This window comes from Arachis ipaensis, chromosome B2 (assembly GCF_059453495.1).
Source record: "Arachis ipaensis isolate K30076 ecotype BB chromosome B2, ASM5945349v1, whole genome shotgun sequence".
In the NCBI taxonomy this organism is placed as follows: Eukaryota; Viridiplantae; Streptophyta; class Magnoliopsida; order Fabales; family Fabaceae; genus Arachis; species Arachis ipaensis.
Genome location: NC_142437.1, coordinates 71896027 through 71968115, shown reverse-complemented (window position 1 = coordinate 71968115; position 72089 = coordinate 71896027). Strand labels below are relative to the sequence as shown.

General features: G+C 40.2%; 3 non-coding genes and 1 pseudogene across 3 annotated transcripts; 2 read left to right on the top strand and 2 right to left on the bottom strand.

Moving 5' to 3' along the window:
- Positions 1 to 3059: 3059 nt before the first annotated feature.
- On the bottom strand, positions 3060 to 3163 carry LOC148574355 (small nucleolar RNA R71). Its single transcript, XR_015906319.1, has one exon. It is a non-coding gene; the product is annotated as a small nucleolar RNA R71 (small nucleolar RNA).
- A 26175-nt stretch (positions 3164 to 29338) lies between these two features.
- On the top strand, positions 29339 to 29445 carry LOC148574354 (small nucleolar RNA R71). The gene has a single exon (XR_015905853.1). It is a non-coding gene; the product is annotated as a small nucleolar RNA R71 (small nucleolar RNA).
- Positions 29446 to 51079: 21634 nt separating this feature from the next.
- Positions 51080 to 51186, bottom strand: LOC148574353 (small nucleolar RNA R71). Its single transcript, XR_015906384.1, has one exon. It is a non-coding gene; the product is annotated as a small nucleolar RNA R71 (small nucleolar RNA).
- Positions 51187 to 64910: 13724 nt separating this feature from the next.
- On the top strand, positions 64911 to 65012 carry LOC148574352 (small nucleolar RNA R71; annotated as a pseudogene).
- The last annotated feature ends 7077 nt before the right edge of the window (positions 65013 to 72089 follow it).

Sequence of the window (72089 nt, the reverse complement as noted above, 5' to 3'; positions counted from 1 at the left end):
TTTACATAATTTCATGAGGATTTTGCATAAGTTTAGTGACAAATATTATGTTGCATTACTCATGACTTGGACTAGAGCTTTGATGCACTTTATTGCTTGATTTCAGGACCAAAAGGAAGCAAGAAAAGGGGAGGTAACTTGCAAGGTTAATGAGAAAAGTGATTGCCAATAACACTCTCAAAAAGCCATCAATGCCCACGTTAGAGAGTCACGTTAACTAAGTTAACGTGAACTCTAACGTGGAGAAGAGAAGTTGAGCCAACGTTAGTGACACTTAACATTGTCACTAACGTTGGCAATTACTCATAAGTGGCCACGTTAGAAGCCACGATAACCTAGTTAACGTGGCCTCTAACGTTAAGGGGGGAAGAGAAGCCAACGTTAGTGACACTCAACATTGTCACTAACATTGGCCTATGGTGCAAAGTACCACGTTAACTCCCACGTTAACTTGGTTAACGTGGGAACTAACGTAAGGGATGAAGAGTTGTCGACAACGTTAGTGACACTCAACATTGTCACTAACGTTGAAGCAACCACACAACCCCCAAGAGTCACGTTAACTTCCACGTTAACTTGGTTAACGTGGAAGCTAACGATGAGGAATGAAGGATGAGCCAACGTTAGTGACACTCAACATTGTCACTAACGTTGGGATGGCAAAAGATGGCCACGTTAGAAGCCACGTTAACCTAGTTAACGTGGACTCTAACGTGAGACCTAGGGGCACATTGGAACGTTAGTGACAATGTTGAATGTCACTAACGTTCTCGAAGGATGGCAAGGGCCACGTTAGAAGCCACGTTAACCTAGTTAACGTGGGCTTTAACGTGAAGCAAGAAGGGGCACACTGGAACGTTAGTGACAATGTTGAGTGTCACTAACGTTCTCGAAGCTTAACAAGGCAACGTTAATAGCCACGTTAACCTAGTTAACGTGGGTTTTAACGTGAGGCAAACGGGTGCATTGGAACGTTAGTGACAATGTTAAGTGTCACTAACATTCTCGAACTTATATTCTCACTAAATATTAACACCCCTAACGTCTTGAACTAAAGTCTCTGCCCACTTCGCACTTTCTCTCTGCAAGTAAAGCCAAGCCCAAATAAAGAAAGGAACTGCTTCAAACTCAAGATCCAAAGGCCCAAGACTTGAAGAATCACACTAGAAGCTGAGAAGAGTAGTATATATAGGAGTAGCTTTAAATTGAAAAAGAAGTTCTGGAGGCTCGGAAAAAGAGAACTACTCTCTGTATTTTACTTTCTTTGCAATTTCTAGTTTTATGATGTATTCTCCATCTTTGTTTTCATTTTCAAGAGCTATGAACAACTAAACCCCATTCATTGGGTTAGGGAGCTCTGTTGTAATTTGAAGGATCAATACTAATTTTCATTATTCTTCTTCTATCTTTCCTCTTGATTTTACTTGAAAGCTTTCGATCTTCATCCAATTGAGTAGTTATCTTGGAAGAGAAGCTACTCAAACTTGGATCTCTTTTGAACCTTGAAAGAGGAATGAAGAGATCAAGCTAGAAATGCTTTCTCATGCTGGACCAAATTGGGTTTGGATGGGTATGTGACTATAACCCTCTCAATACTTGATTTGGGAAATGCATGTGGTATAATCAGTGACCATACTTCATCTCTTCTCATGAGCAATTGACCAAGGAATTGGCTATTAATCAAGATTTGAGAGATTGAATTGCAAGAAATTGTAATTCAATCACTTAAGATTGCCAAGGAGATCAATGAGTGCATTGATTGAGGAAGAGATGAAAATGAACTTGATCCGGAGAATTGCAACATCTCCTAAGCCCAATGAACTCCCCATCTCTGATCTTACCCATTCTCTTTAATTTCTGTCATTTACTTTTATGAGCAAATCCCCCATTCCCATTTACAATTCTGCAATTTATTTTCAGTCATTTACTTCCAGTCCTTTAATTCTAGCATTTACTTTTCTGTTATTTACATTTCCGCCATTTTATTTTCTGCAACTCTCAACCCAAATTCTAGATTCGCTCAACTAGAACATTCTTCTAATTAAAGTTGTTTGATCAATCAATCCCTATGGGATTCGACCTCACTCTATTGTGAGTTTTTACTTGACGACAAATTCGGTACACTTGCCGAAGGGAGATTTGTTGATAGACAAGTTTTCCGTGCATCAAGTTTATGGCGCCGTTGTCGGAGATTGATTGTGCATCAACAATTATTAAATTGGAAGATCACTAGATTGAGCATTTTTATTTTGTGAATTTCATTTTCTGTTTGAGTGATTTACTTTTTGTTTTAGTTAAACTTCTTCCCTTCCCCCTCTACTCTTTGGTCTTTCTTTGTTATTTTCAATTCTGTTTGCTAACCCACTAACTGTTTGATATATTGCATCACCCACAACTAACAGTAATTCTAACACAAATACTGTCTGCACCTATTTTCTTTGCTTGTACTTGTTGGTTGTATGACAGGGAGAAGAAGCGGGGCTTCAACTTCCTTCGATTCTGAACCTGAGAGAACCTTCCTTAGACTAAGGAGGGAGGCAAAAGAAAAACATGTAGTTGGTGCTGAAGAAGAGGAGGAACACTTTGAGGAATACTTTGAACCTAACATGGAAGAAAACATGGAAAATCATCATGAAAAAGAGACTCACAACCATGGCAGAGGAGGTGGAGCAAATCATGCTGGGGAGGATAGAAGAGTTTTGGGCTCTTACATCAATCCAAACCCAGGCAATTGTGGAAGTAGCATCCAAAATCCAACAATCCATGCCAACAACTTTGAACTTAAACCATAGCTCATCACCCTTGTTCAGAACAACTGTTCGTTTGGAGGAGGTGTTCAAGAAGACCCCAATCAACATTTGACCACCTTCCTGAGAATATGTGACACAGTGAAATCTAATGGTGTTCATCCTGACGCCTATAGACTGCTCTTATTTCCTTTCTCACTTAGGGACAAGGCAGCCAAGTGGCTGGAATCTTTCCCAAGGGAGAGTTTGACAACTTGGGAGGATGTGGTGAACAAATTCTTAGCAAGATTTTACCCTCTTCAACGAATCAATAGACTGAGAGCTGAGGTCCAAACTTTCAGGCAACAAGATGGTGAGACTCTGTATGAAGCATGGGAGAGGTTCAAGGACTTAACAAGGAGGTGTCCACCTGACATGTTCAACGAATGGGTGCAGCTGCACATTTTCTATGAAGGGCTCTCTTATGAGTTAAAGAAGGCCGTAGACCATTCATCTGGAGGATCTTTGAACAAGAAGAAGACCATTGAGGAAGCCATAGATGTTATTGAAACAGTAGCAGAAAACGACTACTTCTATGCTTCCGAAAGAGGGAACACAAGAGGAGTGATGGAGCTAAACAATGTAGATGCTCTGTTGGCCCAAAACAAGCTCATTACCCAGCAGCTAGCTGACCTCACCAAGAAGATGGAGAGGAACCAAGTAGCAGAAATCTCATCTTCATCAACAATCCAAGAAGGAGTGAATGAAGAAGCAGAGGGGAGTCAGGAGCAAGCCAACTACATTGGGAATTCACCAAGGAAAAACTATGATCCATACTCCAAGACTTACAACCCTGGATGGAAAAACCACCCAAACTTTGGGTGGGGAAGTGAGCAAGATCAAAACCAAGACCAGAGACGTTACAACTCCAACAACAATGCAGCTCACCAGCAATTCACCCAGAGGACATCTCAACACCCCCACAACAACACTTCTCCACATACTTATCAAAACCAAAACAGCACATCTGCTCCGAATCAATCATCAATTGATGACAAGCTCTCTAAGATTGAAGCCTTACTTGAAGGAATATGCCAAGAGATTCAAGAAAATAAGGTGTTCAAAGAGGAGGTGCCAGCCAATATTAAGAACCAGGGAGAGACCATTAGGAAGCTGGAATTCCAGGTGGGATATTTAGCTGAGAAGATTCCCAAACCTACTGATAGCTTCCCAAGTGACACGGAGAAAAACTCCAAAGGAGAAGCAAAGAAAGTAAGCTGGGAAGATTGCAAAATGGTCACTACAAGTGATCAAGAGACTGAAGACAAGCAAGGCAAACTTCTCGAATAACCTGAAGATAACTCAATAAAGGAGGAGGATAGAGATCACAAAGAACCAGAAATGTCACAACAAGAGTTGCTGAAGCTCTATGCACCCTTTCCTCAACTGCTCAATGGTGCTGTGGGAAAGAGAATATACTCAAGGTTCCTAGACTTGTTTGCATATCTGCATGTGAACATACCATTCATCAAGGCAATTCAACAAATGCCTGCATTCATCAAGTATATGAAGGAACTTCTTCCCAGGAAAAGCTCACTCAAGGGAGGGCAGACTATAGTGATGAACAAGGAATGTAGTGCCCTTATTCAACCTGAGTTGCCTACAAAAAGAAGAGACCCAAGAAGTTTTCATATCCCTTGTGCCATAGGTGAAAATATGTTTGACAGAGCACTATGTGATTTGGGGGCCAGCATCAACTTACTGCCCTTATCCCTGGTGAAGAGGCTGCAGATCAATGAGATAATGCCCACAGATGTCATTATCAGACTGGCTGATAAAACTCAAAAGCAAGCAATAGGAGTGGTGGAAAATGTGTTGCTAAAGGTTGGGAAGTACTTTCTCCCAACAGACTTTGTCATTCTGGACATGGAAGAAAGTCACACTCACCCAATCATATTGGGAAGACCATTCCTAGCTACAGCCAGAGCACTTATCGATGTAGAAAAAGGGGAGCTAATATTGAGAATCCATGATGAACGACTTAGCTTTAATGTCTTCAAACTTTCACAAGAAACAGATCAAGAGGACAAGGAACTAAGCACAGATGATAATGAGACACTGAAAGAAAAAAGAAGCACTGAAGCACAGCCAGCTCATTCTGAGACCCCCTTAACTGACAAACAAAGAAAACACCAATTGCCACAGCTCAAGGAAAAGTTGGAGGAACCCAAACCTCTAGAGGCAGGTAAAGACAGCATCACAACTCCTTGGAGAAAAGAGGTCACCAAGGGGAAGGCAACCTCAAAAGAAACAAAGAAGAAGGTACCAAGGAGATGGAGGAACAAGAAGATCCCTACGGAAGACTTCTCTCCAGGGGATAGAGTTGTCTCAGCTTACTTCCCAGATATTCCCCCTAATCTCCCTACAGTGCCATCTCAATTACCTAAGGTCTTCACTATCAACAGAGTTCTTTCCCTGGAACATGTGGAGATCATTGATCCAACCAATGGATACAAGTCCACAGCAAGAGGGGAGGACTTTAAGCACTACCAACCACCATGATGAAGGAAAAACGTCAAGCTAGTGACGCTAAAGAAACGCTTCATGGGAGGCAACCCATGTTTTATATGCTTTCAGATGATAATGAATAAGTCAATCTTTATGAGCTTCAATCCAAACTTGACAAACAATTGGTGAAAATCTTCTTATGCAAAATATAGTGAGGGACAAGTTTGGTGTTCAAAGCAAACCAAGATGCATGCTAGTCTTGGGAGCTTTGAACACAAAACCTCCATCACAGTGATCCAAACTAAGTTTGGTGTCACCTCATGATGCCACCAAAATGCATATAAGGACCCACCAATAGTTAGTTAGTTAGTTGGAATTCATAAATAAACAATCAAATCCTTTCTTTCATTTTATTCTAGCCGTAGAGTTTAAATTTTTTTTATGATATTAATTTCCTTATTTCAAATTTTTATAGGAAAGGAAAAGAAGCATGAAAAGGGATTGATTGGACAATTAAATAGGGGAGATTTCGCCACTTAATGAAGAGCACTACACACATGTCTCAAGAGGGAATGCATGGGGAAACGCTGCCATGCAACATTGGAGAAAGAAGACCCTTGAAGACCGAACCAATCACTCTCATTAAGTGATGATCCTTGTCTTTCCTTCATACACAACCCCATCCGTCCATCTAGTAAACATTCATGCAATCCACACCCTTCATTCACTCATGATTTTCTTATATAAGTGAACTTTAGTGCATGCTCACTCCTCACATTCAAATCCCCACTCTCCATACTTCTATTGGCACACTAAACCCTTCATCACACATTGCTTTAACCAACCCACTCTTCATCTATCCGAAGCCTCAAACCCCCTCAAACAACAACCCAAGTCATGGCATCATCAAGCTCAAAGAGGCAAAAGAGGAAGGAACCTATGGAGAGTGCTCCTTTTGATGACAAGAGATTCAAGACTGCCTTTCATGAGCATGAATTTGAGCGGATAAGGGCCAGAAAGATATTGCCAGAGTTAATCTTCCAAATCAATGCCAATGAATCACCACAGATTTGGAGAAAAATCGAACAGAGGGGGTGGCAATTGCTCACCAATCCAGAGGGGAAGATCAATGGAAACCTCATCAAAGAATTCTATGCAAATGCAGTTAGAGAGGATAGGACCAAAGCCCCAACCTTCAAAAGCTATGTGAGAGGAAGGGAGGTGGACTTCAGCCCAAGTGCCATAACAAGAGCTCTTCACTTGAAATCACCTCATTTTGATGAGGTGAGTTATCAGGCAAGGATAAGTAGAAGCCCCAATAAGGATGAGCTCTCAGAGATAGAATCAGATATCTGTGTCATAGCCGCTGACTGGGAGAGGTACTCAGATGGGAGATGTAACGACCCAATTTCTGGTACGTCATGATCATACTAGAAACTGAGCGCTACCAACTTGTCTACCTATCTATTATCTATTATTTATTATATGAGCCTGATTCGTTGTTAAAAGCGTAGTTATTTTACGAGGTACTTTTTTTTTAAAACATTTGGATTAACAAACAGTATCATTCATATTTAATTCACAAATAATAACAGATAAAATAATTATAAACAACCACACATAAATACATCTCAAGTAGTTAACAACATTCAGTGATCCAGCCTTTATTAGAGTATAGACTTTTAGTTAGAACACCCCTAGATATAGCTAGATAATAACTAAATACATATATATACATACAACATCCCAGGCCCTGACCTGTTCAAGAAGTCCCTAAGCTGGCACCCAGGCTAGCCTAGACTCTATACTCACCTAGTCCCTCTAACCTACTAAAGCGAGGGAAAATACGTTCTAGGTCTTCACAACTCAAGTCAGGTGGAACGTCATCAAAAGATAGAACATCATCTGCTACTCCTCTGCACGATCAGACATTTCCACAGGACGTCTCTCTGGTACCTCATGAAGTATCCACAAAATAGAAATCTCGTACACAGGATTTAGGTTAAAGTGCGCATACGAAGGGGTGCAAACGTTGGCTGGTCTCACAGTATTTACATATAATCAGAGAACGATATTCACCCTAGACTCATAAGACTATCTAGAGCAGAATCCTCTTCTTGCGAACGGTCATCAGCGAACTATGGTAAGGTACTCTTACTTCCATCTGAAGGGGGAAGGGAGAGAGAAGGGGTAAGAACTGGGGAGTTCTTAGTAGGGTCGGGGTTATTAGTTACGTTCATTTACTTGGGGTCGATTAGCAAACAAATAACATAATATAGTGAAGCAGTAAACAGAAGATAAAGATAGAAAGAGAAAGTAGAGGCAATAGAAAGTGGAACACAAACAAAAGAATACAATAAAACACAGAAATAGTATGCAAGCAGACAAACATAAAGAAATAAACCACACACAGAAAGGAATGCAACAGAGAATGATGCGCAAACAAGAATGATGCATGTCTAGCCCTAGTGCAGGTAATGAGCTCATCTGTCGGTTACTAACCCGCTCCCGACGTTATCCAGCAACCTCTGTCTGGATAAGGCTTTCCTATTGGCTATACCCCTGTGTACAGGAAATAACCCCTCTGCCACCACAGGGTCCACTGCACGCAGGAAATAACACATCTGCCACTGCAGGGATGTAAGCCGACACACCTTCTGTATACAGGAAATAACCCCTCTGCCACTACAGAAATGGAACAGGTGGTCACGGTACTTCTGTAGCAGGAAACAACCCCTCTGCCTTACAGAAATAAAATATGGATCTGTACTGCAGGAAAGCGTTTCTCAGTGGTTGCACCATTATCTATCTGACTGCTACAATGCAGTAGATGAACATATAGATATCTCTGAGGTTGCCTTAATGCAACAGATGACCTCTCAATAGGTCCTCTACTCTTTATCATATTACTCTCTTCGCTTTGTCTCTTTATTCTGCTCTGTTTGTTCCTTTCTCTGCGCTTCCTCACTTTATTCTGCTTTCTCTATTTAACGTATGTATTTAAAGCTTATGTAAATTTCGGTATGATTAGTTAGCCTGCCCCAAGTATAGGTTCATTAAGTCTATACTGAAACAGTTTAACTTTTCATATAATACCTAACCTTATTCGCAAATCAAGAACTAACTATGTTGCCCTAGTTCGTTCACTAGTCTCTGTCTGTTTCTCTGTTGTTAAAATTTTACAGACTTTTTCTTCGATTTTTATCTTTTCTTCAACTTTTTATCTTTTCTTTATCTTTGCCTCACTAATATGTTCTTACCACTCCCTAAGTGTTTTATGAAGGTAATTATGAGATTATGCGCTTAAAGTTGTCTTTCTAAAGCTTTTACAGAAAACTGCCTTTTTCGCATTATTTTATTATTTTTATTAAAATATTATTTTTAATTAAATATTATTATTTAATATTTTATTATTATTTATTATTTTATTAATATATTTTCGAAAATTAACTTTACTTTAACCTTTAACCTTTAAAATTCACTTTTTACCACCCGTAACTTTTAATATTTCTACTTTTACCACCCTAACTTCCAGAAATTACCATATAACCCCTTAAACACCAAAAATTTTACTTCCTTGCCCTTTTATGAATCAAAAAGGTGTTCTTCATTGTTCTTCACCAAACTCAAAGTGTTCTTCATGTTCTTCATAAATTCTTCAGATTCTTTCTCTGTTTTTACCCGTTTTTCAGTCTTTTCAGCAACCGATTTTTACTATAATTCATAATAAATTAGCAGCCACTAAAACCCCATCTTTTCTACATGATTTTAACCCAAATTGAACCTCAATTTAAGCTTATGGTTTCGTTTTTCCAGCTGCCCAAGAACATGAACTTTAAAGCTTGAATTTCATCAAATTTCATCAAAATTTCACCAAATTTTCACCAAGAATCAATCATATATGCAACCAATTTTTAGCACAGCCAAATAATACAACATTCACACAACTCAAACACAAATAATCAAGATTAATTTCGTGACACCCTACCTGGTTTGCTGCTCCAAATTCGGTTAGACTTTCAGGTGGTCCTTAAGCACTTTTTCCTCCTAAATCACATCAAGAACAACTTTAAATCCAAAAACTCTCAACTGACCAAATCTCACTCAGTATGTTAGGAAGAGATATCTCACCTTAGACTTGCTGGAAATTCACGTTTCTTGGCCCTCAAGCCAAGTTAAGCATGATTCCTAAGGAAGAACATCAAGAAAACACATGTTTGCATGGTTTTCCTTGAAAACCGAATTTAAATGGGAAAGAGACAGCCATCTAAGCTTATTTCCAGCCTTGATAAGTTACATGGTTATGTAGAGGAAGAAGAGAGGATCATTTTGGTGAAATCGGAGTTTTGATTTGAGTTTTAGTTCAGCAGAAATCAAGATTTGAAGATTTGGAACTAAGAACTATTCTCTCTTTTTTTCTCTACCTATTTTCGGCCACAAAGTGAAAATGAGCCAGCCTTGGGAGTTTTGGGGGTGTAAGGTGAGTTGTGATTGGTTGGCTTGGAGGTGGATTAAAATAATATTAAAATATCTCAGGTGTATAACTACTAAAACTAGATGTATCGGAACACTCGTAAAAACACCTCTAAAAATTATTTTCTGAGCTACTAGCATAAATGACACTAGTAACATATTTATTATGAGAATAAAACATGTATAATGAGGCCTTAGCATTGCTAAAGTCATCAGAGAGTGCTGGTGTTAAATTGCACCAGTAAACCGTAAACCCGGTTAAACCAATTTTCTATTTTTAACTAAAACAGACCAGGTAACCTTATAATATCATTCAAGCATTTTCTAATACTAATATAATGATAATATTATACTATTATCTCTCTCCTCTCATGAATCGAGTCCGGTTCATCAAACAGAGACTATTTACGAAAATCAGAATCAAAACTGCCAACCGATACGGTTCAAAAACTAGGTTCTTCGTGACCGCGTTATCGAGCTTGCCTCGGAAAATGTTCTAGCTTAAGGATGACATAATGATAATGAGGATTGAGATGCTTGATGATATAACAGAGGTGTTCCCTTTACTGATCTTTCGGAGAAATCCATGCCTTCAGAAAAGATCTCGCGTACTCGAAAATCAGGGTTGTTACATTCTACCCTCCTAAAAGAAAATTTTGCCCTCAAAATTTCTGCCACGTGAAGAATCCATCTTAAAGTGATCTACTTTCTTCAAGCCATCCTGACGATGAGGTAGGTCCGTTCCTTACAGCATCCAAATCTAACATATTCATTGCCATGTATAGCATAACAGCTATTAGGATAGCTGGTCTTACATCGATTCGTCGTTCAGATCTCGATTAAACCATGCCTATTCACAGTCATTGAGGTCTCATTCGCACCAAATAATCAACATTAAGGTGATCAGTCTTAATATCTCAAGTTAGGCACGAACATTCCCAAAATGAGCACTTATAGACATTCATGCCAAATGTATTTTGAAGATACCCTAACAGCATGGGATACACAAGCAGAGTATGCAATGAAGCATAGTCAGTCCACTCCCCAGGCTCTACTGGGAACGAACTGCTCTGATACCAAATTGTAACGACCCAATTTCTGGTACGTCATGATCATACTAGAAACTGAGCGCTACCAACTTGTCTACCTATCTATTATCTATTATTTATTATATGAGCCTGATTCGTTGTTAAAAGCGTAGTTATTTTACGAGGTACTTTTTTTTTAAAACATTTGGATTAACAAACAGTATCATTCATATTTAATTCACAAATAATAACAGAAAAAATAATTATAAACCACCACACATAAATACATCTCAAGTAGTTAACAACATTCAGTGATCCAGCCTTTATTAGAGTATAGACTTTTAGTTAGAACACCCCTAGATATAGCTAGATAATAACTAAATACATATATATACATACAACATCCCAGGCCCTGACCTGTTCAAGAAGTCCCTAAGCTGGCACCCAGGCTAGCCTAGACTCTATACTCACCTAGTCCCTCTAACCTACTAAAGGGAGGGAAAATACGTTCTAGGTCTTCACAACTCAAGTCAGGTGGAACGTCATCAAAAGATAGAACATCATCTGCTACTCCTCTGCACGATTAGACTTTTCCACAGGACGTCTCTCTGGTACCTCATGAAGTATCCACAAAATAGAAATCTCGTACACAGGATTTAGGTTAAAGTGCGCATACGAAGGGGTGCAAACGTTGGCTGGTCTCACAGTATTTACATATAATCAGAGAACGATATTCACCCTAGACTCATAAGACTATCTAGAGCAGAATCCTCTTCTTGCGAACGGTCATCAGCGAACTATGGTAAGGTACTCTTACTTCCATCTGAAGGGGGAAGGGAGAGAGAAGGGGTAAGAACTGGGGAGCTCTTAGTAGGGTCGGGGTTATTAGTTACGTTCATTTACTTGGGGTCGATTAGCAAACAAATAACATAATATAGCGAAGCAGTAAACAGAAGATAAAGATAGAAAGAGAAAGTAGAGGCAATAGAAAGTAGAACACAAACAAAAGAATACAATAAAACACAGAAATAGTATGCAAGCAGACAAACATAAAGAAATAAACCACACACAGAAAGGAATGCAACAGAGAATGATGCGCAGACAAGAATGATGCATGTCTAGCCCTAGTGCAGGTAATGAGCTCATCTGTCGGTTACTAACCCGCTCCCGACGTTATCCAGCAACCTCTGTCTGGATAAGGCTTTCCTATTGGCTATACCCCTGTGTACAGGAAATAACTCCTCTGCCACCACAGGGTCCACTGCACGCAGGAAATAACACATCTGCCACTGCAGGGATGTAAGCCGACACACCTTCTGTATACAGGAAATAACCCCTCTGCCACTACAGAAATGGAACAGGTGGTCACGGTACTTTTGTAGCAGGAAATAACCCCTCTGCCTTACAGAAATAAAATATGGATCTGTACCGCAGGAAAGCGTTTCTCAGTGGTTGCACCATTATCTATCTGACTGCTACAATGCAGTAGATGAACATATAGATATCTCTGAGGTTGCCTTAATGCAACAGATGACCTCTCAATAGGTCCTCTACTCTTTATCATATTACTCTCTTCGCTTTGTCTCTTTATTCTGCTCTGTTTGTTCCTTTCTCTGCGCTTCCTCACTTTATTCTGCTTTCTCTATTTAACGTATGTATTTAAAGCTTATGTAAATTTCGGTATGATTAGTTAGCCTGCCCCAAGTATAGGTTCATTAAGTATATACTGAAACAGTTTAACTTTTCATATAATACCTAACCCTATTCGCAAATCAAGAACTAACTATGTTGCCCTAGTTCGTTCACTAGTCTCTGTCTGTTTCTCTGTTGTTAAAATTTTACAGACTTTTTCTTCGATTTTTATCTTTTCTTCAACTTTTTATCTTTTCTTTATCTTTGCCTCACTAATATGTTCTTACCACTCCCTAAGTGTTTTATGAAGGTAATTATGAGATTCTGCGCTTAAAGTTGTCTTTCTAAAGCTTTTACAGAAAACTGCCTTTTTCGCATTATTTTATTATTTTTATTAAAATATTATTTTAATTAAATATTATTATTTAATATTTTGTTATTATTTATTATTTTATTAATATATTTTCGAAAATTAACTTTACTTTAACCTTTAACCTTTAAAATTCACTTTTTACCACCCGTAACTTTTAATATTTCTACTTTTACCACCCTAACTTCCAGAAATTACCATATAACCCCTTAAACACCAAAAATTTTACTTCCTTGCCCTTTTATGAATCAAAAAGGTGTTCTTCATTTTTCTTCACCACACTCAAAGTGTTCTTCATGTTCTTCATAAATTCTTCAGATTCTTTCTCTGTTTTTACCCGTTTTTCAGTCTTTTCAGCAACCGATTTTTACTATAATTCATAATAAATTAGCAGCCACTAAAACCCCATCTTTTCTACATGATTTTAACCCAAATTGAACCTCAATTTAAGCTTATGGTTTCGTTTTTCCAGCTGCCCAAGAACATGAACTTTAAAGCTTGAATTTCATCAAATTTCATCAAAATTTCACCAAATTTTCACCAAGAATCAATCATATATGCAACCAATTTTTAGCACAGCCAAATAATACAACATTCACACAACTCAAACACAAATAATCAAGATTAATTTCGTGACACCCTACCTGGTTTGCTGCTCCAAATTCGGTTAGACTTTCAGGTGGTCCTTAAGCACTTTTTCCTCCTAAATCACATCAAGAACAACTTTAAATCCAAAAACTCTCAACTGACCAAATCTCACTCAGTATGTTAGGAAGAGATATCTCACCTTAGACTTGCTGGAAATTCACGTTTCTTGGCCCTCAAGCCAAGTTAAGCATGATTCCTAAGGAAGAACATCAAGAAAACACATGTTTGCATGGTTTTCCTTGAAAACCGAATTTAAATGGGAAAGGGACAGCCATCTAAGCTTATTTCCAGCCTTGATAAGTTACATGGTTATGTAGAGGAAGAAGAGAGGATCATTTTGGTGAAATCGGAGTTTTGATTTGAGTTTTAGTTCAGCAGAAATCAAGATTTGATGATTTGGAACTAAGAACTATTCTCTCTTTTTCTCTCTACCTATTTTCGGCCACAAAGTAAAAATGAGCCAGCCTTGGGAGTTTTGGGGGTGTAAGGTGAGTTGTGATTGGTTGGCTTGGAGGTGGATTAAAATAATATTAAAATATCTCAGGTGTATAACTACTAAAACTAGATGTATCGGAACACTCGTAAAAACACCTCTAAAAATTATTTTCTGAGCTACTAGCATAAATGACACTAGTAACATATTTATTATGAGAATAAAACATGTATAATGAGGCCTTAGCATTGCTAAAGTCATCAGAGAGTGCTGGTGTTAAATTGCACCAGTAAACCGTAAACCCGGTTAAACCAATTTTCTATTTTTAACTAAAACAGACCAGGTAACCTTATAATATCATTCAAGCATTTTTTAATACTAATATAATGATAATATTATACTATTATCTCTCTCCTCTCATGAATCGAGTCCGGTTCATCAAACAGAGACTATTTACGAAAATCAGAATCAAAACTGCCAACCGATACGGTTCAAAAACTAGGTTCTTCGTGACCGCGTTATCGAGCTTGCCTCGGAAAAGGTTCTAGCTTAAGGATGACATAATGATAATGAGGATTGAGATGCTTGATGATATAACAGAGGTGTTCCCTTTACTGATCTTTCGGAGAAATCCATGCCTTCAGAAAAGATCTCGCGTACTCGAAAATCAGGGTTGTTACAGGAGACCAAAATTCATAAAAAGGGGAGACCTTCACCCTGAAGCCAAAGGGTGGTTTGAGCCTGTAAGGAGGTCCATCCTACCAGCTGCTAATAATTCAGAGGTTAACATCAATCGAGCCACTATGGTACAATGCTTAGTACAAGGTGGGGAAATCAAAGTGCATGAGCTCATTGCCGAAGGGATTCAAGAGTCAGCTGAGAAAGCTGACTCAGGTGCCAGACTTTGGTACCCCAGCACCATTCTCCGCTTGTGCAACAAGGCCAAGGTAATATTTGAGGACAGCAGCCCAGACTGGGTGAACCCAGGGAGTCCAGTCACACTCGAGCGAATGGTCTATACCACACCAGCTCAGCAACTAAGAAGGCCACATATAGGAAGGCAAAGGGCCCAGGAAGAAGCTCATCAAGAGGAATATCATCAGGAAGAATATCAACAAGAAGAGCATCATGACCCAGCCAATTTGAATATGACTCACCTTCTAAGAGCCATTGAAGATTTGGGACAGAGACATATGGAAGGACAAGAGCAAATACTGAACCGGCTGAGCCAACAGGAAGCATGGCAAAAACAACAAATGGAGCAGCAGCAGGAACAATACTCCCAGCTCACTCAAGCCATCAACCAAGTGAATGAGAGGCAAGAGATTCAAGAGAAGCACTTGCAAGAACTCAACCAGCGGCAGATAGCCCAAATGAAAACTTTCAATGAGTTCAGTGTACTCAATGAAGGAAGGCAACTACATAGGGAGGAGTTCTATGTAAACACTCAAGCCGAGTTGAACTACATGACCAGTAATATGCATCAGCTACACTATGCCATCCCTACATATGATGAGGTCCAAAAAGAATTTGTAGAACAAGAAAAGAGGAAAGTGAAACAACAAAAGGAGACACTCAAGAAGAAGATGGAAGATAGTGGTTTCTGGAGGAAGCTGCTTGGAAAAGGCAAGGGAAGTGGAAGTACAAGCACTCAAGAGAGACACAATGAGGACAAACAAGGATGGGAGCATGGACATCCACATGAATGAAAGGTGGTGGAGTTCTTTTTAGTCCATCGTTTTCTATGCTTTAAATAAGGAAGACCTTGTATGAAATAGAACCTGCTTCCATGTTATGTTTAAACTTTTTAAAATTCTGTCTTTTAAGTTTTCCTTCTGAATAGGTCCATGATTTCTGGTTTAAATGTCACTGCATCATTCCCTTATTTACTTGTAAGCTTGTCCATTTTAAATCAAATTGAAGAAGAGAATGATTATGTTTTTAAAAGACCAGAGTAGAGTTCATAATGTGGAAGTGCATTCATGAATCTTTGGGGTAGTCATAAGTTAGCTAAGTTGGTTCAACCACAAGGCTGGGATGACAATTATCTGGCCTGAATACTTTGCTTTGGATACACTCGTGAGACTAAGTTAATAACAAGATCCTAAGAAGAGAAAAGGGAAAGAACAATGGAAGTGAAAAACAAAAGAAAAAGAGTAAGCAATAAGGCTAGGCATCAATGGTTTTAATCCTAAGGCAAGTGTCTGTGGTGCTCCTGTGTGAGGGATCTACTTGGATGAATAAGCTCTTAGGGGTGCCTTATCACTTGGTAACTTGGGTTAACTAACTCGGGATTATCAGCTGAAAGTCCACTATCAAGAGTAACCTTCACTACAGAACATTTAGTAACCCAAAGAGGTGCTGGACACCAAGGTCTCAAGAAGAGAAAATAAATAAACTAAATGCCTGTAGTGTGTATGTATGGGGGATAGGCTTGAGGGAGTAAGTCCTTAGGGGTGTCTCAACACCTAGCACCTTGAACCAACTGGTTCAGGAGTGTTGGCTGAAAGCTTATCTTAAAGAGTTGCCCCCTTACAGAGCACTTTGCCTAAATAACACAAACAACCCTTGAAATAACAATAAAAGGATCAATGAATAAAGGTCTCATGGGATATAAACAAAGTGGGTGTTTTAGGACATGATAAAGGTCTGAAAGCCAGTAATGGAATGAACCTAAGTTGCTATGCATGAAACCACCATAAAATCAGTAACATAACCTCCACAAGAATGACTCATTCCTCTGGATATTCCATTCATCATTCTCTTGTTCCAGTACTTGCTTAGGGACAAGCAAGCTTTAAGTTTGGTGTTGTGATGCCAGGACATCTTGGCCAGTTTCACTGACCTTTTCTTTACTGTTTTTAGGTTAGTTTCATGCATTTCTTTAGGAAATAAGCTAGTTTTGGTTAGATATTCACTTATGCCTTGATTCAAGCATACATTGTGCATTTTACATAATTTCATGAGGATTTTGCATAAGTTTAGTGACAAATATTATGTTGCATTACTCATGACTTGGACTAGAGCTTTGATACACTTTATTGCTTGATTTCAGGACCAAAAGGAAGCAAGAAAAGGGGAGGTAACTTGCAAGGTTAATGAGAAAAGTGATTGCCAATAACACTCTCAAAAAGCCATCAATGCCCACGTTAGAGAGTCACGTTAACTAAGTTAACATGAACTCTAACATGGAGAAGAGAAGTTGAGCCAACGATAGTGACACTTAACATTGTCACTAACGTTGGCAATTACTCATAAGTGGCCACGTTAGAATCCACGTTAACCTAGTTAACGTGGCCTCTAACGTTAAAGGGGGAAGAGAAGCCAACGTTAGTGACACTCAACATTGTCACTAACGTTGGCCTATGGTGCAAAGTACCACGTTAACTCCCACGTTAACTTGGTTAACGTGGGAACTAACGTAAGGGATGAAGAGTTGTCGACAACGTTAGTGACACTCAACATTGTCACTAACGTTGAAGCAACCACACAACCCCCAAGAATCATGTTAACTTGGTTAACGTGGAAGCTAACGATGAGGAATGAAGGATGAGCCAACGTTAGTGACACTCAACATTGTCACTAACGTTGGGATGGCTAAAGATGGCCACGTTAGAAGCCACGTTAACCTAATTAACGTGGACTCTAACGTGAGAGCTAGGGGCACATTGGAACGTTAGTGACAATGTTGAATGTCACTAACGTTCTCGAAGGATGGCAAGGGCCACGTTAGAAGCCACGTTAACCTAGTTAACGTGGACTTTAACGTGAAGCAAGAAGGGGCACACTGGAACGTTAGTGACAATGTTGAGTGTCACTAACGTTCTCGAAGGTTAACAAGGAAACGTTAAAAGCCACGTTAACCTAGTTAACGTGGGTTTTTAACGTGAGGCAAAGGGGTGCATTGGAACGTTAGTGACAATGTTAAGTGTCACTAACGTTCTCGAACTTATATTCTCATTAAATATTAACACCCCTAATGTCCTGAACTAAAGTCTCCGCCCACTTCGCACTTTCTCTCTGCAAGTAAAGCCAAGCCCAAATAAAGAAAGGAACTGTTTCAAACTCAAGATCCAAAGGCCCAAGACTTGAAGAATCACACTAGAAGCTGAGAAAAGTAGTATATATAGGAGTAGCTTTGAATTGAGAAAGAAGTTCTGGAGGCTGGGAAAAAGAGAACTACTCTCTGTATTTTACTTTCTTTGCAATTTCTAGTTTTATGATGTATTCTCCATCTTTGTTTTCATTTTCAAGAGCTATGAACAACTAAACCCCATTCATTGGGTTAGGGAGCTCTATTGTAATTTGATGGATCAATACTAATTTTCATTATTCTTCTTCTATCTTTCCTCTTGATTTTACTTGAAAGCTTTCGATCTTCATCCAATTGAGTAGTTATCTTGGAAGAGAAGCTACTCAAACTTGGATCTCTTTTGAACCTTGAAAGAGGAATGAAGAGATCAAGCTAGAAATGCTTTCTCATGCTGGACCAAATTGGGTTTGGATGGGTATGTGACTATAACTCTCTCAATACTTGATTTGGGAAATGCATGTGGTATAATCAGTGACCATACTTCATCTCTTCTCATGAGCAATTGACCAAAGAATTGGCTATTGTTCAAGATTTGAGAGATTGAATTGCAAGAAATTGTAATTCAATCACTTAAGATTGCCAAGGAGATCAATGAGTGCATTGATTGAGGAAGAGATGAAAATGAACTTGATCCGGAGAATTGCAACATCTCCTAAGCCTAATGAACTCCCCATCTCTGATCTTACCCATTCTCTTTAATTTCTGCCATTTACTTTTATGAGCAAATCCCCCATTCCCATTTACAATTCTGCAATTTATTTTCAATCATTTACTTCCAGTCCTTTAATTCTAGCATTTACTTTTCTGTTATTTACATTCCCGCCATTTTATTTTCTGCAACTCTCAACCCAAATTCTGGATTCGCTCAACTAGAACATTCTTCTAATTAAAGTTGCTTGATCAATCAATCCCTGTGGGATTCGACCTCACTCTATTGTGAGTTTTTACTTGACGACAAATTCGGTACACTTGCCGAAGGGAGATTTGTTGATAGACAAGTTTTCCGTGCATCAGTAGGATCGACCCTTACTCACGTAAGGTTTATTACTTGGACGACCCAGTGCACTTGCTGGTTAGTTGTTCGAAGTTGTGACAAAGTGTGTGAATTACGTTCCGAGCACCAAGTTTTTGGCACCATTGTTAAGGATCACAATTTCGTGCAGCAAGTTTTTGGCGCCGTTGCCGGGGATTGTTCGAGTTTGGACAACTGACGGTTCATCTTGTTGCTCAGATTAGGTAATTTTATTTTATTTTTAAGCTTTTTATTTCTTATTTTCAAAAAATAAAAAAATTTTTCTTCTTTTTTGTTTTTCCCAAAATAATAGTAAAAAAAAATTTTTTTTTGAAGATAAATTATTCTATGGCTTCAGAATTTTTAAGAATGAATTCTAGAGTTTTCAGATAACATGTTGAAGCCTGGCTGGCTGTAAAGCCATGTCTAATTCTTTTGGACCGAGGCTTCCACTCATCAGAACAGAAGCAAGTTGAATGAAGTATCAGCTGTTATATGTTTGATTTGTATATGCTAGAGCTTGGCTGGCCATTGGCCATGTCTAGTATTTTGGACCGGAGTTTTAACTGAAAGCTTGGCTGGCTAGTAAGCAAGTACCTAAATATGCAAAATTCCTAAAAGATTTGTGCATCCATAAGGATAAGATTAATGAATTAGAAACTATTCATTTAGGTAGTTCCATATCTGCTTTAATGGGGGGTATACCTGAAAAATGTAGTGACCTAGGTCCATGCATGGTTAACTGTACCATTGGGGGTGTAATATTCTCTAAATGCATGTGTGATTTAGGAGCGTGTGTGAGTATTATGCCTTTGTCTATATATGATGCTCTGAGGCTCCCTTCTTTAAAAAGGTTAGCAGCTCGTTTTGTGTTAGCAGATAAAAGCATTATTACAGTGGTTGGAATTGCTGAGGACGTGCTAGTGAGCATTAAGGGGCTTACATTTCTCATTGACTTTTATATCCTGGAGATGCCCCAAAATAACTCAGGGAAGCTGACATCCATCTTGCTTGGAAGACCATTCCTGAAGACTTTGAATTTCAAGCTGGATGCCTTTTCAGGAACCTATTCTTTTGAGATAGACGGCCGAGCAATGAGCTTCAATCTGAATGAAGCTATGAAGCATCCCTGGAAGATCATTCCGTCTTCCAGTGCGACATCATTGATGAGATTGTAGCTGTAGTCACCCAAGAAGAATTGGAAGAGATTCACATGGAGCATGGTCCAAGTGTGGGGAAACCATCTGAACACAATGAGGACGCCTTGCCATTATCACTAGCTCCAGCAGATCCAGTGCCTAGTAAGGAGCAGAAATTGGAGTTAAAGCCCCTTCCACCCCACCTCAAGTATGCTTACCTTGAGGATAATCAGAAGCTCCCAGTCATCATTGCAAGGGAACTCACCTCCCAACAAGAGGAGCGGCTACTTAGTGTGCTGAGAAGACACAAAAAGGCCATTGGGTGGAGCTTGGCGGATATAGTAGGAATCAGCCCTCAAGTTTGTGAGCACAGGATATTTTTAGAAGAGGGAGCAAGGCCTGTCCGTCAACCTCAGAGAAGACTAAACCCCACCATACTGGAGGTTATTAAGAAGGAAGTGACCAGATTACTTGAGGCAGATATCATCTACCCCATCTCAGACAGTGAGTGGGTCATCCCAGTACAAGTGGTGCCCAAGAAGTCTGGAGTCACTACAGTGAAGGACGAGCATGGAGAGCTCATAGCAACCAGAGTGCAGAATTCCTAGAGGGTTTGCATTGATTACAAACGCCTCAACCAGGCCACTCATAAGGATCACTACCCACTGCCATTCATTAATCAAATGTTGGACCGCCTGTCAGGTAAATCACATTACTGCTTTTTAGATGGTTACACAGACTATTTCCAGATCCATATAGCTCCTGAAGATCAGAAAAAGACTAGTTTTACATGTCCTTTTGGGACTTATGCTTACAAGAGAATGCCCTTTGGCTTGTGCAATGCACCAGCTACTTTCCAAAGGTGCATGATGAGTCTCTTCTCCGATCTTCTTGAGAGCTGTATGGAGGTTTTTATGGATGATTTTAGCGTATACGGTAATTCTTTTAGCCTTTGCTGGGATAGTTTATCTAGAGTATTAGACAGGTGTATTAGCTCAAACCTTGTTTTAAATTTTGAAAAATGTCATTTTATGGTCAAACAAGGTATTGTGCTAGGACATGTTGTCTCTAATACTGGTATCTCTGTAGATCCAGCAAAGGTAAGTGTCATTTCTAGTCTGCCTTACCCCTCCTCCGTAAGGGAAGTTCGTTAGTTCCTTGGCCATGCAGGTTTCTACCAGCGGTTCATCAAGGACTTCAGTAAGGTAGCATTGCCTTTATCCAGACTGCTGTAGAAGGATGTTGAATTTGAGCTAAGTGAGGATTGCATGGAGGCATTTGATAAGCTGAAGATCGCCTTGACTCAAGCTCGAATTGTGAGAGGACCAGACTAGAGCCAGCCCTTTGAGATTATATGTGATGCCTCCAACCATGCTATGGGAGTGGTGCTGGCCTAGCGCGCAGGTAAGGATCCTTTTGTAATTGCATACGCTTCAAAGACATTAAACGCTACTCAGTCTAATTACACTACCACTGAGAAAGAGCTTCTGGCTATTGTTTTTACTCTGGATAAATTCTGAGCCTACTCACTTGGTACTAAGTTGGTAGTGTACTCAGACCATGCAGCTCTAAAGTATTTATTAGTTAAAAAGAAGTCCAAACCAAGGCTAATACGTTGGATACTGCTGTTGCAAGAATTTGATCTAGAAATTAAGGACAAGAGTGGTTCTCAGAATTTAGTCGCGGACCACTTGAGTCACCTTGAGTACATTAAGGAGGACTCTAGTCCTATCAATGATGCTTTTCCATTTGATAGCTTGCATACAGTAGCCGAAGTAATTCTTTGGTATGCACTTGTGGTTAATTATCTAGTCAGTCATACCTTCCCTCCCAATTTTACTAAGCACGAGAGGGACAAGCTGAAAAGTGAGTCCAAATATTATATATGGGATGATCCCTATTTGTGGAAGTATGGAGCTGACCAGATAATTAGAAAGTGTGTGCCTCAATCAGAATTCTAGTCCATTTTGGAAGCCTGCCACTCCTCTGAGAGTGGTGGCCATTTTGGTCCTCAAAGGATAGCTAGAAAAATCTTAGACTGTGGATTCTGGTGGGCTACTCTTTTTAAAGATGCTACTACCTTCTGTAAATCTTGTTTCCCATGCCAGAGGTTTGGTAATATATCCAAAAGGGATGAGATGCCCCAACAAATTATGTTGTCCTCCGAAATTTTTGATATTTGGGGCATTGACTTCATGGGTCCGTTTCCAAACTCAAGCGGTTTCTCATATATACTGTTAGCTGTAGATTATGTTTCTAAGTGGGTGGAAGTGATTCCTACCCATGCTGATGATGCTAACGTCGTTGTCTCCTTTGTTAGAAACCATATTATTTGTCGTTTTGGATCACCACGAGCAATCGTGAGCGATCAAGGTACCCATTTCTGTAACAGGAGACTGACCGCTCTACTGAAGAAGCATGGCGTTATTCACAAGATAGCAACAGCCTACCACCCCCAGACTAATGGACAAGAGGAGGTGTCTAACAGAGAGATAAAGCGTATCCTGGAGAAGATAGTCAAGTCTCATAGGAAGGACTGGAGCACCAGGCTACAAGATGCGCTTTGGGCATATCGGACAGCTTATAAGACACCTATAGGGACGAGCCCCTTCTGCCTGGTTTTTGGGAAGGCATGTCACCTCCCAGTAGAGATAGAACACAAAGCATTCTGAGCGGTAACAGAGATCAACATGGGATTTGAGAAGGCCAGAGCTGAACGAAAGATGCAACTAGCAGAACTGGAGACCCTTCGACTGGAAGCATATGGTAACTCCAGGCTATACAAAGAGAAGATGAAGGCTGTGCATGACATGCACATCAAAAAGCGAGAGTTCAGACTTGGGGAGCTGGTTCTCCTTTATAACTCCAGACTAAGACTCATGCCAGGTAAGCTGAGATCCCGATGGGAAGGTCCCTACAGAGTAGAGAAGGCAGAGCCATACGGAGTCTTTCACCTGAATCATCCTTCAAGCTCTAAATTCATCAAGGTAAATGGACATCGCTTAAAGCTATATCATGGTGAAAGGATGAAGAAAACCAAGGAGCTAGAGATCTTCCTCTTGGAAGATCCACGAATCGCAGAAAACTGAGCTAGCGGACCGTCGAACTTAAGGACGTTAAAGAAAAGTGCTAGGTGGGAGACAACCCACCATGGTATGATCTTTCAGTTTTCTTCTTAACTTCATTTTATTTTGTTTTGTTTTTCTAAGAATCCATTCATCATCTCTGCATCAATTAGCTGCATCCTGCATTCTGCAAAAAAAAAAATTCGCACACGACGCGCAAGCGTCGCTGACGCGTCTGCGTCATAGGTGCATTCGAAACAAGGAAAAAAAGAAGCAGAGAGTCACACAGGAGCATGGCTGGAGGCGTGCCTTAGGCACAAGCATGCCCACGCGAATGCGTGCCCGACGCGTCCACATCATTAGAAAAATCAGCCTCCCACGCGTGCGCGTCACCCACGCGAACGCGTGACCCTGCAAAATCGACGTAAACAGGTATATGGCAGAGAGTTATGATGGAGTAGGGCTGGAATGATGCTAGAAGCACAAGTCCTATCACGCGAACGCGTGCCCCACGCGTCCGCATCATTTTTCAAAAAGAGGCCATTCATGCGTGCGCGTCCCCAACGTGCACGCGTCACCCTAAATTTTGGCATTATGCGAACAAAACAGAAAGTTGTGCGTATGCAAGGCTGCTCTCGCGCCAATAGCACAAATCAGGTCATGCGGACACATCACCCATGCGTCCGCATCACTTGAACATAGCACTAATCACATGAACGCGTGCTCCACGCGTCCACGTCGCATGCGACGCACAGTTTAACTAGATCGGCGCTAGAATTCTTATCTTTTCTTCCCCAATCCTAATTCTTCTCAATCCTAATTATCTTTTCTTTCTTCTTTCTTTCTTCTTCCCTATTCCTTCTTACTTTCTATTACTTTCTTCCTTCCTTCTTCATCTTCTTCATCAAGGTTCTTTTTTTCCCCTTTTAATTTTCTTTCATTATTATCTTACTTTATGTTTCCTTCTTCTTTTTCTTTTACATTCATGATTTCTTTTTCTTTTTGAATTTTTCATGTTGGTGTTAGAATTTTATTTGGGTCTTACCTTACTTTATTGAAGCTGGTGAACAGCGTGAGGAGTGATTTGACAATTGATATTTTATTTTGGCTCTCTTATACATTTGGATTACATTATTTTCATTCTTATTATCCCTTGCGCACCACGTGTTTGTGAAAAACCTTTTATGGCACTTGGAATCCTATTTTATTTTACTCTTTTACTTATGTGCCTCTTTTTCACAATACTTGTGCCCCACATGTATATGAGATTATTATTCACAATTGTCATTATTACATGAGCTCTTTTATTTGACACACTCATTACTTGATGCTTGATTTGTGCTCCTCATGCCTACTACTTGCATGCTTTTATCATCTTGCATATAATTTTATGAATTGCCTCTTTAATCTTTATTGATGTCTTACATACATGTTGTAGCTACCATGTTGTTGGGCTAACATCTTTCCTTTGGCATTCATTATCAATTGAAATTTTCTCCCTTCCGGTCTTAGTTATCTATATTTAATGTTCTTCCTTTTCTTTCTTCTTTAGACATGGGTACTAAGAAAGGAAAAGAGAAAGCCCCTGACAAGACCCCAAAAACGAGAGGAACCAAGAGAACACTGGAAAAGGCACTTCCATCTACCAGTGTCAAGCCACCAACAAAGCGGATGAAGCAGATTATTAAGGTTGATGAATCTGAGAAAGCCTTCCCCGCCCGGGACTTCACACGGTTCGCTAACCGCTATTGCGAACAGATGTTCCCCATATTAACTGAGAGGAACTACAACAATGAGCACCTACTCATTATTCCAACACACATTGTTGATTTTGTGGAGCCCCGCATAGAGAGGAGACAGTGGGATTTTTGAGAAGGCAGCTGCGAGAGGCCAACTTGTCGTGGGTGGTTGAGTTCTACTCAAACTGCCACTCACCTACTCTGCAAACTGTCTACGTTTGTCATCAGCAAGTCCCTGTCTCCAAAAGTGCCATACAGAGAGCATTGGACCTTCCACCTAGTCCAGAGGGATGGGATGCCTATCAGGAGGCCTCGCTCAAGTGCCAGACTTACCAGTTCGACTGGAATAGCGTCCTTGGTGTCATAGCACAACCTGGCAGCAAGTGGATTTACGGACAGCATAGGACCTGACCTAAGAGCATCTCAGCCCAGTCACTCACCACGGAGGCTCGCGTGTGGGCACAAATCATGTCCCACTAAGTCTTTCTGAGCACTCACGAGTCGACCTTCACAGCAGACATGGCTTTCCTCCTCTGGTGCATCCTGACAGAGCAACCCCTCAACCTGCCCCGACACATCCAGGCTGCCATGGGACACGTACAGATAGCGGGTAACCTACCTTTCCCCGCCTTGGTTTCAGATTTAGTCTCTGTAGCAGGCGTGCCCTTTCGGGCGGGCGATACGAAGGTCATGATCCCCATAGCCGATCAGTATGTCCCAAACGGGAAGTACATCAGGCCGCCAGCTCCCTCTGCAACCCGGCCTGATGATCCATCTTTGGATCCTCCTCCCTCCTCTATCTCACCATCTTCTACACCACAAGCACCATCTACCCATCAGATGTTCCTTCAAATTCTTGAAAGGCTCGACTGGAAAGACCGGCGAATGAGGCAAATGGAGCACCGTAACAAGCGCCAATACAACTACCTAAAGAAACTCATACTTGGTACACACCCACCTCCAGAACCAAAGGACACCCCAGACTCCCCTTCATCCAGTAACACAGGCAGCCAAGGCGAACCAGACACTGGAGCCGATGCTTCTAGCCCTCCCTTGCTCCTTACTGATGGCACCGAGGATGGTGCCAAGCTTTAAATGAGGGGAGGTCGTCCCTGACTTCCGGAGGTAACTTCTCTAGCTCTTAACACCAATTTCTTTTATTAAATAGGATAGATTGCATGTTAAATGATTGTTTGCATGTATGTTTTGCTTGGTTGAAGTAATGAGTTTCTTTTCAAGACCCTATTTTATGATATTTCACTAATTTAAATCGAAAATTTGTGTTAAACTTGTTTGGAGTTGTATTTGTAACATGAATCATAGCTAAGAACACACAACCTGTGAGACTTGAGCTTAAACGATATGGTTACATTATTTAACCATAACATTTTATTCTTGTATGTTTCCCTTTCTATAATTGTAATCTTCACTTTGTTCCATTCTATATGTCCACTATTTAGTGTATTTACATGCTTGCATATGATTGAGGCCATTATTTGATTGTTGCTCACTTATCCCAAATAGCCTACCCTTTCAATTATCTTTGTTAGCCACCTTGAGCCTTTTTAATCCCCAATTATTCTATATTTTACCACATCACTAGCCTTAAGCAGAAAAATAAGTAATCACCCCAATTGAATCTTTGGTTAGCTTAAGATAGAAATTGTGTATCAACTAAGTGTGGGGAAACTGTGGGAACATGGGTTAGTAAGGCAATGTGTTATGTTCTTACTTTGATAAAATATTGGAAATTTGGGTACCTACTCATGTGAGACCAGAAAAATTAAAAATCCATGTGCATTGATAAGTTATTTTTATTTTTTCAAAAAAAAATCAATAAATAAGTAAATAAATAAGGGGACAAAATTACCCCAATGCTAAGTTAAGTTAAGGAAAAGATCAATGCATATGTGATAAAAATTAAAAGAAAGGTTGATGCATGAGTATGAGATGAAAAAGTGGGAATATTGGGTAGCTAGGTATGATTTTAGATTTACATAGAGCGTGTGTGCGTGTGTTAGGTTAGAGCTTAGGTTAGTCAAAGATTCATATTATAGCTCACTTGGCCATACATGTATCCTCACCCTTACCTTAACCCCATTACAACCCTGAAAAGACCTCATGATGTTTGCATTGGTATACTAAATTGTGTTGATTGGTTAGATAAAGAATAAAGCTTTAGAAAGCATTACTAGAGAAGAGTAGAGTGATTAACCCTAGACACTTGAGAGATTAGAGTGATATACACTACTAGTGAGGGTTCAATGCTTGATTCTATGTTCCCTGCTTTCATGAGCTATCTTCTTACACGTTTACTTGTCTTTACTGTATGATTTGAATTAGTGAAATCTGAACTATGTCTGTCTTGGAGAACTTGCTTACTTTTAACCAAGTAGACAGAATTATTTTAGCGTATAGTTGCATTCATATGTAGGTTGCATTTCATGAGTCTTACTTTCCCTTATTCATTCTCTTTGTCTCCTTGAGCTTAGCATGAGGACATGCTAATGTTTAAGTGTAGGGAGTTTGGTAAACCACTATTTTGTGGTCTATCTTGTGTTGAATTGAGTGGTTTTTATCAACTCTTTACTCACTTATTCATACTATTTGCATGATTTTACAGTTCCTTTCTAATAATGCTCTATGATTGAAAACCTGTTTCCTAAGCCTTTAAATTGTGTACTTTTAATATCCTCTCATACCATTCGATGCTGTGATCCATGTGTTAAGTGTTTCAGACTTCATAGGGCAAGAATGGCTTAGAGGATGGAAAGGAAGCTTGCAAAAATGGAAGGAGCACAAAAAATAAAGGAGGCAACCAGCGAGAAGCGACGCGCAAGAAATTGAAGACATTGAATGCGAGTTGTTCGTCATGTATCCTCAATATTAGCTCTCCTCGCTCCACATCTATGAGCGCTCTGGCTGTAGCTAGGAATGGTCTTCCCAATATGATTGGGTGAAGGTGACTCTCTTCCATTTCCAATATGACAAAGTCTGTAGGAAGGAAGTAGTTCCCAACCTTTACTAATACGTTTTCCACCACTCCTACTGCTTGTTTTTGAGTTTTGTCAGCCAGCCTGATGACCACATCTGTGGGCATTAGCTCATTGATCTGCAACTTCTTCATAAGGGATAAAGGCATTAAGTTGATGCTTGCTCCCAGGTCATAGAGTCCTTTGTCAAACATTGTTTCTCCTATGGCACAGGGGATGTGAAAACTCACTGGGTCCTTCCTTTTTGTAGGCAACTCTGGTTGAATGAGAGCACTACACTCCTTATTCATCACTATTATTTGCCCTCCCTTCAGTGAGCTTTTCCTGGTCAGCAACTCTTTCATATACTTAATGTATGAGGGCATTTGTTGGAGAGCCTTGATGAATGGTATGTTCATATCGAGAGATGCAAATATGTCAAGAAACCTTGAGTATATTCTCTTTTCTACACCACCTTTGAGTCTTTGGGGAAAAGGTGCATAGAGTCTCAGCAGCTCCTTCTGTGAAATTTTGGTTTCTTGGTGATCCTCTTTCTGTTTCTCTGCTGATGTGTCTCCAGGTTGTTCTAATAGTTTGTTCGGCTCTTCCTCAGTCCCTTTATCACTTGTAGTGACCATCTTGCAGTCTTCCCATCTTACTTTCTTTGCTTCACCTCTCGGGTTTTTCTCTGTGTCACTTGGGAAGCCGTCAGTGGGTTTGGGAATCTTCTCAGAGAGGTATCCCACTTGAAATTCTAGCCACTGAATGGTGTCTTCCTGGTTTTTGAGATTAGCTCGCACCTTCTCTTTAAACACCTTGTTATCTTGGATTTCCTTACATATGCCTTCAAGTAGAGTCTCAATCCTTGATAGTCTTTCTTCCGATGATGGTGAGTTGAGATTGGAGGGATGAGAAGGGCCATTTTGGCTTTGGTATGGATGTTGAGGTGTGTTGTTAGGTGGGTGTTGATATGATCTCTATGTGGAATGTTGGTGAGCTGCATTGTTATTGGGGTTGTGGCGTCTCTGATATTGGCCTTGGTCTTGTTGATTTCCCCACCCAAAGTTTGGGTGGTTCCTCCAACCAGGATTGTAAGTCTTGGAGTATGGGTCATGGTTCTACCTAGGTGGATTTCCAATGTAGTTGGCTTGTTCCTGATCACCCTCTGCTTTTTCATTCACTTCTTCTCGAGCTGCTGTTGAGGTGGTGATTGCTGCTACTTGGTTCCTCTCCATCTTCTTGGTAAGGTCAGCCAGCTGCTTGGTAATCAGCTTGTTCTGGGCTAGCAGTGCATCCACATTGTTTAGCTCCATTACTCCTCTAGTGTTGCCCCTTTCAGAGGCATAGAAGTAGTCATTCTCAGCTACAATCTCAATGACATCTATGGCTTCTTCAATGGTCTTTTTCTTGTTCAGAGATCCCCCGGATGAGTGGTCTACTGCCTTCTTTGATTCATAAGAAAGACCTTCGTAGAAAATGTGTAATTGCACCCATTCATTGAACATATCTGGTGGGCACCTTCTTGTCAGATCCTTAAACCTCTCCCATGCTTCATATAGAGTCCCACCATCTTGTTGCCTGAAAGTTTGAACCTCAGCTCTCAACCTGTTGATTCTTTGAGGAGGATAGAATCTCGCCAAGAATTTGTTCACCACATCTTCCCAGGTTGTTAAGCTCTCCTTCGGGAAGGATTCCAGCCATTTAGATGCCTTGTCCTTGAGTGAGAAGGGGAATAGAAGCAGTCTATAGGTGTCAGGATGAACACCATTAGACTTCACAGTATCATATATCCTCAGGAAGGTGGTTAGATGTTGATTGGGGTCTTCTTGGACACCTCCTCCGAACAAACAGTTGTTCTGAACAAGGGTGATGAGCTGTGGCTTTAGTTCAAAGTTGTTGGCATGTATGGTTGGCTTTTGGATGCTACTTCCACAGTTTCCTGGGTTTGGATTGATGTAAGATCTCAGAACTCTTCTCTCTTGCCCAGCATGATGCACTGGGCCTTCTCTGCTATAGTTGTGAGCCTCTTCTTCATGATGGTTCTCTATATTCTCATCCATGTCTGGTTCAAAATACTCCTCTTCTTCCTCCTTACCAACTACTCTCTTTCCTCTTGCTTCCCTCCTTAATCTAAGGAAGGTCCTCTCAGGTTCAGAATCAAAGGAAGTTGAAGCTCCACTTCTTCTACCTGTCATACAACCAATAAGGCAAAAGCAAGAAGGGGGTAGATGCAGAGAGTATTCTTGTTAGAAATGCTGTTAGTGTGAGTGATGCAATATATCAAACAGTTAGTGGGTTAGTGAACTAAATTGTAAACAACTAAGAAAAGGTTAGGGGAAAAGGAAGAAAACAGCTAAACTGAAAGTGAATTACCTAAATGAAATCAAACAAAAAAAAAAATGCTCAATCTAGTTATCCACCAATTTAATCATTGTTGATGCAAAATCAATCCCCGGCAACGGCGCCATAAACTTGATGCACGGAAACTTGTCTCTCAACAAATTTCCCTCGGCAAATATACCGAATTGTCGTCAAATAAAAACTCACAATAGAGTGAGGTCGAATCCCACAGGGATTGATTGGTCAATCAACTTTAATTAGAGGAATGTTCTAGTTGAGCTAAGCAGAATTTAATTTGAGAATTGCAGGAAATTAAATGGTGGGAAAGTAAATGGCAGAAAATGTAAATGCTGGAAATAAAAAGCTGAATATAAATGACGGAAAGTAAATTACAGAATCTTAAATGGGGAATGGGGAATTTAGCATGAAAGTAAATGGCAGAAAGTAAAGAGAATGGGTGATGAGAGAACTTTTGCGTAGTCTAGAAATTTGTGGATAAATCCTCGTTGCAAGTATAGTTTCTAAACCTTCAAAAGTCCTTTCATACAAACGTTTTAGTTGTCACAAGTAACAAACCCCTTTGAAATTGATAACCGAGTATTCAAACCTCAGGTCGTCTTCTCAAGGAATTGCAGGGAGGTATGTTCTTATTATTGGTTATGAGTTTTGTAAATTAGGGGTTTTAGAAAGTAAGGGAGCAGTATGTTGCACAAAAAGAATAAAATAAGATAGTAATAATAAAATAAACTTTTGGCAAGGTATGAAGACTGGAGGTCCTATCCCAGTTATCCTTATCAATTGTAATGAGAATTGGATTTTTCTCCCACTTTATTAACCTCTAACTATGAAGGTAAGTTAAGTGGATGAATTAATTCTTGAAGAATTATAATTTTCAATCAACAATGAGTTTGATAACTCAAGAGTCACCAATTATTTAACCAAAGCCAAAAGGGGAGAAATTCTACTTGAATGAAAATAACTTGGATAAACACAGGGCATTAATAAATTAAAGAGAGCAATCATAAATCTGAAATACTTCAAATTATATTAAATAAAATGTTCAAATCATAACATGGGAATTCATAAATTAAATTGAGAAAGTAAATAAAAATAAAGAACCTGGGATTGAGAGTCACTCCTAAAACTAAGAGAAATCCTAAATCCTAATCCTAAGAGAGAGGAGAGAACCTCTCTCTCTAAAAACTACATCTACTCCTAAAATTGTAAAAATGAGAGCCTCCTTATGAATGGATGCAGTCCCCCACTTTATATCCTCTAATCTGTGTTTTCTGGGCCGCAAACTGGGTCAAAAATAGTCCAGAATTCGCTAGTTTTAAATTTTGCCACGCTGGATTTCCGTCACTGCGACGCGGCCGCATGGATCACGCGGTCGCGTCACCTAGCTTTAAAAGAACTATAGCATATTATATATCAAATCGAAGCCCCGGACGTTAGCTTTCCAATGCAACTAGAACTGCGTTGTTTGGACCTCTTTAGCTAAAGTTATAGCCATTTGAGTGCATAGAGGTCAGGCTGGACAGCTTAGCAATTTCTCCAACTTCTTGCATTCCTTCCACTTTTGCATGCTTCCTTTCCATCCTCCAAGCTATTCCTGCCTTATAATATCTGAAAACTCTTAACACACATATCAAGGCATCTAATGGTAATAAGAGAGGATTAATAATAAGCAAATATAAGATCAAAGAAGCATGTTTTCAATCAAAACACATAATTAGGAAGGAAATATAAAACCATGCAAATAGTATGAATAAGTGGGTAAAGAGTTGGTAAAAACCACTCAATTGAGCACAAGATAAACCATGAAATAGTGGTTTATCAATGGGTAAGATCAGAAATGGGGAATTCATTGAGCTTAGGAGATATTGCATTCTCCGGATCAAGTTCATTTTCATCTCTTCCTCAATCAATGCATTCATTGATCTCCTTGGCAATCTTAAGTGATTGAATTCCAATTCCTTGGTAATTCAATCTCAAATCTTGATCAATAGCCAATTCCTTGGTCTAATTGCTCATGAGAAGAGATAAAGTATGGTCACTGATTATACCACATGTATTTCCAAATCAAAGTATTGGGAGAATTATATGTCACCATATCCGCCCAACCCCCAATTTGGTCCAACATGAGAAAGCATTTCTAGCATGATCCCTTCATTCCTCTTCCAAGGTTCCGAAGAGATCCAAGTATGAATAGCTTCTTTTCCAAGACAACTACCCAATTGGATGAAGATTGAAAGCTTTCTAGTAAAATCAAGAGAAAAGAAAGAAGAAGAGTAATGAAAACTATTATTGATCCATCAAATTATAACAGAGCTCCCTAACCCAATGAAAGGGGTTTAGTTGTTCATGGCTCTGGGAATGGAAAACAAAGATGGAGAATGTATTCTGAAAAGTAAAACTAGAAGTTGCAGAGAAAGTAAAATTATACAGAGAGTAGTCCTCTCAATCCAAAAGCTTTTTTTTCTAGTTCAAAACTATTCCTATTTATACTACTCTTCTGATCTTCTAGTTGGCTCTCCAAGTCTTGGATATGGGCCTTAGCATCTTGAGTTGAAGCAGTTATCATCTTTAGTGGGCTCAGCTTCACTTGCAAAGAAAGTGTGCAGTAGGCATGGACTTTAGCTTAGGGCATTAGTGGTGTTAACGTTAAGTGAAAATGTGGGGTCGAGAACGTTAGTGACAATCACCTTTTTCACTAACGTTCCTAACCCAAAATGGTCCACATTAACTTCAACGTTAGTGGCACTAACGTGACCACTAACGATGCCTCTTGGCCCTTCGCAAACGTTACTGGGGTTTACCTTTCCCAATAACGTTGAGAGTACCCCCTTTCTCCTTACGTTAGAGTTCACGTTAGTATAGTTAACGTGACCTTTATCGTAGGCTTGCCAAATCTTCGAGAGCATTAGTGACACCTACCTTTTTCACTAATGCTCCCAAACACACCTTTCCCACGTTAACGTGACCACTAACGTGGTGTTGATTGCCATCTCCAACGTTAGTGACAAAGGTGAGTGTCACTAACGTTGGCTCATCCTTGCTCCTTCCACGTTAGAGTTCACGTTAACTAAGTTAACGTGGCTCTTAACGTATCCAATATGGGCTTATTCCAACGTTAGTGACAAAGGTGAGTGTCACTAACGTTGGCATTGTCTTCCTCTTCCACGTTAGAGTTCACGTTAACTGAGTTAACATGACTCTTAACGTAGCCAATTGCACTTTTGGAGTGTTAGTGGCACTCACTTTTACCACTAATGCTTGGAGCTTCCTTTTCCTCCACGTTAACTACCACGTTAATGTAGTTAACGTGGTAATTAACGTGGGCTATGATGGCTTCGAAGACGTTATTGGCGATCACTTTTCTCATTAACGTTGCAAGCTAGCTCCCATTCCACGTTAGTGGTCACGTTAGTTAGACTAACGTGGCTTTTTCTTGCTTTCTTTGTCCTGAAATCAAGCAAATAAAGTGCATCAAAGCTCTAATCCAAGTTATGAGTCATGCATTATCCAATTTGTCATTAAATTCATGCATAATTCTCATGAAATCATATAAAATTCACAATGTTTGCTTGAATCAAGATGTAAGTGAAATTCTACCCAAAATTTGCTTATTTCCTAAGAAAATGCATGAAACTACCCTAAAACAGTAAAGAAAAGGTCAGTGCAACTGGCTAAAATGCCCTGGCATCACAACACCGAACTTAAAGCTTGCTTGTCCCTAAGCAAGTACTGGAACATGAGAATGATAAATGAAATGACAAGAGGAATGAATCATTATTGTGGAAGTCATGTCCTTGGTTTTATGGGGTTTCATGTATAGCAACTTAGGTTCATTCCTTTACTGGCTTTCAGACCTTTATCATGCCCTGGAATACTTACTTAATTGCACCCTTTGAGACTTTTATTTATTGACCCCTTTGTCTTTTCAAGGTTCATTGCATCCTTAGGCTAAGTGTTCTGTGATGGGGCAACTTTTTAAAATAAGCTTTCAGCCAACACTCCCGAACCAGTTAGTTCAAGGTGCTAGGTGTTGAAACACCCCTAAGGACTTACTCCCTCAAGTCTCTCTCCCCCATACATGCACACCACAGGCACATGGTTTGTTATTTTCTTTCCTTGAGGCCTTGGTGTCCAGCACCTCTTTGGGTTACTAAATGTTCTGTAGCAAGGTTGCTCTTGATAGTGGATTTTCAGTTGATAATCCCGGGTTAGTTAACCCAAGTTACCAAGTGATGAAGCACTCCTAAGAACTTATTCATCCAAGCAGATTCTTGGTACAAGACCACTACAGACACATTGATGCCGGGGCATTTTGGCCAGTTTCACTGACCTTTTCTTTACTGTTTTAGGGTAGTTTCATGCATTTTCTTAAAAAATAAGCAAGTTTTGGGTAGAATTTCACTTACATCTTAATTCAAGCAAACATGGTGCACTTTACATGGTTTCATGAGAATTATGCATGAATTATATGACAAATTAGATGATGCATGTCTCATGATGTGGATTAGAACTTTGATGCACTTTATTGCTTAATTTCAGGACAAAGGAAGCAAGAAAGAACCACGTTAGCAACCACGTTAGTCTAACTAACGTGACCACTAACGTGGAATGGAAGCTAGCTTGCAACGTTAATAAGAAAAGTAATCGCTAATAACGTCCTCGAAGCCATCATTGCCCACGTTAAGAGTCACGTTAACTAAGTTAACGTGAACTCTAACGTGGAAGAAAGAAAGTGGAGCCAACGTTAGTGACACTCACCTTTGTCACTAACGTTGGACCAAGCTCATATTGGCCACGTTAGCCTCCACGTTAACTTAGTTAACGTGGACTCTAACGTTGGGAAGCAAAAGAATGGCCAACGTTAGTGAAACTCACCATTGTCACTAACGTTGGACTAAGCCACTTTGAGCTACGTTAACTCCCACGTTAACTATGTTAACGTGGAAGCTAACGTAGAGAAAGCAAACAATCCCCAACGTTAGTGACACTCACCATTGTCAGTAACGTTGGAATGAGCCACAATGAGCCACTATGAGCCACGTTAACTCCCACGTTAACTTAGTTAACGTGGAAGCTAAAGTGGAGGGAAGGATGATGAGCCAACGTTAGTGACACTCACCTTTGTCACTAACGTTGGAGATGGCTATCATCACCACGTTAGAAGCCACGTTAACGTAGTTAACGTAGATTCTAACGTGGGAAGTAGGGGGCATCTTGGAACATTATTGACAAAGATAAGTGTCACTAACGTTCTCGAAGGATTGGCAAGCCTACATTAAGAGCCACGTTAACTAAGTTAACGTGGACTCTAACGTAGGGGAAGGGAGGACTCTCAACGTTATTGGAAAAGGTGAGTCCCAATAACATGTGCGAAGGACCAAGAGGCAATGTTAGTGGTCACGTTGGTGCCACTAACGTTGAAGTTAACGTAGATCATCCCTGGGTTAGGAACGTTAGTGAAAAAGGTGATTGTCACTAACATTCTCGAATCCACACTCTCACTTAACGTTAACGCCACTAACGTCCTGAGCTAAATACCCTGCCTACTTCACACTTTCTCTCTGCAAGTAAAGCTAAGCCCACTGAAGAGGATAACTGCTTCAAACTCAAGATCCAAAGGCCCATATCCAAGAGTTGAAGAACCAACTAGAAGATCAGAAGAGTAGTATATATAGGGGTAGTTTTGAATTAAAGAGAAGCTTTTGGATGGAGTTGGAAATTGGAGAACTTCTCTCTGTATAATTTTACTTTCTATGCACTTCTAGTTTACTTTTCATGATGTATTTTCCATCTCTGTTTTCCATTTCCAGAGCTATGAACAACTAAACCCACCTTCATTGGGATAGGGAGCTCTGTTGTAATTTGATGGATCAATATTAGTTTTCATTATTCTTCTTCTATCTTTTCTCTTGATTTTACTAGAAAGCTTTCAATCTTCATCCAATTGGGTAGTTATCTTGGAAAAGAAGCTATTCATACTTGGATCTCTTCTGAACCTTGGAAGAGGAATGAAGAGATCATGCTAGAAATGCTTTCTCATGTTGGACCAAATTACGGTTGGAAGAATATGGTGACTATAATTCTACCAACACTTGATTTGGGAATGCATGTGGTATAATCAATGACCATACTTTATCTCTTCTCATGAGCAATTGACCAAGGAATTGGCTATTGATAAAGATTTGAGAGATTGAATTACAAGGCATTGTAATTCGATCACTTAAGATTGCCAAGGAGATCAATGAACGCATTGATTGAGGAAGAGATGAAAATGAACTCGATCCGGAGAATGCAACATCTCCTAGACCCAATGAATTCCCCATTTCTGATCTTACCCATTCTCTTTAATTTCTGCAATTTACTTTTATGAGCATCTTCCCCATTCCCATTTAAGATTCTGCAATTTACTTTCCGTCATTTATTTTCAGCTCTTTACTTTTAGCATTTACATTTTATGCTATTTACTTTCCCGCCATTTAATTTCCTGCAACTCTCAAACCAAATTCTGCTTCGCTCAACTAGAACATTCCTCTAATTAAAGTTGCTTGACCAATCAATCCCTGTGGAATTCGACCTCACTCTATTGTGAGTTTTTACTTGACGACAATTCGGTATACTTGCCGAAGGGAAATTGTTGAGAGACAAGTTTCCGTGCATCAAGTTTATGGCGCTGTTGCCGGGGATTGATTTTGTATCAACAATGATTAAATTGGAGGATAACTAGATTGAGCATTTTTTTTCTTTTGTTTGATTTAAGTTTATTTGAGTAATTTACTTTCTGTTCAGTTATTTTCTTCCCTTTCCCCTACCCATTTTTTCAGTTGTTTACAATTCAGTCCACTAACCCACTAACTGTTTGATATATTGCATCACTCACACTAACAGTATTTCTGTAGAAATTACTTTATGCATCTATTTCCTTGCTTGTGCCTTGTTGGTTGTATGATAGGGAGAAGAAGTGGGGCTTTAACTTCATTTGATTCTGAGTCTGAGAGGACCTTCCTTAGATTAAGGAGGAAAGCAAGAGGAAAGAGAGTAGTCGGTGCTGAGGAAGAAGAGGAGTACTTTGAACCAGATATGGATGAGAACATGGAAAACCATCATGAAGAAGAAGCTCACAACCATGGCCGAGAAGGTCCAGCACATCAGGAAGGGCAAGAGAGAAGGGTTCTGGGTTCTTACATCAACCCAAACCCAGGAAATTGTGGAAGCAGCATCCAAAGGCCAACCATACATGCCAACAACTTTGAACTAAAGCCACAGCTCATCACCCTTGTTCAGAACAATTGTTCATTCAGAGGAGGTGTCCAAGAAGACCCCAATCAACATCTAACCACCTTCCTGAGGATATGTGATACTGTGAAGTCTAATGGTGTTCATCCTGACACCTATAGACTACTTTTGTTCCTTTTCTCACTCAAGGACATGGCATCTAAATGGCTGGAATCCCTCCCAAAGGAGAGTTTAGCAACCTGGGAAGATGTGGTGAACAAATTCTTGGCAAGATTCTATCCTCCTCAACGGATCAATAGGCTGAGAACTGAGGTGCAAACCTTCAGGCAGCAAGATGGTGAGACTCTATATGAAGTATGGGAGAGGTTTAAGGACCTGACAAGAAGGTGTCCACCAGATATGTTCAATGAATAGGTGCAGCTACACATTTTCTATGAAGGCCTTTCTTAAGAATCAAAGAAGGCAGTAGACCATTCATCCGGGGGATCTTTGAACAAGAAGAAGACCATTGAGGAGGCCATAGATGTTATTGAGACTGTAGCAGAGAATGACTACTTCTATGCCTCCGAAAGAGGCAACACTAGAGGAGTGATGGAGCTAAGCAATGTAGATGCACTGTTGGCCCAAAACAAGCTCATTACCAAGCAATTAGCTGACCTCACCAAGAAGATGGAGAAGAACCAAGTAGCAGCAATCACCACTTCATCAACAACCCAAGAAGGAGAGGATGAAGAAGCAGAGGGTAGTCAGGAGCAAGCCAACTACATTGGGAATTCACCTAGGCAAAATCATGACCCATACTCCAAGACCTACAACCCTGGTTGGAGGAATCACCCAGACTTTGGGTGGGGAAATCAACAGGATCAAGGCCAAGATCAGAGACATCACAACCCCAACAACCATGCAGCTCACCAAAATTCCACACAAAGATCATATCAACATCACCCTAACAACACCTCTCAACATCCATACCAAAACCAAAACAACCCTTCTTATCACTGCAATCCCAACCCACCATCATCTGATGACAGACTCTCAAGGATTGAGAAACTACTTGAAGGGATATGCAAGGAGATTCAAGACAGTAAGGCATTCCGAGAAGAAGCGCAGTCCAATATGCAGAATCAAGACGCTGCCATCAAGAAACTTGAGACACAAATTGGCTACCTATTCAAGCAAATTCCCAGCCACAACCCTCGCAGCGATACTGACTCAAACCAAAGGGAGGAGTGTCAGGCTATCACCCTCAGAAGTGGAAAGGAATTGAAGGAGACTCCCAAGCAACCACAAGAGAAAGATTCAGTTGGAAAGAAGGAGGAACAAGATGAAGTTCAAGTCCCCACCTCCAACTCACAAAAAAAGGAAGGAGAGCTGAAGCCATATGTTTCCAAAGTCCCATATCCTCAACAACTGAAGAAGAAGGGGGGATGACAGCCAGTTCTCCAGATTTTTAGAAATCTTCAAGAAATTACAGATTAACATACCCTTTGCTGAAGCAATAGAGCAAATGCCGCTCTAGGCCAAGTTCTTGAAGAAATTGATGACTAAGAAGAGAAGTTGGAAGAGCAACGAAAATGTGATACTAACCGAAGAATGTAGTGCTATCATTCAACATGAACTACCCCAGAAATTGAAGGATCCTGGGAGCTTCCAGATCCCTTGTATTATAGGGGAGATAAGCTCTATGTGACCTAGGAGCCAGCATAAATCTGATGTCAGTAGCTATGATGAGAAAAATGAAGATCGAGGAGGCTAAGCCAACAAAAATGACCCTAAAACTGGCAGACCGATCGTTCAAGTTCTCTCATGGTGTAGTAGAAGATTTGCTGGTGAAGGTGGGGAATTTCATCTTCCCAGCAGACTTTGTGGTGTTGGACATGCAGGAGGAAGCCAAGGCCTCCATCATCCTGGGAAGACCATTCTTAGCTACTGCTGGAGCTGTCATTAATGTCCAAAAAGGTGACCTCACCCTGAGATTACACAATGAAAAGATGACATTCAATGTGTTCAAAGCCATGAGTTACCCACCAGAACAATTGGGAGAATGTATGAGGTTGGACTCACTGGAAGATGCAGAGCAAGAGAGCTTTGAAGAAGAAGAACCTGAAAGGTTGACAGAGGAGGAATCAACGTCTAGTGAAGAGGCCGCAATAGCAGAAATCCATATACAAGGTGAACCAAAGGAAGAGAATGAAAAGTTAGAAGCACCAAAACTTGAACTCAAGGCACTGCCACCCACTCTCAAATATGCATACTTAGGCGAGAATGAAAGCTACCCAGTGATCATAAACTCATGTTGGAAAAGAAGCTATTCATACTTGGATCTCTTCTGAACCTTGGAAGAGGAATGAAGAGATCATGCTAGAAATGCTTTCTCATGTTGGACCAAATTGCGGTTGGAAGAATATGGTGACTATAATTCTACCAACACTTGATTTGGGAATACATGTGGTATAATCAGTGACCATACTTCATCTCTTCTCATGAGCAATTGACCAAGGAATTGGCTATTGATCAAGATTTGAGAGATTGAATTACAAGGAATTGTAATTCGATCACTTAAGATTGCCAAGGAGATCAATGAACGCATTGATTGAGGAAGAAATGAAAATGAACTCGATCCGAAGAATGCAACATCTCCTAGACCCAATGAATTCCCCATTTCTGATCTTACCCATTCTCTTTAATTTCTGCAATTTACTTTTATGAGCATCTTCCCCATTCCCATTTAAGATTCTGCAATTTACTTTTCGTCATTTATTTTCAGCTCTTTACTTTCAGCATTACATTTTATGCTATTTACTTTCCCGCCATTTAATTTCCTGCAACTCTCAAACCAAATTCTGCTTCGCTCAACTAGAACATTCCTCTAATTAAAGTTGCTTGACCAATCAATCCCTGTGGGATTCTGGTGCACGAAATTGTGATCTAAAGCAACAGCGCCAAAAACTCTGTACGCACGTCTTAATAAATCATTTTTCATTCACAACTTCGATACAACTAACCAGCAAGTGCACTGGGTCGTCCAAGTAATAAACCTTACGTGAGTAAGGGTCGATCCCACGGAGATTGTTGGTATGAAGCAAGCTATGGTCATCATGTAAATCTCAGTCAGGCGGATAATAATTGAATATGGAGTTTTCGAAAATAAATAATAAGTAGATATAAAATAAAGATAAAAATACTTATGTATATCATTGGTGAGACTTTCAGATAAGCATATAGAGATGCTTTCGTTCCTCTGAACCTCTGCTTTCCTGCTGTCTTCATCCAATCAATCCTACTCCTTTCCATGGTAAGCTTTCTGTAAGGGCATCACCGTTGTCAATGGCTACATCCCATCCTCTTGTGAAAAAGGTCCAAATGCTCTGTCACGGCACGGCTAATCATCTGAGGTTCTCGATCATACTGGAATAGGATTCACCCTCCTTTTGCGTCTGTCACTACGCCCAGCACTCGCGAGTTTGAAGCTCGTCACAGCCATCCCTTCCCAGATCTTACTCGGAATACCACAGACAAGGTTTAGACTTTCCGGATCTCAGGAATGGTCATCCATGGGTTCTAACTTATACCACGAAGACGCTAATAACTCGGACTCGGTCCCCTGTATTATACATCCAAGAGATATCCATTCAATCGAAGGTAGAACGGAAGTGGTTGTCAGGCACACGTTCATAGGGGAATCATGATGACTTTGTCATGATCATCACATTCATATTGAAGTGCGAATGAATATCTTAGAAGCGGAATAAGTTGAATTGAATAAAGAAACAGTAGTACTTTATATTAATTCATGAGGAACAGCAGAGCTCCACACCTTAATCTATGGAGTGTAGAAATTCTACCGTTTGAAAATACATAAGTGATGAAGGTCCAGGCATGGCCAAATGGCCAGCCCCTAAACGTGATCACAGGATCAAAAATACAATCCAGGATGTCTAATACAATAGTAAAAAGTCCTATTTATACTAAACTAGCTACTAGGGTTTATAGAAGTAAGTAATTGATGCATAAATCCACTTCCGGGGCCCACTTGGTGTGTGCTTGGGCTGAGCTTGAAGTTTACACGTGTAGAGGTCATTCTTGGAGTTGAACGCCAATTTGTAATTTGTTTTTGGCGTTCAACTCTGGTTCGTGACGTGTTTCTGGTGTTTAACTCCGGACTGCAGCGTAGAACTGGCGTTCAACGCCCTTTTGCGTCGTAAAAACTCGGCTAAAGTATGGACTATGATATATTACTAGAAAGCCCTGGATGTCTACTTTCCAACGCAATTAGAAGCACGCCATTTTGAGTTCTGTAGCTCCAGAAAATTCACTTTTAGTGCAGGGAGGTCAGAATCCAACAACATCAGCAGTCTTTCTTCAACCTCTAAATCTGATTTTTGCTCAAGTCCCTCAATTTCAGCCAGAAAATACCTGAAATCACAGAAAAATACAAAAACTCATAGTAAAGTCCAGAAATGTGAATTTAACATAAAAGCTAATAAAAACATCCCTAAAAGTAACTAGATCTTACTAAAAATATACTAAAAACAATGCCAAAAAGCGTATAAATTATCCGCTCATCACAACACCAAACTTAAATTGTTGCTTGTCTCCAAGCAACTGAAAATCAAATAGGATAAAAAGAAGAGAATATACTATAAATTCCAAACTATCAATGAAACATAGCTCCAATCAGATGAGCGGGACTTGTAGCTTTTTGCCTCTTGAATAGTTTTGGCATCTCACTTTATCCATTGAAGTCCAGAATGATTGGCATCTATAGGAACTCAGAGTTCAGATAGTGTTATTGATTCTCCTAGTTCAGTATGTTGATTCTTGAACACAGCTACTTTATGAGTCTTGGCCGTGGCCCTAAGCACTTTGTTTTCCAGTATTACCACCGGATACATAAATGCCACAGACACATAATTGGGTGAACCTTTTCAAATTGTGACTTAGCTTTGCTAAAGTCCCCAATTAGAGGTATCCAGGGTTCTTAAGCACACTCTTCTTTTGCTTTGGACCTTGACTTTAACCGCTCAGTCTCAAGTTTTCACTTGACACCTTCACGCCACAAGCACATGGTTAGGGACAGCTTGGTTTAGCCGCTTAGGCCAGGATTTTATTCCTTTAGGCCCTCCTATCCACTGATGCTCAAAGCCTTGGGATCCTTTTTATTTACCCTTGCCTTTTGGTTTTAAGGGTTATTGGCTTTTTGCTCTTGCCTATTGGTTTTAAGAGCTTTTGGCTTTTTCTGCTTGCTTTTTCTTTTTATATTTTTTTCGCCTATTTTTTTCTGCAAGCTTTGTATTGATTGCTTTTTCTTGCTTCAAGAATCATTTTTATGATTTTTCAGATTTTTCAGATTATCAAATAACATTTCTCCTGTTCATCATTCTTTCAAGAGCCAACATATTTAACATTCATGAACAACAACTTCAAAAGACATATGCACTGTTCAAGCATTCATTCAGAAAACAAGAAGCATTGTCACCACATCAATATAATTAAACTAAGTTCAAGGATAAATTCGAAACTCATGTACTTCTTGTTCTTTTGAATTAAAACATTTTTCATTTAAGAGAGGTGATGGATTCATAGGACATTCATAACTTTAAGACAAAGTTACTAAATACTAATGATCATGTAATAAGACACAAACATGGATAAGCACTTAACATAAAGAAAGCGAAAAACAGAGAATGTAAGAACAAGGAATGAGTCCACCTTAGTGATGGTGGCGTTTCCTTCTTGAGGAACCAATGATGTCCTTGAGCTCTTCTATGTCTCTTCCTTGTCTTTGTTGCTCCTCTCTCATTGCTCTTTGATCTTCTCTAATTTCATGAAGGATGATGGAGTGCTCTTGATGTTCCACCCTTAGTTGTCCCATGTTGGAACTTAATTCTCCTAGGGAGGTGTTGATTTGCTCCCAATAGTTTTATGGAGGAAGATGCATTTGAGGTATCTCAGGGATTTCTTGATTTGCAGCCACATGTTCTACCACTGAGCTATAGACCCTTGAGATGAATCTTTCCATCTCCCATGACTCGGAGGTGGAAGCCTTTGTCTTCCCTTCCCCTTTTCTAGAGGTTTCTTCGGTCTTAGGTGCCATCAATGGTAATGGAAAAACAAAAAGCATATACTTTTACCACACCAAACTTAGAATGTTGCTCGCCCTCGAGCAAAATAAGAAAGAATAGAAGAAGAAGAAGAAGATATGGAGGAGATGGAGGGATGTATATATGGATGTGAGTGGTGAATGGAAAACAGAAGGGATGACCATGAATGGAAAGAGAGAGAGTGAGGTGGGTGGGGATCCTGTGAGATTCACAGATCCTGAGGTGTCAAGGATTTACATCCCTGCACCCATTAGGCATGTAAAACGCCTTTGCATACAATTCTGGCGTTTAAACGCCGAATTGATGCTTGTTCTGGGCGTTCAGCGCCCAGATGCAGCATATTTCTGGCGTTGAACGCCAGCCAGATGCTTGCTTCTGGCGTTCAGTGCCAGCTTTCCTCACTGTGCATTTCTGGCGTCTGAATGCCAGGATGCTGCTTGTTTCTGGCGTTCAACGCCAAAAATATGCTCTGTTCTGGCATTGAACGCCAAACAGATGCTCCTTACTGGCGTTTAAACGCCAGTAAGTTCCTCCTCCAGGGTGTGATTTTTCTTCTGCTGTTTTTGATTCCGTTTTCAATTTTTATATTTATTTTGTGACTCCACATGATCATGAACCTAATAAAACATGAAATAACAATAAAAATAAATTAAAATTAGATAAATAAAAATTGGGTTGCCTCCCAACAAGCGCTTCTTTAATGTCAATAGCTTGACAGTAGGTTCTCATGGAGCCTCACAGATGTTCAGAGTATTGTTGAGACTCCCCAACACCAAACTTAGAGTTTGGATATGGGAATTCAACACCAAACTTAGAGTTTGGTTGTGGCCTCCCAACACCAAACTTAGAGTTTGACTGTGGAGGCTCTGGTTGACTCTGTTTTGAGAGAAGCTTACTGTGCCTCTTTTCCATGTTTACAGAAGGATGTCCTTGAGTTTTAAACTCAAGGGAGTCCTCATTCAATTGATGAACTAGTTCACCTCTGTTAACATCAATCACAGCTCTTGCTGTGGCTAGGAAGGGTCTTCCAAGGATGATGGATTCATCCTCATCCTTCCCAGTATCTAGGACTATGAAATCAGCAGGGATGTAAAGGCCTTCAACCTTTACTAACACGTCCTCTACTTGTCCATAAGCCTGTTTTCTTGAATTGTCTGCCATCTCTAATGAGATTTTAGCAGCTTGCACCCCAAAGATTCCCAGTTTCTCTATTATAGAGAGGGGCATGAGGTTTATTCCTGACCCAAGGTCACACAGAGCCTTCTCAAAGGTCATGGTGCCTATGGTACACGGTATTAGGAATTTTCCAGGATCCTGTTTCTTCTGAGGCAATGTCAGTTGATCCAGATCACTCAGTTCATTGGTGAACAAGGGAGGTTCATCTTCCCAAGTCTCAATACCAAATAATTTGGCATTCAGCTTCATGATTGCACCAAGGTACTTGGTAACTTGCTCCTCAGTAACATCTTCATTCTCTTCAGAAGAAGAATACTCATTAGAGCTCATGAAGGGCGTAAGGAGGTTCAATGGAATCTCTATGGTCTCTAGATGAGTCTCAGATTCCTTTGGTTCCTCAGAAGGAAACTCCTTATTGATCACTGGACGTCCCAGGAGGTCTTCCTCCTTGGGATTCACGTCCTCCCCTTCTTCCTTGGATTCGGCCATGATGGTTATATCAATGGCCTTGCACTCTCCTTTTGGATTTTCTTCTGTATTACTTGCGAGAGCACTAGGAGGAGTTTCAGTGATCTTCTTACTCAGCTGGCCCACTTGTGCTTCCAAATTTCTAATGGAGGACCTTGTTTCATTCATGAAACTTACAGTGGCCTTAGATAGATCAAAGACTAAGTTTGCTAAATTAGAAGTATTTTGTTCAGAGTTCTCTGTCTGTTGCTGAGTGGATGATGGAAAAGGCTTGCTATTGCTAAACCTGTTTCTTCCACCATTATTAAAGCCTTGTTGAGGCTTTTGTTGATCCTTCCATGAGAAATTTGGATGATTTTTCCATGATGAGTTATAGCTGTTTCCATAAGGTTCACCTAAGTAATTTACCTCTGCTATTGCAAGGTTCTCAGGATCATAGGCCTCTTCTTCAGAAGATGCCTCTTGAGTACTGTTGGATGCAGCTTGCATTCTATTCAGACTCTAAGAAATCATATTGACTTGCTGAGTCAATATTTTATTCTGAGCCAATATAGCATTCAAAGTATCGATTTCAAGAACTCCCTTCTTCTGAGGCGTCCCATTACTCACAGGATTCCTCTCAGAAGTGTACATGAACTGGTTATTAGCAACCATATCAATGAGTTCTTGAGCTTCTGCAGGCATTTTCTTTAGGTGAATGGATCCACCTGCAGAAGTATCCATTGACATCTTAGCTAATTCAGACAGACCATCATAGAATATATCCAGGATGGTCCATTCAGAAGGACACTTTTTGGTCAGTTGCTTGTATCTCTCCCAAGCTTCATAGAGGGATTCACCTTCTTTCTGTCTGAAGGTTTGAACATCCACTCTAAGCTTGCTCAGCTTTTGAGGAGGAAAGAACTTGGCTAAGAAAGTCGTGACCAGCTTATCCCAAGAGTTCAGGCTATCTTTGGGTTGAGAGTCCAACCACACTCTAGCTCTGTCTCTTACAGCAAAAGGGAAAAGCATGAGCCTGTAGACTTCAGGATTTACTCCATTAGTCTTAACAGTATCACAGATCTGCAAGAATTCAGTTAAGAACTGAAAAGGATATTCAGATGAAAGTCCATGAAACTTGCAGTTTTGTTGCATTAGAGAAACTAATTGAGGTTTCAGCTCAAAATTGTTTGCTCCAATGGTAGGGATGGAGATGCTTCTTCCATGTAAATTGGAATTAGGTGCAGTAAAGTCACCAAGCATCCTCCTTGCATTATTATTATTTTCGGCTGCCATCTCCTCTTCTTGTTCGAAAATTCCTGACAGGTGCTTGCTGGCTTATTGTAATTTAGCTTCTTTTAGTTTCCTCTCCAGGGTCCTTTCAGGTTTTGGATCTGCTTCAACAAGAATATTCTTGTCCTTGCTCCTGCTCATATGAAAAAGAGGGAACAGAAAAATAATAATAGGGATCCTTTTTACCACAGTATATAGAGATCCCTGTGTGAGTAGAAGAAAAGAAGAAGAAAAAATCTGAACTCAGAGAGAGAGAGGGGGTTCGGATTTTTGGTGAGTGAGGGAGGGATGTTAGTAGATGAATAAATAAATAGAAGGAGATGAGAGAGAAGGATTTTCGAAAATTATTTTTGAAAAATGGTTAGTGATTTTCGAAAATTAAAAGAAGAAATAAATTAAAATTGAATTTTGAAACAATTAGTTAATTAAAAAGAATTTTTGAAAAAGAGGGAGATATTTTCGAAAATTAGAGAGAGAGAGAGAGTTAGTTAGGTAGTTTTGAAAAAGATAAGAAACAAACAAAAAGTTAGTTAGTTAGTTGAAACAAATTTTGAAAATCAATTTTGAAAAGATAAGAAGATAGGAAGTTAGAAAAGATATTTTAAAATCAAATTTTTTTGAAAAAGATATGATTTTGAAAAAGATAAGATAGAAAGATATTTTTTGAAAAGATATGATTGAAATTAGTTTTGAAAAAGATTTGATTTTTAAAATCACAATTAATGACTTGATTCACAAGAAATCACAAAATATGATTCTAGAACTTAAAGTTTGAATCTTTCTTAACAAGTAAGTAATAAACTTGAAATTTTTGAATCAAGACATTAATTGTTGATACTATTTTCGAAAATTATGAGATAAAATAAGAAAAAGATTTTTGAAAAATATTTTTATAATTTTTGAAATTAATTAAGAAAAATGAAAAAGATTTGATTTTTGAAAAAGATAAGATTTTTAAATTGAAAATTTGATTTGACTCATAAAAACAACTAGATTTTAAAAATTTTTAAAAAAGTCAATCCAAATTTTCGAAATTATGAGAAGAAAAAGGGAAAAGATATTTTTTTTATTTTTGAATTTTTATGATGAGAGAGAAAAACATGAAAATAATGCAATGCATGAAAATTTTTAGATCAAAACAATGAATGCATGCAAGAATGCTATGAATGTCAAGATGAATACCAAGAACACTTTGAAGATCATGATGAACATCAAGAACATATTTTTGAAAAATTTTCAATGCAAAGAAAACATGCAAGACACCAAACTTAGAAATCTTTTATGTTCAGACACTATGAATGCAAAAATGCATATGAAAAACAAGAAAAGACACAAAACAAGAAAACATCAAGATCAAACAAGAAGACTTACCAAGAACAACTTGAAGATCATGAAGAACACCATGAATGCATGATTTTTTTCGAAAAAATGCAAGATGAACATGCAATTGACACCAAACTTAAAATCTGACTCAAGACTCAAACAAGAAATACAAAATATTTTTTATTTTTATGATTTTATTAATTTTTTTGGATTTTTTCAAAAATTATTTGAAAAAGAAAAATAAGGATTCCAAAATTTTTAATATGAATTCCAGGAATCGTATACTCTTAATCTAAAGCTCCAATCTGAGGGTTAGGCATGGCTTACTAGCCAGCCAAGCTTTAGAAGATATTGATACTTTCCATGTATAGAGCAACTAAGTGTGTGAAAATCAACAAGCTCTTGTGATGATAAGTTGAAACCCTAGTCCAAAAGATTAGACATGGCTTACAGCTAGCCATGATTCAACAAATCATCATGAAACACTAGAATTCATTCTTAAAAATTCTGAAGAACATAATAAAATTTTTGAAAATAATTTTTAAAATTTTTTTTCGAAAACAGATGAGAAATTTTTGAAAGATTTTTTGAAAAATTTTTGAAAATAAAACAAAAATAAAATTACCTAATCTGAGCAACAAGATGAACCGTCAGTTGTCCAAACTCGAACAATCCCCGGCAACGGCGCCAAAAACTTGGTGCACGAAATTGTGATCTCAGGCAACGGCGCCAAAAACTCTGTACGCACATCTTAATAAATTGTTTTTCATTCACAACTTCGATACAACTAACCAGCAAGTGCACTGGGTCGTCCAAGTAATAAACCTTACGTGAGTAAGGGTCGATCCCATGGAGATTGTTGGTATGAAGCAAGCTATGGTCATCTTGTAAATCTCAGTCAGGCGGATAATAATTGATTATGGAGTTTTCGAAAATAAATAATAAGTAGATAGAAAATAAAGATAAAAATACTTATGTATATCATTGGTGAGACTTTCAGATAAGCATATAGAGATGCTTTCGTTCCTCTGAACCTCTACTTTCCTGCTGTCTTCATCCAATCAATCCTACTCCTTTCCATGGCAAGCTTTCTGTAAGGGCATCACCGTTGTCAATGGCTACATCCCATCCTCTTGTGAAAAAGGTCCAAATGCTCTGTCACGGCACGGCTAATCATCTGAGGTTCTCGATCATACTGGAATAGGATTCACCCTCTTTTTGCGTCTGTCACTACGCCCAGCACTCGCGAGTTTGAAGCTCGTCACAGCCATCCCTTTCCAGATCCTACTCGGAATACCACAGACAAGGTTTAGACTTTCTGGATCTCAAGAATGGCCATCCATGGGTTCTAACTTATACCACGAAGACGCTAATAACTCGGACTCGGTCCCCTGTATTAGACATCCAAGAGATATCCATTCAATCGAAGGTAGAACGGAAGTGGTTGTCAGGCACGCGTTTATAGGGGAATGATGATGACTTTGTCACGATCATCACATTCATATTGAAGTGTGAATGAATATCTTAGAAGTGTAATAAGTTGAATTGAATAAAGAAACAGTAGTACTTTGCATTAATTCATGAGGAACAGCAGAGCTCCACACCTTAATCTATGGAGTGTAGAAACTCTACCGTTTGAAAATACATAAGTGATGAAGGTCCAGGCATGGCCGAATGGCCAGCCCCCAAACGTGATCACAGGATCAAAAATACAATCCAGGATGTCTAATACAATAGTAAAAAGTCCTATTTATGCTAAACTAGCTACTAGGGTTTACAGAAGTAAGTAATTGATGCATAAATCTACTTCCGGGGCCCACTTGGTGTGTGCTTGGGTGAGCTTGAATTTTACACGTGTAGAGGTCATTCTTGGAGTTGAACGCCAGTTTGTAACGTGTTTTGGCGTTTAACTCTGGTTCGTGACGTGTTTCTGGCGTTTAACTCCAGACTGCAGCGTAGAACTGGCGTTCAACGCCCTTTTGGGTCATCTAAACTCTAAACTATTATATATTGCTGGAAAGCCCTGGATGTCTACTTTCCAATGCAATTAAAAGCGTGCCATTTTGAGTTCTGTAGCTCCAGAAAATCCACTTTGAGTGCAGGTAGGTCAGAATCCAATAGCATCAGCAGTCCTTCTTCAACCTCTAAATCTGATTTTTGCTCAAGTCCCTCAATTTCAGCCAGAAAATACCTGAAATCACAGAAAAACACACAAACTCATAATAAAGTCCAGAAATGTGAATTTAACATAAAAACTAAAAAAAATATCCCTAAAAGTAACTAGATCTTACTAAAAACATACTAAAAATAATGCCAAAAAGCGTATAAATTATCCGCTCATCAGATTCGACCTCACTCTATTGTGAGTTTTTACTTGACGACAATTCGGTATGCTTGCCGAAGGAAAATTGTTGAGAGACAAGTTTTCGTACATCAAGTTTATGGCGCCGTTGCCGGGGATTGATTTTGTATCAACAATGATTAAATTGGAGGATAACTAGATTGAGCATTTTTTTTCTTTTGTTTGATTTAAGTTCATTTGAGTAATTTACTTTCTATTCAGTTATTTTCTTCCCTTTCCCCTACCCATTTTTTCAGTTGTTTACAATTCAGTCTACTAACCCACTAACTGTTTGATATATTGCATCACTTACACTAACAATATTTCTGTAGAAATTACTTTCTGCATCTATTTCCTTGCTTGTGCCTTGTTGGTTGTATGACAGGGAGAAGAAGCGGGACTTCAACTTCATTTAATTCTGAACCTGAGAGGACCTTCCTTAGATTAAGGAGGGAAGCAAGAGGAAAGAGAGTAGTCGGTGCTGAGGAAGAGGAGGAGTACTTTGAACCAGATATGGATGAGAACATGGAAAACCATCATGAAGAAGAAGCTCACAACCATGGCCGAGAAGGTCCAGCACATCAGGAAGGGCAAGAGAGAAGGGTTCTGGGTTCTTACATCAACCCAAACCCAGGAAATTACAGAAGCAGCATCCAAAGGCCAACCATACATGCCAATAACTTTGAACTAAAGCCACAGCTCATCACCCTTGTTCAGAACAATTGTTCATTCGAAGGAGGTGTCCAAGAAGACCCCAATCAACATCTAACCACCTTCCTGAGGATATGTGATACTGTGAAGTCTAATGGTGTTCATCATGACACCTATAGACTACTTCTGTTCCCTTTCTCACTCAAGGACAAGGCATCTAAATGGCTGAAATCCTTCCCAAAGGAGAGTTTAGCAACCTGGGAAGATGTGGTGAACAAATTCTTGGTAAGATTCTATCCTCCTCAACGGATCAACAGGCTGAGAGCTGAGGTGCAAACCTTCAGGCAGCAAGATGGTGAGACTCTATATGAAGCATGGGAGAGGTTTAAGGACCTGACAAGAAGGTGTCCACCAGATATGTTCAATGAATAGGTGCAGCTACACATTTTCTATGAAGGCCTTTCTTATGAATCAAAGAAGGCAGTCGACCATTCATCCGGGAGATCTCTGAACAAGATGAAGACCATTGAGGAGGCCATAGATGTTATTGAGACTGTAGCAGAGAATGACTACTTCTATGCCTCGGAAAGAGGCAACACTAGGGGAGTGATGGAGCTAAACAATGTAGATGCACTGCTGGCCCAAAACAAGCTCATTACCAAGTAATTAGCTGACCTCACCAAGAAGATGGAGAGGAACCAAGTAGCAGCAATCACCATTTCATCAACAACCCAAGAAGGAGAGGATGAAGAAGCAGAGGGTAGTCAGGAGCAAGCCAACTACATTGGGAATTCACCTAGGCAAAATCATGACCCATACTCCAAGACCTACAACCCTGGTTGGAGGAATCACCCAGACTTTGGGCGGGGAAATCAACAGGATCAAAGCCAAGATCAGAGACGTCACAACCCCAACAACCATGCAGCTCACCAAAATTCCACACAAAGATCATATCAACATCACCCTAACAACACCTCTCAACATCCATACCAAAACCAAAACAACCCTTCTCATCACTGCAATCCCAACCCATCATCATCTGATGACAGACTCTCAAGGATTGAGAAACTACTTGAAGGGATATGCAAGGAGATTCAAGACAGTAAGGCATTCCGAGAAGAAGCACGGTCTAATATGCAGAATCAAGACGTTGCCATCAAGAAACTTGAGACACAAATTGGCTACCTATTCAAGCGAATTCCCAGCCACAACCCTCGCAGCGATACTGACTCAAACCAAAGAGAGGAGTGTCAGGCTATCACCCTCAGAAGTGGAAAAGAATTGAAGGAGACTCCCAAGCAACCACAAGAGAAAGATTCAGTTAGAAAGAAGGAGGAACAAGATGAAGTTCAAGTCCCCACCTCCAACTCACAAAAAAAGGAAGGAGAGCTGAAGCCATATGTTCCCAAAGTCCCATATCCTCAACAACTGAAAAAGAAGGGGGGATGACAGCCAGTTCTCCAGATTTTTAAAAATCTTCAAGAAATTACAGATTAACATACCCTTTGCTGAAGCAATAGAGCAAATGCCGCTCTATGCCAAGTTCTTGAAGGAATTGATGACTAAGAAGAGAAGTTGGAAGAGCAACGAAACTGTGACACTAACCGAAGAATGTAGTGCTATCATTCAGCATAAACTACCCCAGAAATTGAAGGATCCTGGGAGCTTCCAGATCCCTTGTATTATAGAGGAGATCACAGTGGAGAAAGCTCTATGTGACCTAGGAGCCAGCATAAATCTGATGTCAGTAGCTATGATGAGAAAAATGAAGATCGAGAAGGCTAAGCCAACAAAAATGGCCCTAGAACTGGCAGACCGATCGTTCAAGTTCCCTCATGGTGTAGTAGAAGATTTGCTGGTGAAGGTGGGGGATTTCATCTTCCCAGCAGACTTTGTGGTGTTGGACATGCAGGAGGAAGCCAAGGCCTCCATCATCCTGGGAAGACCGTTCTTAGCTACTGCTGGAGCTGTCATTGATGTCCAAAAAGGTGACCTCACCCTGAGATTACACAATGAAAATATGACATTCAATGTGTTCAAAGCCATGAGTTACCCACCAGAACAATTGGGAGAATGTATGAGGTTGGACACACTGGAAGATGCAGAGTAGGAGAGCTTTGAAGAAGAAGAACCTGAAAGGTTGACAGAGGAGGAATCAATGTCTAGTGAAGAGGCCGCAATAGCAGAAATCCATATACAAGGTGCACCAAAGGAAGAGAATGAAAAGTTAGAAGCACCAAAACTTGAACTCAAGGCACTGCCACCCACTCTCAAATATGTATACTTAGGCGAGAATGAAAGCTACCCAGTGATCATAAACTCATCCCTCAGCCAAGATCAAGAGAATGAACTGCTCCAAGTGTTACGAAAGCATAAAGATGCTATTGGATGGACCCCGCTGACCTGAAAGGGATTAGTTCGGCCATATGCATGCATAAAATACTGTTGGAAGATGATGCCAAACCATCCATTCAATCCCAAAGGAGGCTGAATCCAATCATGAAGGAAGTGGTACAGAAGGAAGTTATGAAGTTGTGGCAAGGAGGGGTAATCTACCCGATCTCAGACAGCCCCTGGGTCAGCCCTGTGCATGTTGTTCCGAAAAAGGGAGGAATCACTGTAGTTCCCAATGAGAGGAACAAACTAATCCCCACCAGGACCGTCACAGGATGGCGGATGTGCATAAACTACAGAAAACTAAATGAAGCTACACGAAAAGACCATTTCCCCCTTCCATTCATGGATCAGATGTTGGAAAGACTCGCAGGACACTCATACTATTGTTTTCTCGACGGTTATTCAGGATATAACCAAATAGTGGTTGATCCCAGAGACCAAGAGAAAACCTCATTTACTTGCCCATATGGAGTATTTGCTTACAGGCGTATGCCATTTGGGCTATGTAATGCGCCCGCAACTTTCCAACGCTGCATGCTATCTATCTTCTCGGATATGATAGAGAAATTCATTGAAGTCTTTATGGATGATTTTTCGGTATTCGGAGATTCCTTTCCTAGTTGCTTAAATCACCTAGCCTTGGTATTGAAAAGGTGCCAAGAGACCAATCTGGTCCTGAACTGGGAGAAATGTCACTTTATGGTAACTGAAGGAATAGTCCTTGGCCATAAGGTTTCTAACCAAGGCATTGAGGTTGACAGAGCTAAGGTGGAACTTATTGAAAAACTTCTCCTACCCAGTGATGTCAAAGCAATTAGGAGTTTTTTAGGGCATGCTGGCTTTTACAAGAGGTTTATTAAAGATTTTTCAAAGATAGCCAAGCCCTTAAGCAATCTCCTTGTATCTGATACACCGTTTGTCTTCGATGAAAAATGCATGCTAGCATTCGAAAATTTGAAACAGAGGCTGTCTTCTGCCCCTATCATTTCCCCACCTGATTGGAACCTACTTTTTGAATTGATGTGTGATGCATCTGATTTTGCAGTTGGGGCCGTGTTAGGGCAGAGGAAAGATAACTTAGTCCATGTGATCTACTATGCTAGCAAAGTCCTCAATGACACTCAAAGAAATTATACCACTACTGAAAAGGAGTTGCAAGCAATAGTTTTTGCATTTGACAAGTTTAGATCATACCTCATTGGTGCTAAAGTGATTGTTTTCACAGATCACACAGCTCTTAAATATTTGTTTGCCAAGTAAGAATCAAAACCAAGACTAATAAGATGGATCTTATTATTGCTGGAATTCAACATTGAAATTAGAGACAAGAAAAGAGTGGAGAACAAGGTAGCAGATCACCTATCCAGAATCCCTCATGATAAAGGTGGAGCACATGATACAAGTGTAAATGAGCTCTTTCCTGATGAGCAGTTGATGACAGTTCACAAAGCACCATGGTTTACAGACATTGCCAACTTCAAGGCAACTGGGGCTTTACCTCCAGAGATCAACAAACATAAAAAAAGAAAGCTCATAAATGATGCAAAATATTTTGTCTGGGATGAGCCATATCTCTTCAAGAAGTGTTCAGATGGAATCCTGAGAAGATGTGTTTCAGAAGAAGAAGGACGAGAGGTCCTGTGGAATTGCCACGGCTCATGCTATGGAGGCCATTTTGGAGGGGACAGAACTGAAGCTAAGGTGTTACAAAGCGGATTCTTTTGGCCCACCCTTTTCAAGGATGCCAAAGAACTAGTAAAGAACTGCAATGAATGCCAAAGGGCTGGAAACTTGCCCAGAAGAAATGAGATGCCACAGAATTTCATCTTAGAACTGGAACTGTTTGATGTATGGGAAATCGATTTCATGGGACCATTTCCAACCTCATATTCAAACAAGTACATTTTGGTGGCAGTGGACTATGTTTCTAAGTGGGTGGAGGCTATTGCAACCCCAACAAATGATAACAAGGTGGTCATGAACTTCCTCAGGAAGAATATCTTTAGCCGGTTTGGAGTCCCACGAGCACTTATCAGTGATGGAGGGAGCCACTTTTGTAACAGACCACTAGAAGCTCTTCTCCTATGATACGGGGTGAAACACAAGGTTGCAACGCCTTACCATCCCCAAACAAGTGGGCAAACTGAGATATCTAATAGAGAGCTAAAAAGGATTTTGGAAAAGACTATGGGAGCATCAAGAAAGGATTGGTCGAAGAAGCTGGATGACGCTGTTTGGGCATACAGAACAACATTCAAAACACCACTCGGGATGTCCCCATATCAACTGGTGTATGGGAAAGCTTGTCACCTACCACTGGAGCTGGAACACAAAGCTCTCTGGGCTCTCAAGATACTAAATTTTGACAGTATTGCTGCTGGTGCAAAGAGGATTCTGCAGCTGCAAGAGATGGAGGAATTTAGATCTGAAGCCTATGAAAATGCCAAGATTTATAAAGAAAAGGCAAAAAGAAGGCATGACCTCCATCTATCACCCAGGAGTTTCGCAAAAGGGTAGCAAGTACTCCTCTACAACTCCAAATTGAGACTGTTCCCAGGAAAACTCAAATCAAGGTGGTCAGGACCCTTTCTTGTCACAAAAGTCTCCCCATATGGACACATAAAAATCATGGACGAAAGTTCTGAGAGGACTTTCACTGTGAATGGACAAAGGCTCAAACACTATATGGGCACATGGAGGAAAACCCCAAAGTGAAGTATCATCTCAAGTAATGGAGGGATCGTCGAACTAGCGACGCTAAAAGAGCGCTTTGTTGGGAGGCAACCCAACCTAAGGTAGTTTCTTTTTTTTTATCGTCATTTGAATAAAGACCACAAGTTGTTTCCCTTGTATTACAAGGAGCTAAGTTTGGTGTTTCACATCAAAACAATCCAAGGGTGATAGTGTAATTCTAAGTTTGGTGTTCCACCGAAGATATTAGTTAGAATCACACTACACTCTAATGGCAAAATGCTAGCTCCAACTAATCAGGGGAACCACTTAGCAGTAGTTTAGTCTTTAGTTAATAGTTGCTTAGTTAATAACAACGTATAAGGCTCTCTGCAAGTATGCAATCTATTGTACTAGGCAAGGAACTAAGTTTGGTGTTCACACACCAAATTAAGTTCAGAAATTCACAAGCATACATGCAAGCTAACTATTTCTCAAGTGCTTTGGGAACAAGCAACTTCCAATAACTTTGCAGGAGCCTTCTGAGAAAATGGTGCACCATCATCCAAGGAAGTGAAGGAGCAAAAACTATGGATGATGACAACAACGGGACAGCTAGAAACCATCACCCGAAAGGTTGTATTGTTACTTAATTCCATATACTTGAAATGCTAAAAAATTTGGAAGTCCCAAGGTGCCTTTGATTAATAGTTACTCATTAGTTTAAATCATTAGAATTTAATGTTTGTTTTTATTGCTTTTGTCATATGTGTGCTGTCCACGATACCTGCTGCATCTTCACCTTGCTTACTTGTATGCTTGTCCCCTTTTTAATCAAATAAAAAGAGAATGTTTATTATAAAAGACCAGAGTGGAGTTCATATTGTGGAGTAAGTTCCTAGATTTGTGGTGTGGTAATAGATTAGCTAAGTTGGTTCACCAATAAGGTGGGAAGGCAACTATCTGTCCTGAATCATATGCTTGAAACACACCCTATGAGACTAGCTGAATAACAAGATCCCAATAAGAAAAAGGGAAAGAAAAAAATGAAAGTTAAAGAATAAAAGGAAAAGAGTAAGAAATAAGGCTAGGCACCAAGGGTTTGAATCTTGGGGCAAGTGTCTGTGGTGTTCCTGTGTAAGGGATTTACTTGGATGAATAAGCTCTTAGGGATGCCTTATCAATTGGTAACTTGGGTTAACTAACTCGGGATTATCAGCTGAAAGTCCACTATCAAGAGTAACCTTTGCTACAGAATGCTTAGTAACCCAAAGAGGTGCTGGATACCAAGGTCTCAAGAAAAGAAAATAACAAACCATGTGCCTGTGGTGTGTATGTATGGGGGAAAGAGACTTGAGAGAGTAAGCCCTTAGGGGTGTCTCAACACCTAGCACCTTGAACCAACTGGTTCGGGAGTGCTGGCTGAAAGCTTATCTTAAAGAGTCGCCCCCTCACAGAGCACCTAGTCTAAGAATACAAATAAGCCCTGAAATGACAAAAAGGATCAATGAATAAAAGTTTCGTAAGGTGCAGTCAAGTGGGTATTCCAGGACATGATAAAGGTCTGAAAGCCAGTGAAGGAATGAACCTAAGTTTCTATGCATGAAACCACCATAAAACCATGGACATTACTTCCACAATAATGACTCATTTCTCTGGGCATTTCATTCATCATTCTCTTGTTCCAGTACTTGCTTAGGGACAAGCAAGCTTTAAGTTTGGTGTTGTGATGCCGGGGCATTTTGGCCAGCTTCACTGACCTTTTTTTTACTGTTTTAGGGTAGTTTCATGCATTTTCTTAGGAAATAAGCAAGTTTTGGGTAGAATTTCACTTAGATCTTGATTCAAGCAAACATGGTGCACTTTACATGGTTTCATGAGAATTATGCATGAATTATATGACAAATTAGATGATGCATGTCTCATGATGTGGATTAGAACTTTGATGCACTTTATTGCTTAACTTCAAGACAAAGGAAGCAAGAAAGAACCACGTTAGCAGCCACGTTAGTCTAACTAACGTGACCACTAACGTGGAATGGGGGCTAGATTGCAATGTTAATTAGAAAAGTAATCGCCAATAACGTCCTCGAAGACATCATAGCCCACGTTAAGAGTCACGTTAACTAAGTTAACGTGAACTCTAATGTGGAAGAAAGAAAGTGGAGCCAACGTAAGTGACACTCACCTTTGTCACTAACGTTGGACCAAGCTCATATTGGCCACGTTAGCCTCCACGTTAACTAAGTTAACATGGACTCTAACGTTGGGAAGCAAAAGAATGGCCAACGTTAGTGACTCTCACCATTGTCACTAACGTTGGACTAAGCCACTTTGAGCTATGTTAACTCCCACGTTAACTAAGTTAACGTGGAAGCTAACGTAGAGAAAGCAAACAATCGCCAACGTTAGTGACACTCACCTTTGTCACTAACGTTGGAATGAGCCACAATGAGCCACTATGAGCCACGTTAACTCCCACGTTAACTTAGTTAACGTGGAAGCTAACGTGGAGGGAAGGATGATGAGCCAACGTTAGTGACACTCACCTTTGTCACTAACGTTGGAGATGGATATCATCACCACGTTAGAAGCCACGTTAACGTAGTTAACGTAGATTCTAACGTGGGAAGTAGGGGGCATCTTGGAACGTTAGTGACAAAGATAAGTGTCACTAATATTCTCGAAGGATTGGCAAGCCTACGTTAAGAGCCACGTTAACTAAGTTAACGTGGACTCTAATGCAGGGGAAGGGAGGACTCTCAACGTTATTGGAAAAGGTGAGTCCCAATAACGTGTGCAAAGGACCAAGAGGCAACGTTAGTGGTCACGTTGGTGCCACTAACGTTGAAGTTAACGTGGATCATCCCTGGGTTAGGAACGTTAGTGAAAAAGGTGATTGTCACTAACGTTCTCGAATCCACACTCTCACTTAACGTTAACGCCACTAACGTCCTGAGCTAAATACCCTGGGTACTTCACACTTTCTCTCTGCAAGTAAAGCTAAGCCCACTGAAGAGGATAACTGCTTCAAACTCAAGATCCAAATGCCCATATCCAAGACTTGAAGAACCAACTAGAAGATCAGAAGAGTAGTATATATAGGGGTAGTTTTGAATTAAAGAGAAGCTTTTGGATGGAGTTGGAAATTGGAGAACTTCTCTCTGTATAATTTTACTTTCTCTACACTTCTAGTTTACTTTTCATGATGTATTTTCCATCTCTGTTTTCCATTTCCAGAGCTATGAACAACTAAACCCACCTTCATTGGGTTAGAGAGCTCTGTTGTAATTTGATGGATCAATATTAGTTTTCATTATTCTTCTTCTATCTTTTCTCTTGATTTTACTAGAAAGCTTTCAATCTTCATCCAATTGGGTAGTTATCTTGGAAAAGAAGCTATTCATACTTGGATCTCTTCTGAACCTTGGAAGAGGAATGAAGAGATCATGCTAGAAATGCTTTCTCATGTTGGACCGAATTGGGGTTGGAAGAATATGGTGACTATAATTCTACCAACACTTGATTTGGGAATGCATGTGGTATAATCAGTGACCATACTTCATCTCTTCTCATGAGCAATTGACCAAGGAATTGGCTATTGATCAAGATTTGAGAGATTGAATTATAAGGAATTGTAATTCGATCACTTAAGATTGCCAAGGAGATCAATGAACGCATTGATTGAGGAAGAGATGAAAATGAACTCGATCCGGAGAATGCAACATCTCCTAGACCCAATGAATTCCCCATTTCTGATCTTACCCATTCTCTTTAATTTCTGCAATTTACTTTTATGAGCATCTTCCCCATTCCCATTTAAGATTCTGCAATTTACTTTCCGTCATTTATTTTCAGCTCTTTACTTTCAGCATTTACATTTTATGCTATTTACTTTCCCGCCATTTAATTTTCTGCAACTCTCAAACCAAATTCTGCTTTGCTCAACTAGAACATTCCTCTAATTAAAGTTGCTTAACCAATCAATCCCTGTGGGATTCGACCTCACTCTATTGTGAATTTTTACTTGACGACAATTTGGTATACTTGCCAAAGGAAAATTGTTGAGAGACAAGTTTTCGTGCATCACAAATCTCTCAAGATTCAAGCCCTTGGTGCCTAGCCTTATTTCTTATTACTTTTCTTTCTTTTTCAACTCTTATTGTTCTTTTCCTTTTTCTTATTAGGATCTTGTTATTTAGCTGGTCTCATGTGGTGTGTTTCAAGCATATGACTTCAGGACAGATAGTTGCCTTCCTACCTTGTTGGTGAACTAACTTAGCTAATCTATTACCACACCACAAACTTAGGAACTCACTCCACAATATGAAACTCACTCTAGTCTTTCATAGCATACATTCTCTTTTTATTTGATTCAAAAGGACAAGCATACAAGTAAGCAAGGTGAAGATGCAACAGTGACATTAGACTAGCAAGCATAGACCTAAGCAATGACAACATAAAGGCAGAATTTAAAATCCTAAACTACCATCGAAACATGTTCTATTTCATACATGATTTTCCTTATTTAAAGCTTTGAAAAAGATGGAACAAAGAGGGAACTCCACCACCTTTTACTCATGGGAGTGCTCATGCTCTCCCTCTTGTTTGTCCTCTTTGTGTTTTTCTTGAGTGCTTGAACTCCCACTTCCCTTGCCTTTTCCAATCAACTTTTTCCAGAAGCCAGCATCTTCCATCTTCTTTTTCAATGTTTCTTTCTGCTGTTTCACCTTCCTTTTCTCTTGTTCTGTTAGCTCTTTTTGGACTTCATCATACCTAGGGATTGCAGAGTGTAGATTATGCATATGACCAGACATATAGTTCAACTTGGCTTGAGTGTTTATGTTGAACTCCTCCCTATGTAGTTGCCGTCCTTCATTCAGTACGCTGAACTCATTGAATGCCTTCGTCTGAGCTAGCTGTCGTTGGTTGAGTTCTTGAAGGCGTTTGTCTTGACACTCTTGCCTTTCAGTCACTTGATTAATGGCTTGAGTGAGCTGGGAGTAATGTTCCATTTGCTGTTTCTGCCACTCCCCTTGTTGATTCATCCAATTAGAAAGCAGTTCTTCTTGACGATCCATCCTTTGGGCTTGAATGTGCAGTTGTTGTTCTTGTCCCTCCATATAACTCCTTGCTAGCTCCTCAATGGCTCCGTGAATGTGATTCAAGTTGATGTTGGTTGGATCATAGTACTCTTCTTGCTGGTATTCTTCTTGATGAGATTCTTCTCGGTGAGGTCCCTCTTGTGCTGTTCTTTCCCCTATTTGAGGCCTTCTTTGTTGTTGGCCGGGTGCCACATAAGTTATTCGTTGTAGCATGACTGACCTTCCAGGGTTCACCCAACTTGGATTGCTGTCCTCGAAGACTACCTTGGCTTTCGTACACAGTCTAAGGATGGTGCTGGGGTACCAAAGTCTAGCACCTGGATCATTCTTCTCGGCTGACTCTTGAATCCCCTCAGCTATAATCTCGTGCACATTGATGCCTCCACCCTTTATTAAGCAATGTACCATAGTAGCTCGAGTAGTGTTAACCTCCGAATTGTTCGCGGCTGGGAGGATAGATCTCCTCACGAGCTCAAACCATCCCTTGGCTTCCGGGATGAGGTCTCCTCTCCTGATGAACCGGGGTCTCCTATCTGAATACCTTTCCCAGTCAAATCCTATAACACACATATCGTTCATAATTTCTTCAAGTTCATCATTGTCGGGGCCATTACTTATTCTTACATGATAACTAGGCTCATCAAAATGTGGCGATTTCAGCTGAAGAGTCCTTGTTATGGCATTGGGGCTAAAGTCCACCTCTGTTCCTCTCACATAACTTTTGAAGGTGGGGGCCTTGGTTTTGTCTTCTCTGACCACATTTGCATAGAACTCTTTGATGAGGTTTGCATTTATCCTTGCTTCTGGGTTCGTGAACCTTTGCTAGCCCCTTTGTTCAATCTTCTCTCGAATCTGTGGGCACTCATCCTCGTTAAACTGGAATGTTAACTCAAGCAATATCTTTTTGAGCTTTATCCGTTCGAATTCGAGTTCATGGAATGCAGTTTTGAATTTCCCTTCATCGAAAGGGATGCTCTCCACCGGTTCCTTCCTCTTTTGCCTCTTGGAGCTCGATGATGCCATGAGTAGGAGTTGATATGTGAAGGTGAAGAGTGTGTCTTTGATGGGTAAAAAGGGAGTTGGGTGCCGAGAGTGGGAAGTGTAACGGATGGAAATGGAATGTGAAAGGGAGTATGGAATAAGAATCTCTTATATAGAGAAATGGTGTGTAGATGAAAAGTGTGGATTGAATGTGTAGGTCTATGATGAACGGATGAGATTTAGTATGGGATGGGCACAAGGATCATCAACTTTATGGAGAGGTTAGTTCAGTTTCCAAGCGTGTTCTTCTTCCAATGTTGCATGGCAATATTTTCCAATGCATCCCCCTTGAAAACACGTGTATAGTGCTTCTCCTTTTGTGGTGGCCGAATCCTCCTTCTTCAATTGTCCCATCAATTTTCCTACAAATAAAGGGATGTGATTAATGAATTTATGGAAAATGGTGGCAAAATTTAAAAGAAAAGAAAGAGTAACTACTTTTTAAAATTTTTGTTGTTAACTGACTAAGTGCTATTCATAAGTACAAACCAACTAACTGATTGATTGTCCATGTATGCAACATTGGTGACACCAAACTTAGTTTGTGGCCACATGGAGTAAAAGGAGTTGTTCAAGGTTCTAAGAGTGACATGATATGAATTGCATTCATGTTCTCTTAGTGTGCCTTGAACACCAAACTTGTTCTTCACTATGTGTTGCAAACAGGAAAGATTCGGTCAAGTGTATGTCAAAGTTGATTTGGACTTCATGAACCTTGCATTATTAACTACTTTTAAAAGCATATAAAACATGGGTTGCCTCTCATGAAGCGCTTCTTTAGCGTCACTAGCTTGATGTTCTGCCCTTTGTCAGGGTGGTTGGTAATGCTTCAGATCTTTCCCTCTTACAGTAAACCTATATCCATTGGCTTCATCAAGGATCTCTACATGTTCTAGGGAGAGAACTTTGTTGATGGTGAAAACCTTAGGTAGCTGAGATGGAATGGTGGGGAGATGAGGTGGGATATCTAGGAAGTAAGCTGAGATCACTTTATCCCCTGAAGAGAAATCCTCTGTAGGGATCTTCTTGTTCCTCCATCCCCTTGGTTCCTTATTCTTTGTTCCTTTTGATGTTGCCCTACTCTTTGTGGCCTCTTCTTTCAAGAAAATTTTGTTGCTGGTCTCATATGACTCTGGTGGTTTAGGTTCCTCCTGATTTCCCTTGAGCTGTGACAGCTGCTGATTATCTTGTTCATCAACCAAAGGGATTCCCTGTGATTCAATGCTTGTTTCTTCCACCAGTGCTTTGTCGTGCTCTTTCCTTGGTTCCTTGCTTTCCTGATCTGCTTCTTGTGAGGGTTTGAAGACATTGAATGCGAGTTGTTCGTCATGTATCCTCAATATTAGCTCTCCTCGCTCCACATCTATGAGCGCTCTGGCTGTAGCTAGGAATGGTCTTCCCAATATGATTGGGTGAAGGTGACTCTCTTCCATTTCCAATATGACAAAGTATGTAGGAAGGAAGTAGTTCCCAACCTTCACTAACACGTTTTTCACCACTCCCACTGCTTGTTTTTGAGTTTTGTCAGCCAGCCTGATGACTACATCTGTGGGCATTAGCTCATTGATCTGCAACTTCTTCATAAGGGATAAAGGCATTAAGTTGATGCTTGCTCCCAGATCACAGAGTCCTTTGTCAAACATTGTTTCTCCTATGGCACAGGGGATGTGAAAACTCCCTGGGTCCTTTCTTTTTGTAGGCAACACTGGTTGAATGAGAGTACTGCACTCCTTATTCATCACTATTGTTTGTCCTCCCTTGAGTGAGCTTTTCCTGGTCAGCAACTCTTTCATATACTTAATGTATGAGGGCATTTGTTGGAGAGCCTTGATGAATGGTATGTTCACATGGAGAGATGCAAATATGTCAAGAAACCTTGAGTATATTCTCTTTTCTACACCACCTTTGAGTCTTTGGAGAAAAGGTGCACAGAGTCTCAGTATCTCCTTCTGTGAAATTTTGGTTTCTTGGTGATCCTCTTCCTGTTTCTCTGCTGATGTGTCTCCAGGTTGTTCTAATGGTTTGTTCGGCTCTTCCTCAGTCCCTTTATCACTTGTAGTGACCATCTTGCAGTCTTCCCATCTTACTTTCTTTGTTTCACCTCTCGGGTTTTTCTCTGTGTCACTTGGGAAGCCGTCAGTGGGTTTGGGAATTTTCTTAGAGAGGTATCCCACTTGAAATTCTAGCCTCTGAATGGTGTCTCCCTGGTTTTTGAGATTAGCTCGCACCTCCTCTTTGAACACCTTGTTATCTTGGATTTCCTTACATATGCCTTCAAGTAGAGTCTCAATCCTTGATAGTCTTTCTTCCGATGATGGTGAGTTGAGATTGGAGGGATGAGAAAGGCCATTTTGGCTTTGGTATGGATGTTGAGGTGTGTTGTTAGGTGGGTGTTGAGATGATCTCTGTGTGGAATGTTGGTGAGCTGCATTGTTGTTGGGGTTATGGCGTCTCTGATCTTGGCCTTGGTCTTGTTGATTTCCCCACCCAAAGTTTGGGTGGTTCCTCCAACCAGGATTGTAAGTCTTGGATTATGGGTCATGGTTCTACCTAGGTGGATTTCCAATGTAGTTGGCTTGTTCCTGATCACCCTCTGCTTCTTCATTCACTCCTTCTTGAGCTGCTGTTGAGGTGGTGATTGCTGCTACTTGGTTCCTCTCCATCTTCTTGGTAAGATCAGCGAGCTGCTTGGTAATCAGCTTGTTTTGGGCCAGCAGTGCATCCATATTGTTTAGCTCCATTACTCCTCTAGTGTTGCCCCTTTCAGAGGCATAGAAGTAGTCATTCTCAGCTACAGTCTCAATGACATCTATGGCTTTTTCAATGGTCTTCTTCTTGTTCAGAGATCCCCCGAATGAGTGGTCTACTGCCTTCTTTGATTCATCAGAAAGACCTTCGTAGAAAATGTGTAACTGCACCCATTCATTGAACATATCTGGTGGGCACCTTCTTGTCAGATCCTTAAACCTCTCACATGCTTCATATAGAGTCTCACCATCTTGTTGCCTGAAAGTTTGAACCTCATCTCCCAACCTGTTGATTCTTTGAGGTGGATAGAATCTCGCCAAGAATTTGTTCACCACATCTTCCCAGGTTGTTAAGCTCTCCTTCGGGAAGGATTCCAGCCATTTAGATGCCTTGTCCTTTAGTGAGAAGGGGAGTAGAAGCAGTCTATAGGTGTCAGGATGAACACCATTAGACTTTACAGTATCACATATCCTCAGGAAGGTGGTTAGATGTTGATTGGGGTCTTCTTGGACACCTCCTCCGAACGAACAGTTGTTCTGAACAAGGGTGATGAGCTGTGGCTTTAGTTCAAAGTTGTTGGCATGTATGGTTGGCTTTTGGATGCTACTTCCACAGTTTCCTGGGTTTGGATTGATGTAAGATCCTAGAACTCTTCTCTCTTGCCCAGCATGATGCACTGGGCCTTCTCTGCCATGGTTGTGAGCCTCTTCTTCATGATGGTTCTCCATATTCTCATCCATGTCTGGTTCAAAATACTCCTCTTCTTCCTCCGTACCAACTACTCTCTTTCCTCTTGCTTCCCTCTTTAATCTAAGGAAGGTCCTTTCAGGTTCAGAATCAAAGGAAGTTGAAGCCCCGCTTCTTCTACCTGTCATACAACCAACAAGGCAAAAGCAAGAAGGGGGTAGATGCAGAGAGTATTCTTGTTAGAAATGCTATTAGTGTGAGTGATGCAATATATCAAACAGTTAGTGGGTTAGTGAACTGAATTGTAAAAAACTAAGAAAAGGTTAGGGGAAAAGGAAGAAAACAGCTAAACTAAAAATGCTCAATCTAGTTATCCACCAATTTAATCATTGTTGATGCAAAATCAATCCCCGGCAATGGCGCCATAAACTTGATGCACAGAAACTTGTCTCTCAACAAATTTCCCTCGGCAAGTATACCGAATTGTCGTCAAGTAAAAACTCACAATAGAGTGAGGTCGAATCCCACAGGGATTGATTGGTCAATCAACTTTAATTAGAGGAATGTTCTAGTTGAGCTAAGCAGAATTTGATTTGAGAATTGCAGGAAATTAAATGGCGGGAAAGTAAATGGCAGAAAATGTAAATGCTGGAAATAAAGAGTTGAATATAAATGACGGAAAGTAAATTGCAGAATCTTAAATGGGGAATGGGGAATTCAGCATGAAAGTAAATGGCAGAAAGTAAAGAGAATGGGTAAGATCAGAAATGGGAAATTCATTGAGCTTAGGAGATGTTGCATTCTCCGGATCAAGTTCATTTTCATCTCTTCCTCAATCAATGCATTCATTGATCTCCTTCGCAATCTTAAGTGATTGAATTCCAATTTCTTAGTAATTCAATCTCTCAAATCTTGATCAATAGCCAATTCCTTGGTCTAATTGCTCATGAGAAGAGATGAAGTATGGTCACTGATTATACCACATGTATTTCCAAATCAAAGTATTGGGAGAATTATATGTCACCATATCCGCCCAACCCCTAATTTGGTCCAACATGAGAAAGCATTTCTAGCATGATCCCTTCATTCCTCTTCCAAGGTTCCGAAGAGATCCAAGTATGAATAGCTTCTTTTCCAAGATAACTACCCAATTGGATGAAGATTGAAAGCTTTCTAGTAAAATCAAGAGAATAGAAAGAAGAAGAGTAATGAAAACTATTATTGATCCATCAAATTACAACAGAGCTCCCTAACCCAATGAAAGGGGTTTATTTGTTCATGGCTTTGGGAATGGAAAACAAAGATGGAGAATGCATTCTGAAAAGTAAAACTAGAAGTTGTAGAGAAAGTAAAATTATACAGAGAGTAGTCCTCTCAATCCAAAAGTTTTTTTTCTAGTTCAAAACTACTCCTATTTATACTACTCTTTTGATCTTCTAGTTGGCTCTCCAAGTCTTGGATATGGGCCTTTGCATCTTGAGTTGAAGCAGTTATCATCTTTAGTGGGCTCAGTTTACTTGCAAAGAAAGTGTGCAATAGGCATGGACTTTAGCTTAGGGCGTTAGTGGTGTTAACGTTAAGTGAAAATGTGGGGTCGAGAACGTTAGTGATAATCACCTTTTTCACTAACATTCCTAACCCAAAATGGTCCACGTTAACTTCAACGTTAGTGGCACTAACGTGACCACTAACGTTGCCTCTTGGCCCTTCGCAAATGTTACTGGGGTTTACCTTTCCCAATAACGTTGAGGGTACCCCTTTCTCCTTACGTTAGAGTTCACGTTAGTATAGTTAACGTGACCTTTATCGTAGGCTTGCCAAATCTTCGAGAGCGTTAGTGACACCTACCTTTTTCACTAACGCTCCCAAACACCCCTTTCCCACGTTAGTGCCTCACGTTAATTACATTAACGTGACCACTAATGTGGTGTTGGTTGCCATCTCCAACGTTAGTGACAAAGGTGAGTGTCACTAACGTTGCCATTGTCTTCCTCTTCCACGTTAGAGTTCACGTTAACTGAGCTAACGTGACTCTTAACGTGGCCAGTTGCCCTTTTGGAGCGTTAGTGGCACTCACTTTTACCACTAACGCTTGGAGCTTTCTTTTCCTCCACGTTAACTACCACGTTAATGTAGTTAACATGGTAATTAACGTGGGCTATGGTGGCTTCGAAGACGTTATTGACGATCACTTTTCTCATTAACGTTGCAAGCTAGCTCCCATTCCACGTTAGTGGTCACGTTAGTTAGACTAACGTGGCTACTAACGTGGCTTTTTCTTGCTTCCTTGTCCTGAAATCAAGCAAATAAAGTGCATCAAAGCTCTAATCCAAGTTATGAGTCATGCATCGTCCAATTTATCATTAAATTCATGCATAATTCTCATGAAATCATATAAAATTCACAATGTTTGCTTGAATCAAGATGTAAGTGAAATTCTACCCAAATTTTGCTTATTTCCTAAGAAAATGCATGAAACTACCCTAAAACAGTAAAGAAAAGGTCAGTGAAACTGGCCAAAATGCCCTGGCATCACAACTCTTGAATTTTATTGAATTATCTATGAAAAGAAAACTACCTCCAGTTGGGTTGCCTCCCAACAAGCGCTTGTTTATCGTCATTAGCTTGACATCTTTCATCCTTGTTCATCCCAGCTCATGAATGCTTTCTTCTTTGTTCCAAGATCCTCCTAGATAATGCTTAGCTCTGTGAGCATTTACTGTGAATGTGTCCTTTGTAGCTTCATTCAGAAGTTCAAGGCTGCCATATAGGAGTACTTTGGTCACCAGATAAGGACCAGTCCATTTGGACTTGAGTTTGCCTGGAAAAATCTTGAGTCTGGAATTATATAAGAGCACTTGTTGTCCTGGTTTGAACTCCTTTTTCAAGATTTTCTTATCATGCCACTTTTTAGCTCTCTCTTTGTATATCTTGGCATTCTCATAAGCTTCCAATCTGAATTCATCCAGTTCATTGAGTTGCAATAGCCTTCTCTCTACTGCTGCTTGAGAATCAAGATTGAGGAGCTTAGTGGCCCAGAAAGCTTTGTGTTCAAGCTCCACAGGAAGGTGACAAGATTTGCCATAGATTAGCTGAAATGGTGACTTCCCAATTAGAGTTTTGAATGCTGTTCTATATGCCCATAGAGCATCATCCAATTTTCTTGCCCAGTCTTTCCTTGTGATCCCCACTGTCTTCTCTAAAATTTTTTCAACTCCCTGTTTGCCAATTTAGTCTAGCCATTAGTCTGAGGGTGATATGGTGTGGCCACTTTGTGAATTACTCCATATTTGTGGAGCACCTTTTCCATCTGTCTGTTGTAAAAGTGGCTGCCACCATCACTAATGAGGCCTTTAGGTACCCCATATCTAGTGAAGATGTGTCTCTTAAGAAATTGAAGAACAATTGGTTCATCACAGGTAGTTGTTGCTATGGCTTCTATCCACTTGGAAACATATTCCACTGCTACCAGTATGTACTTGAAAGAGTATGATGGGGGAAACGGTCCCATGAAATCTATGCCCCAAAGATCAAACAACTATACTTCCAGAATGTAGTTTTGAGGCATTTCATTTCTCCTTGTTAGTCCTCCAGCACTTTGACATTCATTGCATTGATTCACAAATTCTCTGGCATCTTGGAATATGGTTGGCCAATAAAAACCACTTTGAAATACTTTGGCATCTGTTCTTTTTGGCCCAAAGTGTCCACCATAAGCTGAACCATGATAGTGCCACAGTATGTCTCTCATCTCAGTTTCAGGGATACACCTTGTTCATGCCTGGGTCAAGCTGTCCGACCCGGGATGATTGAAGACAAGTCGACCGACCTCTTCAGGTCTGGATTCCCCGACCGCTTCTTAAAGAGTTCGGCCAAATCGCTACAAAGGCCCAAGAAAGGCCCAAACGAAGGAACATAGCCCAATCTAAAGGCAGCCAAAGCCAAGAAAGATAAGGGCGGTTCTCCTTAAAGATAAGATGACTTTACTCAAAGATAAGATAAGATAACTAACTTATCTTAACAAGAAGGTCATTCCACACTACTATAAATACGCTGGAGCACCCAAGTATAACTCATACTCTGATTCTACTAAAAAATCTGCTTAAAGCTCATGCTAACTTAAGCATCGAAGTCTCTTGCAGGTACCACCACCCTCTGGTGATGAAGGTTCAGCAACATCTCCAGCTCTGCTAGTTCCACCAGGTCAGACACGACAGCTCCGGCCACCAACAGAAGATCTCATCCGAGATCGACCTTCAGTTTCAGGTAACCCTTGGAACATTGGTGCCGTTGCCAGGGAACCTAGAAGTCATCCCATCATCATGGCGGACGACACCACCAACAATCACAATTCTGATTTGGAATATCGGACGCTGCATAGGAACGCGGACACCACACCCAAAGATACACCTCAGCAAAACGGAGAAAAGCATTCTCCAAATACAGAAATTTTAGAAGCCCTCCGAGAACAATAAAATCGGCTTAAGCAGCTCGAACAGGAGGCCGAATTCCAACGCGAAGCTGAAAGAAGCCTCCGAAGAGAAACTAGGCGACGCTGAGAGTTAGAGGACAAGCTCCTAAAATTCGAAGCCGACCTAAAAACCAAAACCATTCAACCCGGTCCGGAGGAAAACTCCCACAAAGATCAAGATTCCTTCACTAAAGAAATCATGAAAGCTAAAGTTCCGAAGGATTTTAAAGCTCCCGACATGACCCCATTGATGAGCGGATAATTTATACGCTTTTTGGCATTGTTTTTAGTATGTTTTTAGTATATTTTAATTAGTTTTTATTATATTTTTATTAGTTTTTAAATAAAAATCACTCTTCTGGACTTTACTATGAGTTTGTGTATTTTTCTGTGATTTCAGGTATTTTCTGGCTGAAATTGAGGGACCTGAGCAAAAATCTGATTCAGAGGCTGAAAAAGGACTGTAGATGCTGTTGGATTCTGACCTCTCTGCACTCAAAGTGGATTTTCTGGAGCTACAGATGCCCAATTGGTGCGCTCTCAATTGCGTTGGAAAGTAGACATCCTGGGCTTTCAAGCAATATATAATAGTTCATACTTTACCTGAGATTTGATGGCCCAAATAGGCGTTCCAAGTCAGCTCAAGAATTATGGCGTTTAACTCCAAAACGGGCACAAAAGCTGGAGTTAAACGCCCAAACTGGCACAAAAACTGGCGTTTAACTCCAAGAAAAGTCTCTACACGAAAATGCTTCAGTGCTCAGCCCAAGCACACACCAAGTGGGCCCGGAAGAAGATTTCTGCATTAATTACTGATTTCTGTAAACCCTAGGCTACTAGTTTTCTATAAATAGGACCTTTTGCTATTGTATTTGACATCTTGGGACGTTTAGTCCTTAGACCTTTGAGGCTAGCCATTCGACCATGCTTACACTATTTGTTCTTATGTATTTTCAACGGTGGAGTTTCTACACACCATAGATTAAGGTGTGGAGCTCTGCTGTTCTTCATGAATTAATACAAAGTACTATTATTTTTTTATTAAACTCAAGTCTATTTCTTCTCCAAGATATTCATCCGTTCTTCAACTTGATGAATGTGATGATCCATGACACTCATCATCATTCTCACCTATGAACATGTGCCTGACAACCACCTCTATTTTACTAGCAATGGCTTGAATGCGTATCTCTTGGGTTTCTAATCTAAGATTGGAACCTTCGTGGTATAGGCTAGAATTATTGGCGGCCATTCCTGAGATCCGGAAAGTCTAAACCTTGTCTGTGGTATTCCGAGTAGGATCTGGGAAGGGATGACTATGACGAACTTCAAACTCACGATTGTGGGGCGTGTGACAGACGCAAAAGGATCAATGGATCCTATTCCGACATGATCGAGAACCGACAGCTGATTAGCCGATGTTGTGACAGAGCATCAGGACCATTTTCACTGAGAGGACGGGATGTAGCCATTGACAATGGTGATGCCCAACATAAAGCTTGCCATGGAAAGGAGTATGAATGATTGGAAGAAGACAATAGGAAAGCAGAGGTTCAAGGGGAACAAAGCATCTTCATACGCTTATCTGAAATCCACCAATGAATTATATAAGTATCTCTATCTTTATTTTATGTTTATTTTCATCACCTTAAACTCCATAACCATTTGAATCCACCTGACTGAGATTTACAAGATGACCATAGCTTGCTTCAAGCCGACAATCTCCGTGAGATCGACCCTTACTCACGTAAGGTTTATTACTTGGACGACCCAGTGCACTTGCTGGTTAGTTGTGCGGAATTGTGACAAAGTGTGATTCACGTTTAAGAGCTCCAAGTCTTTGGCGCCAGTGTTGATGATCACAATTTCGTGCACCACTCATACGACGGTACCTCCGATCCAAGCCATCATCTCAGCGATTTCAGAAGCAGAATGTATCTCACCGATGCCTCAAACGCTATTTGTTGCAAATCCTTCCCAACAACCCTAACAAAGAGAGCTATTAAGTGGTTCGACAGTCTGCCTCCTAGGTCCATCACAAGTTTTGATAACTTAGCCAAGAAGTTTCTTGCCAGATTTTCCATTCAGAAGGACAAAACCAAACACGCCCCAAGCCTATTAGAAATCAAACAAGGAGATCGGGAGAGTCTTTGATCTTACATAGAAAGATTCAACAAAGCATGCCTAGACATACAAAGCCTACCAA